The following is a 71,565-nucleotide window of genomic DNA, read 5'->3' as shown; positions in this document are numbered from 1 at the left end:
CACCCCCCCCCCACCTTAACGCCCTGGCCCCACGCCCACATCCACTAATACAAAGACACTAATTGCTCCTCGCTCTCATGCAGGTGCTTTGAAAACATCTTTGGCTAATGGATGGAATTAACCTTGTTTATTGTACAAATCAGCAGCCTAATTTGCTGGGAATCCCGACTCTGTGGCTCCACGTACACCGCGGCTAGGAGGAAACGACTCCCCGCTCTGCCCCAGCCACACGGGGAGAGAGAAGCCACGATGCCAGCACCGGACACGCCTTCCTCGGGGCTCCCCCTCCGCCGCCTGTGGTGGAAGGGGGTGACGTTTGAGCTGAGACCCCAGGGACACAGGCTCCCTGCAGACAGAAAGTGCGTGGACCGAATGAAGATGCTCGAACCACATGGTTTATTGCGTGTGTGTAAGACACAGTGAGAAGCAAGGGGACACACGCCTGGTGCCGGTTCGGTCGAGGGAAGCCCCCGTGGCCCCAATCCTGGGTGCGCAATGTTCCCATGCTCCATATCTCTCTCTCTCTCTCTCTCTCTCTCTCTCTCTCTCTCTCTCTCTCCCCCCACTGTGTCAGTTCCTGACGCCCTTCCCTGCTGATGGACCTCAGTGTGCAGGTAGCGGGCGGGCTTTTCCGTTAAGGATAAGCAACATGGGCCCCTTCTCTTCCTCTGTGGTTACCCCTGCTCCCTCTCTCCCACCTGTTGGTTGGGCAATTCTGTGACCAGGATGTGGAAGGGTCATTCCTCGTAGTTATGACAGTCTCAGGCAGCTCCATCTAGCATATGTGGTTTTGGATCCTGGCTCAGGGTAACGTGGAGTTAAGTCATCTAATTCATTCATTCCTTCATTCATTCATTCATTCACTGAACAAAGGGGCACTGACTCTACCAGGTGTCAGGCACTGTTCCAGTCAGAGTCCTGGTCCCGAGGGCTTACATTCTAGGGGCTGAAAGCAGATGACAATCCAATGAACAAGTATGTCACAGGGCGATAGGGTTAAAACAAAGCGGGGTAGGAGAAACGGGAGGTCTTGGCAGGGGCGTGGGGCTGCTGTTTAGATTGTCAGGACAGCCGTACTAAGATACCGTATGAACTGGGGGAGTTGAGGGAGGGACCCAGTGCCTGTCTCGGGAAGGAGTGTTTTAGGCACGTGCAAAGGCCCTGCGGGAGTCAGAGGAAGCTTGGTGGGGTTTGAGTATCAGCAAGAAAGCTGTTGTGGCTGGAGCAGAGGGAGGGTTGAGCCGGATGCCAGAGGGCCTGGGGGTGGGAAGGTCTTCAGAGGGTTGCGATCTGATGAACGGGAGGATCTGCTGCTGGGAGGATGGACAGGATTGGGGCGCAGAGATGAGGAGGGGGCTGCAGAGATAACCCAGGCGCGGGGAGTTCTGAGCAGTGGCGGCAGCAAACCCAGCTCATATTTATCCCTCTGGGTCTTTGAGAAAATTAAGGGGAGTCAGCTGGGGCCAGCACAAAGCAACACATATATAGTAAATATAATCACACCCGTGTCACCTTGATACAAGGGAAGAAGAATGTTACTCAGCAGGTTAGAGGCAGGTCTCCTGATTGCCCACCATATAGCTTCTTCTAGAAAAAAACATGTCCAGTGTATGTCCTACTGACCGAAGGTCAGGGCATCGTGTTGTTCTGTTTCTACGGAAGAAAGGCTAACGTGAACTGAATGTTGACGTCCCACATTGTCTTCGGTTGAACAGATTTGCAGGTGCCAGGGCTGCGGCAGACACGGCCATTCAGCCCATAGAATCACCTTCCTTGTGTGTGGGTTGCCCAGGCTGGTTCTAGAGTGAGGGAAGGCCCCACATGGGGGCCAGGGCAGCACAATCTACACAGCCCTGGGGTCCCTTCCTGCTGAGAACGACCCGGCTGCTGCACCCTCACTCCAGCCCGACATCCCCGTGATTCCCCTTGGTTCCCTCTTTCTCTGCGTTAAGGCAGAAATAAGGCACAAACCAATCGTGTCTGCTGTTCCCGGCCTGACAGCACCTTCTTGTGAGCATGAATAAAGCGGACGACACAGGAGAGAGCATGTTGGGTTTGTCCTGGTGTTCGGTCCGCGCTGGACCCCGATGGGACCTGCTTGCTGCTTGCTGACACCTTCGGTTTAACATGCACGTCCTGAAGACACGGACCAGCCTTTGACTAGGACAGTCTACACAGAATCAGACATGGAGGAGGCAGATGGGGTCATGCGCCAAAGGGTTTGGAAAGTTCCGGAAGGACATCTCCAACTAGCTGGCCTTTCCTTTGTGCTCAGGTTTGGGCCGGAGGCTGTGCAGTTGTTGGATCCCTGCTGGTCACGCCCGATTTGGCGCTAACTTCTCTATAGATCAGAGGCAGATTTAACAGAACACACCCTGGGCGTGTGCCCTGGGCCCCGACGTCTGAAAGGCCCCGCAGAACCCCAACTTTATACTTTTTTTTTTCCTAATGACACCAAGTTTGGTTTCATATGCGCAATTTTAACATTAATAGTACATAATTTTTTATTTATTTAAAAATATTAACATGTATTTTTATTTTCCCTGTCTCTCTCTCTCTCTCTCTCTCTTTTAAAGGGGCCCAATATTTTCTTCTGCGCCGGGGGGCCTCAACCAACCTTAATCCTTCTCTGGATAGCATTCAACAGCCTGGGTCTAGGATAGTGGATACCGTGGCCCCCAGTGGTATGGGGCCTTTGCCCTGAGTCCTGAGATGTAATCACTCAGTAGCCACTTAAACCCAGGACTCCCTGGCCCACCCACGCAGGCCTGGTAGAAACACAGTTCACACACGCTGGTCATCCCCGATCTCCTGACAGTTTCACGGTGCGTGGGGGCGGGGGTGGGGTGGAGGCACTCAGTAGCTTTACTCGAATAAAATAAACTAAACGAGTAAATGCTCCCAAAGAGCTTGGAGATAAGAGAGCTTAGCTTGTGGAGGCAGACGGGGAAAGCATGGACACGCAGGCCCCTCCCAGCGATCGCATCGCAGGGTGAAACTTCTAAATCTAGAACCGCGGCGCGTCCCCCCGCGCCAGGGGCTCTGCGACGCCCTGACTGTGCATGTACCGGGTGGAGGGACAGGGTTTCTCCCAGCCGCCACGAAGCTTGACAGCCAGTCCAAGGCCCTCCACCCTCCTCCTCTCTGCCAGCTCTTCCCACCCCGGCAGGTTCAACCTTGGCAAAGGCCTGCCCGGCTGTCGACAGAGGCCCCTGGGCGTCTCCGCAGCACTCAGGAGCCCCGGGAGCCGCTGGCTAGGGAACGGCGGCGCCTGCCCACGGCAGGAGGGGCTGCTGGGAAGGGCAGGGGCGCCAATGCAAATCCCGAGGTCTGAGGCTGTTTGCAAGCCATCTGCGAGGCTGGCTGAGGCTAGGGCTGGAGGACACTCGGGAGTGAGCGCGTGCGTGCGCGTGCTGCCCATGCAAACACGTCGGTGGCCAGAGGGTGGAGGAAAGAGCTGGGGGATCCATGGCTGCCCCTTGCTAGCCATGCGGCCTCTGGGAATCCTCTCTCTCTCTCTGAGCTCCGTTTTCTCTGCGTGGGAGCGTCAGGCCCCCACCTTGAGACAACAGGGGCAACCTGTCTGGGTGAGACATTGCCTCCTGGGCGGCCTTCCTGAGTCCGAAGTCACAAGTAGTTTCATATATATATATATATAAATATAAAAATAACTTTTAAAGACTAGATTTAGATCCACAGAAAAGTTGCAAAGACGGCGCACTCTCCTAGACCCCACGCCCTATCTCCCCCCTGTCGTGGCGTCTTGCGTCGCGATGTCTGTCGCTGTTAAAGAACCGATACTGACCCATTTCTGTGAGCCAGCACCTCCCTGTATTCAGAGCTGCTCAGTTTTTGCCCAACGCCTTTTTCCTCTGTTCCCGGCTCCCACCTGGGTCACCACATTCTATTTGGTCAGCGTGTCGTCTCCCGAGGCTCCTCTTGGCTGCGACCGCTTCTCAGGCGTTCCGTATTTATGGTGATCTGGACAGGTCTGAGGGCTGCCGCTCGAGCAATTCTGTGGAATGCCCTCCCATTGGGATTTGCCTGACGTTTTCCTCAAGATGACAGTGGAGGTTCGGGGTTTCCGGGAGAAAGACCACAGAGGCGAAGGGCCCCATGGTGTCCAGGGCACCTCGAGCGATAGGACTTATCCCCACTGCTGTTGACCCTGCTCACCCGGCTGAGGTCGAGTCTGTCAGGTTTCTCCGCTGTGACGTCACTTCCCCTCCCCGTTTCTGGAATGTCCTCTTCGGAAGGACGTCACCAGGTTAGAGCTTACAGACACGTGAGGGGTGGGAGTTATACCCCAACTCCACTAGGGGCGGAGTCTCTGTAAAGCATTTGTGACCTTTCTGTGTGAGAGTTTTAGCTCTTCTCCCCATTTATTTATTTATTCAAGAATTCATTTGTATCATCCTTAATTCACGGGTATTTCTTTTATACTTTGGATTACAAGGCAGTGCTACTTTCTTTTGTTCCTCAAATTGTTCCAGCTTTGGCCGTGGGGAGCTCTTTTAGTTAACTCCTTTAACATAACATGTGTGTGTGTGTGTGTGTGTGTGTGCGCGCGCACGCGTGTGTGTGCGTGTGTGCGTGTGTGTGTGTGTGTGTGTGTGAGAGAGAGAGAGAGAGAGAGTTTCTTAATGTTTTAACACTACAAAACGATCCAAGAGCATTGTGTGTATTTCCTGCCCCACTCCCAGATCAGCCATTTCTCCAAAGAGCCCTCGTTCCTTTTATTGAAGAGTGGTATTAGAAACCAAGAGCTAGGTGTTAAGTGTGCTCATTGCCACTGGAGAAGAAAATATATGGGTGTCACATGTGTATTCACATAGCCATACGTATTTGTCTCTATATATCAATCTGTGTCTATAGTAAGCTAAACTGGAGCTGCTACAGATGTTTCCAGATGCAATGGGAAGCCAGGGGAGGGTTTGAAGCTGGGGAGTCAGAAACTACAGGTTCACAACGTAGGCAGAAATACCCAGTGAGGGCTCGATCCTTAGGAAAAAAGTTAAGGCCCTGATACTAGGATTGGCGTCTAAAATCCAAGTGGGAATAGAAGTCAGGTTGCCCCAACATTTTAGGATATCTTATAATTTACCCTTCTGGGATGAAACAAGACTTTTAGGTGAATATGAAATGCTGGGCTAAAAAGTGGACACACACACCCCTTTCTCAAACTATCTGTTCCTAATCCCTGGAACCTGGGTTACCTATGGAATACAAGGATTTTGGCAGATATGATTAAGTTCAGGATTTTGAGATGGTGAGATTATCTTGGATTATCCAAGTGGGTCCTAAAAGTGTCCTTCTAGAAGAGGCGGAGGGGAACTGGACATACAGAGGAGGAGACAAGGTGCAGACAGAGGCAGGGATGAGAGGGATGCGGCCACAAGTCAAGAGATGGACGGCAGTGGCCACCAGGGGCCGAGAGACAGAGAGGATGGATCTCCCCCAGAGCCTCAGAGGTTCTCGACTTCGGCCCAGTGATCCTGATCTCAGACTTCCGGACTTCGTGACCATGAGAGACTACCTTTCTGTTGTTTCACGCCACTCAGCTTGTTACAAAGGTCATGGGAAAGGAACGCACCCAGGAACTGAGAGGGGAACGAGAGCAGATAGAGTAGAAAGAACGGATCATTCGGCCAAGGGAGACCTAGAATCAAATCCCACCTGGAAAGACCTCGGAGGATCACGTCAACGCAGGCCGGGGAAACACACGGTACGTATGTGGCCACCCCCTCTCCCGTGGCTAGTCGATCCCAGCATTCTGTCCCACGCTGGCTCAGAATGTTGATGTATCAACACAGGTCTCGGGGCAACCGTCACGACAGATGTGTGTGATATTCAACTCAGCGACCGTTCCTGTAATAACACAAGCCAGCCTTCACTGGGTACTTCCCGTATGCCGGGAGCTTTAAATAATACCCCGTTCCACTCTCCTAACAAACTAAGCAGACGGTTCTCGTCTTCCCTGCAAGGAGTTAAAGCGACATTTCCAAAGGCCCGAGGCTAGATCGTGATAGATCTGTCACTCAAAGCCAGGACGGTCTGTCTACTCCACTACGATGGGCGACCAGTTGCTCGGATTTTCCGGGCCTCAGTCTCCACCTCTGTAAAACGGGACGGCTGATCTCCACCTCAGAGAGAGGATGGAGGGGTCAGTGAGGACCCCTCAGAGGCAGGCAGCCCAGGAGGCCGTGTCTGGCACAAAGCCTGCACTGGGAAAAGTGCGAGCCCACGAAGGGCCGGGCCCCACCAGAGGCCAACCACGGTCGTGAGGAAGTTCAGCCCCCTCCCCGATGCACCCACCACCTGGCCTCCCTCTGCGGCAGGCACACCGGGGGTGGGGAACCGTGGGGACACCGTGACCTAGGACGGAGCACTCTGTAAAGTCAACACGAGCCGTGTATCCCTGCCAGGACACGGGATTACAACGACAAGCCAATGATCTTTTACCCGGGATCTGGCCAAGGACGAGGAGAGGAGGCCCCAGAGGGTGAACCACATTCCGATTGTTCCCCCCTGAGTCCCACCCCCTGGGAGGCTCTCCTCCCGTTTTGGGGGGAAGGCAGAGTGAAACGGGGCTTCAGCACCAGACAGACCTGCTTTCAAATCCTGGCCTTCCTGCCGGCTGTGTCCACGTCTCTGAGCCTCAGTCTCCTCATGTTGAGCCACGAATCTCAACATCACCATAGACCGAGCGGCTCAGACGGGTGAGTGGTAGGAGCAGGGGCTCAAAAACATCAACTTCCTTTGCCCTAACCTGTCTCCAAGTCCCTGCCTGATCCTGAGCCTGCCTGCTGAGCACCTGGCCCGCTGCCCCCAACCCTCAGCCAGCTCTCACGACAAGTGCAGCATCCGTGAGGGGTGACGGTAATGTCCAGGGCAGGCTGAGCCCCGGCCCGGGAGGCAGGAACCGGGGGGCACACAGCTGGGCCTCCTGACATGTTTGGGTCCCACGGGTCTCTGGGTGGCGGGGGCGGGGGCGGGGGTGTAGGAAAGGAGTCGGGAGGGAGCCTGGCAAACCCACTCTGAGGCAGAGATGATACAATGTAGCCTCCTTCTAAGGCAAAACATTTCACGTCGTTATTGGAGAAAACCCTCTCCCTTTGGACTGTGGTGTCAACAAGTTAGGAACAGCAGGCTTTCTAGAAGCAAGACAGCCCAGCCTGTGTAGCTCCTTTATCATGATTCATCTTTCAGCAAATAATTACTCTCCCTCCGGGCGCCCTCCGCTGAACCTTCTAATTATACTATTGTTGGGTTTTATGTCGACTGAGCAATAAATCAAACACGCAGCAGCGGCTGATGGAAAACGTGTTGGGGAGCGCGTCGCGGGGAAGCGCACGCACTGGGGACAGTGACCCGACAGGGGCCCTGTCTCCCTCTTTCTAAGCTTCCCTTTTCTCTGTGCAAGTTGTCAACTTTGGGACCAGGATCTGGACCCGGCATGACCCAAATCCTCCTGCCTCTAAAATGGAGAGAACTATTATTAGGAAAAGAAAGAGGGCAGTGTTTGTTTTAATGTTTTGTTTTGTTTTGTTTTGTTACGTTTCATCGCATCTTATTTCGTTTCCTTTCCTCTCCTCCCATTCCGTTTAATTTCATTTTTATGTGAGCGAGGTGGGAGGAGCGGGTGGTTCTGGAAGGAGACGGGCCAGGACTGGACCCACAGGGCACACAAGGCCAGACTCTCGTTCTCAGGCCTCTTCTGCATTCATGTCCATACCCAGCCATCTTGGCCACGGTGCCTGTATCCTAATGGGGGTGGGGGGGACAGGGGCTCACTCTCATCTGTCACAGCACAACGGGCTATGACAGAGCCTTGGAAGAGGCCGAGGGTCAGCAGAGAAGAGAATGACCCCTTCTGAATGCCTCAATGTGATTTCTCTGACTCATTTTTTTTCCCCCTCAACCCAAGTCTATACACTGGGCCAGAATCCAGTATGAGCTGGTTCATGACATATTTTCAGTTCAGTTTAAAAATACGCCCTGGCACCAGCTGGGTACTGGGCCCTATGCCGGGTGCTGGGGACGGACATATGTGAGCCCTAACCCTGGCCCCAGGGAGCTTCCCCTGAAGTGGAGGAGGAAGAGGCAAATACAGGCGATCCTGACCTGAGCTGGTGAGTGCCACATCTGAGCGGTCACTCGGTCAGAAGCGGACTGGAAGCGGACCTGGCCACTGAATGGACCCCCTGCGATTCTGTAGCCTCAGAAAGCAAGATGACCCCATATGCCTGGTCAGTAATAGAACTGTCCCTTTTTAAACCTGTAGTTTGCTCAATGATTCTTGTGGATCGGGCACTATGCGAATAATCACTTTTCTATCCACTTACTTACCCCAGGGGGTATTAAGAAAAACAATAGGGAAATGACTCAATATCCTAGGTCACCAGGGAATGGCAAATTAAAACAACGGTGAGCTGCCACTACGTACTTATGAGAACAGGTCACAATGCAGGGCACTGGTAACACCCAGTGCTGGTGAGGACACGGGGCCACAGGAATCCTGTTCATCGCCGGTGGGGACACAGAACAGCACAGCCACTCTGAAGGACAGTGTGACGGTTTCTTAACAAAAACACAACCTATTCTCACCATGAGACCCAGCAACTGCGCTCCTTGGTGTTTACCCAAAGGAGGTGAAGAGCTTATGTCTGCACAGAAATCTACACATGATTGTTCTGGCCATCTTTCGTCACAACTGTCCAAACCTGAACTGAAAAGAACCAAACTGCAGGACAGCAGATGACATGGAGAAATGAACTGACCGTCTGGACACTGGAATAGTATTCGGCGTGAAGGAAGAAAGCAGCTCTCAGACTGAAGTGTAGAAAAGAAAGGCTGCTAACATGAATAATTGGCAAAACTTACTTTCTCTAAAACAAAGAGATAAGCAGAACTTACTTTTTCTGAAGTTAAGTTACTCCCTATTCCTAGCCTTGAGGCCGGTCTCTCAGACTGTGGCCTTGGGCGAGCTTTGCAAAGTGGCAGGTATATAGATACACGTTGTAAGAAAGCTTGTTTCACTGCTTTGTTTTACTGCTGTGCTTTCTCCCCTCCCCATTTCTCAGCCAGTATGTAATTTTCCCTATAAAAGCCAGCCCCAAACTGTGTCCAGGGCCACATTGATTTGGACGACTTAGGTTTCCATGCGGTCCGCGTAGCCGGCTAATTCAAGACTCCTAATTTCTTAATTTGGCTGATTGCTGTTCCGATATAACAAAGCCATGCAAAAACATGGGGAAGACCTCCATGCACGTCACTGAGTGAAGGAAGCCAGTCTGAGAAGGCTCTGTGCTGTGTGGTTCCACCTACAGCAGCGGTTCTCAACCTGTGGGTCGCGACCCCGGCAGGGTCGCCTAAAGCCATCGGAAAATACATAATGCGTATCGGGTATTTACATTCCGAATCATAACTGTAGCAAAATTACAGTTATGAAGTAGCCACCAAAATTATTTTTTGGTTTGGGGTCACCGCAACATGAGGAGCTGTATTGCGGGGGCACGGCATTAGAAGGGTTGAGAACCACTGACCTACAGGGTGGGGGGGCGGAGTGATGGACAGACAGCACAGAGGATTGTTAGGGCAGTGAAACCGTTCTACGCGATACTTCAGTGGCCGACACACCGTGTGTCCAAGCACATAGACCAGGGGTCCCCAAACTACGGCCCACGGGCCACATGCGGCCCCCTGAGGCCATTTATCCGGCCCCCGCCGCACTTCCGGAAGGGGCACCTCTTTCATTGGTGGTCAGTGAGAGGAGCATAGTTCCCATTGAAATACTGGTCAGTTTGTTGATTTAAGTTTACTTGCTCTTTATTTTAAATATTGTATTTGCTCCCATTTTGTTTTTTTACTTTAAAATAAGATTTGTGCAGTGTGCATAGGGATTTGTTCATAGATTTTTTTATAGTCCGGCCCTCCAACGGTCTGAGGGACAGTGAACTGGCCCCCTGTGTAAAAAGTTTGGGGACCCCTGGTGTAGACTGTACTGCACACAGCAAGCGAGACCCCTACCGTGAACGGTGGGCTCCAGGCAAGAATGCCGCGTTCTTGTAGGTGCATTGGCTGCAGTGGATGTCCCGCTCTGGTGGGGGGGCCTGTCGGTAATGGTGCGGGAGGCTGTGTGTGCCGGCGGAGGGGCAGGGAGCATGTGGGAAATCTCTGTCCGCTCCGCTCCGTCTTGCTGTGAACCTAAAATAAACTACCCGGGGAAAACTGAAGTGTGTGTTAATCAACAGGGAAACGCAAACACACCAGCCGTCCACGTGTGCCCGGGCGGACTGTGAGCTGGGCAGTGCGCCCCCGGGTCGGAGCTCCCTGGGGACTTCGGGCTTGCTGTTGTGAGGACAGTGGACGCCCTCTCCTCACACCACAGAGCAGCCGGAGCTGTGGAGGATGAAGGAGGGAACCCGCCCACCTTCTCGCAGGAGAAGCGGGACCTGGTCCCCGGACTCCGGCTGATGTGACTCCGGAAGCCGGGCCTTTAGCCGCCGTGCTTGACTCTGGCTCTGAAGTCTGGACACGGCCATCAGCTCACTATGGGTACAGCCTGTAGCCGGCCCCTACGACACTGGCGGGACTACATGTTTCATTCATTCATCCATCCATCCATTCACTCATTCATTCATTCATTCACTCATCCATCCATTCATTCATTCACTCATTCATCCATTCACTCATTCACTCATTCATCCATTCACTCACTCATTCATTCATTCACTCATCCATCCATTCATTCATTCACTCATCCATCCATTCATTCATCCATCCATTCACTCATTCACTCATTCATCCATTCACTCATTCATTCATTCACTCATCCATCCATTCACTCATTCACTCATTCATCCATTCACTCATTCATTCATTCACTCATCTATCCATTCATTCATTCACTCATCCATCCATTCATTCCTTCACTCATCCATCCATTCACTCATTCATTCATTCATTGCTTTGGTCAGCAGGTGTTGGGCTCCCTTCTGCCGTGGGCCCGTTGCTGGGCATTGGTCCTTTCATTTCACCACCGTGAGAAGCAGGAACCCTGACATGCTTGTCCCACTCCCATGGCCCCGTGGAGAGGATCAGACGGGATGCACTCTGATGCCAGCTGGCCAGCACGCTGACCTAGGCCTCACGCACGCCTTTATCGGATCGTTGAAACCTGTGGCAAAGTCCCCTCAATGAAACGGGACGGTGCCGGAGAATACCAGGAAGTTCATATCTATGTCACGTAGGAAGCAGCGCCTGGCACGGTTGCAAACCAGTGAACCATCACTTCTCAATGAAGCTGCACATTTGCCCCGAAGGCCGGGTCCCGGGCTGAGCCAAGGCGGGTGCTGGGGAGCGGTGGGTGAGGGAAGGGCGTGAGCGGCGTGGACGGAATTCTTCCCCTCTGCCTCCCAGGAGCCAAGCCTTTGATCCGAAGCTGCCAGACCAAGGCTCTCATTCTCCCTTTACATGGGGGTGGTGAGTCGCAGCGCACAGGGCGGCCCCATAAACAGGCCCTAGAAATCAACTTTGGAGCCCATATTGGGGCTCTAATGTGCCTTCGACAGTTGCCCATAGTTACCTGGAGCGTGAGCCCCTCTTCCGTATTCAGCGTCAAGTCAAGTTTGCTTCCCAACACCTATAGACCCGGACTGCCCCAAGTTCAAATTGGCTCCATCACTTCCTAGCTGTGTGACCTGGGGAAAATTACTTAGCCTCTCTGGGCCTCCATTTTCTCACCGGTAAAGCTGGGGAAGTAATGACCCTCCGAGGGAGATGGTAAGGGTAATTTAATAACTCAATAGTCCTGGTTGTGGACCCAGGCGAGCTGAGAGAGGGGCAGAAAGAATTTGCCGGGTCCGGGGGCACCAGTGCTTTGCTGGCAACGCTGATGAGTTCCAGAAGGAGAAGTCGCAGCTGTTCATCTTCCCCAAATTCTCGTGCGGTTCCTCCGCAGAGCGGAAGCTCCGTCGATACCCGAAAGAAAATGAAATTCAAATCCAGATATCGGTTTCCTTGTGACGTGGACCACGTTGGGTCCATCTTTACATCTTTCCGGGGCTTTGCACCCAGTCGGAGACACAGCTTGTGGAGGAGTGATTGAATAAATGAATGAATGAACGACTGAATAAATTAATTAAGGAAAACTGGATACTGCTCATCTTCTGTGAGACGGGAGACATGGCCTTCCGGGACACCCCGATGTATAGGAACAGAAGTTAACAGCACATTCCACTCAAGAGAGCCAACCGTCAATATCGGTAACTTAACTCACAGATCTGAGTGCGTGTTCCCCACAGCCCGGTGGTCCTCGGTCTGCTAGCAGAACGAGGAGGGGGTGCAGTGGACACGCTGGGCCCATCAGGGCTACACTTGGGCTCTCCCTGTCACAGGGTCCCTCACCCTGAGGTGACTTGGTTTCCTCACCTGCAAAGCGGGGATAATGGATGTTTCACAGGATCTAGATGAGGATGAAAATAAGATCCTTTTCCTAGTGGGCATGGAAGCATTTTTAATTGCCAAGTACATTTACTAAGAGGCCCTGGGCTGGGCTGGGGCACAAAGATGCCCAAACACTGCTGAGAAGCTTGGTTTTGGGAGGAGCGGGAGACAGATGCTCAGAGGACTAAGTCTCACCCCAGCCTGGATGAAGAGCTGCTTGTCTTCCATTCCATGATCCATCAGTGGTACAAAGTGCTATTGACGGAACAGCAACATTTTATGGAAAATATGTTACTATGTTACACATCTGTATTTCTGATACCAGAGAAGATGAAATAGTGAAACATGTTTCTCTTAACAATGAAAAAAAAAAAAGCAATGCATCTTTAGGATGGTTATATACAGAGCTGAGGAAATTGGAAATGCTAGCGACCTAGAGACTGGGCCATCAGAGGACGAAGCCCCCCACCAGCCTGACCTTGCAGGGTGGCACAGAGATCCCTAGATCGAGGAGGGGGCGGTGGGCAGAAAAGGGGACACCAGGAACCCAGGCCTGGAGGTAAGAACTGGTAAGACATACAGGGAGGGGACAGGGTGTCGTGGATAGAGGAGGATGCTCTGTGCACCTGTGGTCCCACAGCAGCCGAACTCTCTGGAAAAAGCCAGAAAGCCCTGGGTTCAAATCCGAGCTCTGCCACTCTCCGGCAAGGCTGGGCTAGCCACGTCTGCCTTCCTGAGTACGACGGCTTATGACGGAGATCACACAGGGGGAAAAGATAGGACTGCGCCCGGGACTGGGTCAGACTCACCGGAGGAGGAACTCGGTGTTAGAGCTCTTTCCATGTTTCCTCTGTCTGCCCCCCCCCCCGCCCCCCAGGAAGCAGGGATCTTTGAAATCCCAGAGCAGGAGGCTGAGCTGGAAGCCGGGAGGGGGCACCTGACGTTCTTCCTGGGGCCCTGGGATGAGGGTCAGGAGTAAGAAGTGACCTGGGCTCAGCCTGCATGGGGTGTGGCCTTCTCCTGGGGCTAGGCGGCGTCCCCCATCGGTGAGATAAAAAAAGTGCTATCACGATCTATCGATCAACACTCCTATGCCCCGTGTCGCCTTCATTCCCGAGACTCTCGGGGTCCCCCCCCCCTCCGTCCCCGTTCCTTGTCTCCGGGATCCCAGGCCCCTCGCCTTGCCAAACCTATCAGACAGCGCCGTCAGGTGAAGCAGGCAGGTCGCCAGCCCGGCAGCGCTTGCGCAACTGCTGCCGCCTAGTCAGAGTGTCTGAGACTCACCCGCCGTCAGGGCCTGGGGGCACGGAGCAGTGATCACTCCCTCCTCCCCCTCTCCACCCTCCTCCCACTCCCCCCCCTCCACACACACACTTAAATTTCTTGTCTGGTAAAGATACGGAATAGGTATTTTCTTCTGGGTCCCCATCTCCTCATTCCTTGGGGCCACAGATGAATCAAAAGCTTTGGTACCTGGTAGTCAGACCACAGCGGATCCCCCATGTGACAGAGGGGCGCTGTGGAAAGGACTCCTTGGAAGGGCGTTTCCGGGAGGCCCACGCATCACTCGTAGTCTCTGGATGAGTCCTGTGTCCACCCGGGAACAGACCCACATCTACTCCCTCCCCCCAAAGTCAGAGTCAGAGGTAAAACAGGACACTCCTTGTCCTCCAAGAGCTTACATTCTAGTAACTTCTAGAGCAGTGGTTCTCAACCTTTCTAATGCTGTGACACCGCAATCCAGTTCCTCATGTTGCGGTGACCCCCAAACCAAAAAATAATTTTGGTGGCTACTTCATAACTGTAATTTTTTGCTACAGTTATGACTCGGAATGTAAATACCTGATATGCATTATGTATTTTCCGATGGCTTTAGGGCGACCCCGCTGGGGTCGCGACCCACAGGTTGAGAACCGCTGTTCTAGAAGTATCGTACAGTTCTCTGAGTGTCACAAACACACACGTGTGTGCAGGGGGAGTGGAGGGAGGGGTGGGTTATTTGGGAAGCAGGATGCACCCGGGTTTCTCTGGGCCATGAGCATGGGGCTGCTCCGGGGGCCGGGTGGAAGCCCCACTCACCGCTCAGAGCTCAGAACATGGTTACAACATGCTTCCCATTGTGCCGTATTATTATTTTTTAAACGATGCTGACACACCTTAGGGAAGGCAACATGGAGTCGCAGTTTTTTAAAAGTGACCATAGTTGATTTCTTGTAAAACTGGGACACATTTGAGGGTGAAAGTGGGTGACGTTAATAACTGTGTTGGGGCCCTGGCCGGTTGGCTCAGCGGTAGAGCGTCGGCCTGGCGTGCGGGGGACCCAGGTTCGATTCCTGGCCAGGGCACATAGGAGAGGCGCCCATTTGCTTCTCCACCCCCCCCCCCCTTCCTCTCTGTCTCTCTCTTCCCCTCCCGCAGCCAAGGCTCCATTGGAGCAAAGATGGCCCAGGCACTGGGGATGGCTCCTTGGCCTCTGCCCCAGGCGCTAGAGTGGCTCTGGTCACCGCAGAGCGACACCCCGGAGGGGCAGAGCATCCCCCCCTGGTGGGCAGAGCGTCGCCCCCTGGTGGGCGTGCCGGGTGGACCCCGGTCGGGCGCATGCGGGAGTCTGTCTGACTGTCTCTCCCCATTTCCAGCTTCAGAAAAATACAAAAAAAAAAAAAAATAATAATAATTGTGTTGGGACAACAGGAGTAGACCCGGGCTGTGCCAGGCAAACAGGACAGAGGGTGTCACCCTCTCATCCAGGCGGCGGGAGCCGAGCTGGCCGCCACGGCTCGCCCGGCTGGCGCCCAGAAGCCCAGGTGCCGTCCTCGGAGCTGAGCTGAGCCTCCTCTTCACGCAGAGCCCAGCGGTGCTTGTTTCCCCTGCAAGCACATCTGGAAGACGAGGACAAGTGTTGGGCCGAGGTGGCCCAGCAGTGACAGATGACAGTCTAAGGATGCATTGCCCCCCAAAGTAAAGGCTAGAGAGAATTTTTAGTGCTCAGGGAAAAGCTCCATTCGGCTCAATAGCTCCTTGTATTTAAAATGATAACTTTGCTGCCCTGGTCAGATAGCTCAGTTGGTTAGAGCACCGTCCCAAAACATAGAGGTTGCTGGTTCAATTCCCGGTTAAAAATTATTTTAAAAACTGATAACTTTGTCTCTTTAAGAAAACAGAGTTACTCAACAGGCAAATGTTGATCATCTTGAATGGACTAGACATTGGGAAATAAAGATAAATAAGACATTGTAAGTGACTTCAAGGAGCTGAGAGCCAGAGTCAGGAAGTGAGTGAGAAAACAAACAATGGTAATGCAGTAAATGTGAGCAGGGTGGGTGTAGGGGTGCAGTGAAGGGACCATGGCACATTTATTCTGCTAGCAATGACCAAGGGCTGCCTGGAGGAGGTGACATTTGACCTGGGCTTTGAGATACTCATTGGCATTCAAGAGGCAGAGAACGGACAGAAGGGCTTCCTGGGCAGAGTGGGCAGCAAGAGCGAGAGGACCAAGGTGTCTGGGAAGCAGAGGGCACTTGGGGAGGACCCTTGGTGTGCGGGACCCGGACACAGGACAACCGGAGGACAGTGCAGTGTGCGCTTGGAGGTTTCAAAGTTATTCATCAAGCTAACCACTCATTAGGTAAAATATTTCTATTCAAAGTATACAAAATGTGAACATATTTTACCAGAAATGTACAGTAAATGAAAAAAGTTAAAGGATCATTATATCTATTTTCTAAACAATGTTCTTCTAAGCTGGTCAAAATTATCTACTAAAGTTAAAAGGCAAAATACAAACGATAATTAATGAATAATAAACCATTCAAAACTTAGAATTTTTTTTTAAAGATTTTTAAAACATTTATTTATTGATTTGAGACACACACACACACACACACACACACACACACACACACATCTACCTGTCCCTGTCTGTGCTCTGACGGGAATCGAACTGGCAACCTCTGCACCTCAGGATGATGCTCTAACCAACCAAGCTCTCTGGTCAGGGCTAGAAATTTTTTTTAAGAGCAGATTAAGCATTTAGAAGCAGATTATGTATTTAATTGTAAGTTTATGCAGTTTTAAAAAATGATGGTAATTTACTCATAACGTAAAGTTTATGCTCTGAGTATGATAGCCACTCATCATAACCATATTTACGTGTCCAGTTCAGTGGTGTGAGGTACATTTATATTCTTGTTCGGCCATTACAACCATCCATCCCCATAATTCTTTTTATTTTGCAAAACTGAAACTCTGTCCTCATTAAAGAATCATTTTCCATTTATTTTCTTTCCTGTTGCCCCTAGTAACTGCCACTCAACCTTTTGTCTCTGTGAATTTCCCTACTCTGGGCACCTCATAGAAAAGAACCCTACAGGAGTTGTCATTTCAGGACTGGCTTATTTCACTGAGCGTAGTATCCTCACGAGTCATCCATGTGGTAGCACGTGCCGGACTTCCCTTCCTTCAAAAGCAGAATTTTTTTTTTTTTTGTATTTTTCTGAAGCTGGAAATGGGGAGAGACAGTCAGACAGACTCCCGCATGCGCCCGACCAGGATACACCCGGCACACCCACCAGGGGCAACGCTCTGCCCACCAGGGGGCGATGCTCTGCCCCTCTGGGGCGTCGCTCTGCCACGACCAGAGCCACTCTAGCGCCTGGGGCAGAGGCCATGGAGCCATCCCCAGCGCCCGGGCCATCTTTGCTCCAATGGAGCCTTGGCTGCGGGAGGGGAAGAGAGAGACAGAGAGGAAGGAGAGGGGGAGGGGTGGAGAAGCAAATGGGTGCCTCTCCTGTGTGCCCTGGCCGGGAATCGAACCTGGGTCCCCTGCACGCCAGGCCGACGCTCTACCGCTGAGCCAACTGGCCAGGGCCAAAAGCAGAATTTTTAAACACTGTAAATATTTTCACATTCAAGAATTATGAAAAATGTTCCCATGTCCGTCTCGCTGCTCAAACAGCATCTGTGGCATGCTTCCTCACGTGCGTGGCAGGTCTGGACTCACACACGTGTACAGATGAAAACCTCAGGCCAGTGGCATACTGAGTCCGTATGCCTCAGGCCCCACGGGGAACGGTGGCACACGCAATGCCAATCCTCGTCTTGGTCTGGAACCCAGATTTGGAAAGTCAAGACAGGCAGTACTCTGGGCAACCTGGTCCTCTTGCGAAGCCACCCATCCATGCTGTCTGAGAAGAAGGGCTGGAAGCATCAGTGAACTTGTCCTCTCTCTGAGCCAGCCCTCCAGGGGCTCACGTGCTCTCTGCCACCTGAAGCATCAGCAGCTCCGAGGATGACACTGACACAAGGCACAGACTTTCCCAACACTCGAACGTGAGTGGACGCAGAGGAAGAATTTAGAGCGGGGGTCGGGAACCTTTTTGGCTGAGAGAGAACCATGAATGCCACATATTTTAAAATGTAATTCCGTGAGAGCCATACAATATGTTTAACACTAAATACAAGTAAATTTTATGTAAGACCAACACTTTTAAAGTACAATAAGTCTCTGAATTCTTTTTAATAACGTTGTTATGCTGTTGCTAACCAGTGATGAATAAAGTACTTCTTACCATTAATGCGACATCTGGTGCTGCATGGTTTTGCTGATGGCTTTGTAGTCTGGTTGACATCTGGTGGGGTTAAGCTTCATGCAGGCGTTGAGACTTCCATCCGTTAAACGTGACTGTAGGTTGGTCTTAACGTTCTTTAGATGTGAGAAAGACTGCTCATATGCATACGTAGAGCCAAACATTGTCAGTACAGCAATACTCACACGCTGCAGTGTGTGGTATGTGACGGGAAGCGCATTCCAAGTTTTGACAATCAGCTGGTCTGTGGGTTGAAGTTTTTTCATTTCTCTCCACTTGTGTTTGCTCGCCAACTCTGCTTGCTGTCGTGCAAGTCTTTTCAAATCTTCATTCAGTGACTTGAACTTGTTCATCCACGTCTGAGGCCTTCAGGTCAGCAGCTTGTAGCTCAAAATCTCTGACGGAGACACCGGGGATGTAACTCAGGTCGGTGCTGTCCACTGCACACTCATGTGGATGGGTGATGAATTTAAAAAGATGAGTGTGCTCAAAAAATTCTCCAAAGTGTGCTTTGAATGACTGCAGGAGATTAGATATGAAGCCCGCTAGCTGCTAGAGATGAAGATGTTGAGCAGGGTCACTTGCTTTGCATGCATCTTTAAACTCTCCCAGTTTTTCAAAGTGTAGTAAATGACCTGTATCAATGTCAGCGATGAAGAGCTCCAGCTTGTTTTCAAATGCAAACACTGCTTGTTGAAGGGATAAGACTGTATTTCCAATGCCTTGCATTTTCACATTGAGCTGGTTCAGATGTTCAGTCATGTCCACGAGATAGTAGAACTTCAGGAGCCACTCAGTGTTAGCTAACTCAGGATGCTCGATGTTTTTAATTTCAAGAAAAGTCCGAATTTCGCTCAGACAAGCCACGAAACGGCTGAGCACCTTCCCTCTTGACAACCAACGCACATTGCTGTGCAGAAGCAGACCAGGATAATTATTCCCAACTTCATCCAGCAGTGTTTTAAACTGGAGATCATTTAAAGCTCGGACAACAATAAAGTTGACCACCCGAATGACCAGCGACATCACCTCACCAAGCTGCTCGCCACACATCTGAGCACAAAGTGCCTCCTGATGTAGGATGCAGTGAAAACTTAGGATAGGTCTCTTTTCATGTTCACAAAGAAGCGCTACGAATCCTCTGTTTTTCCCCACCATGCATGGAGCACCATCAGTACACACCGAAATAAGTTTATCCATCGGTAGATGTTTTTCTTTAGCGAACTCAGTGTAAGACTTGAATAAATCCTCCCCTCTTTTGTCTCCTTCATGCGCAAAACAGCAAGATTTTCCTCACATAGTGTGTCACTGATGGCATACCTTGCAATCACGCTGAACTGGGATAAATGGCTTATGTCTGTTGACTCATCCAAAGCGAGAGAAAAGAATGGTGCTGCATTTATGTCCTTCACTTGTGTTGCCTCAATTTGATTTGCCATCATGATGGTACGATCGTGAACAGTTCTTGCCGGCAGAGGCATGTCTTTTATTCATTTGATTATCTTGTCTTTATCTGAAAAGTCGTCAAAAAGTTCATTGGCAACATCAAGCATGAATGTTTTGGCATACTCCCCATCTGTGAATGGCTTTCCATTTCTCACAATTGCTAAAGCACCAGCAAAGCTAGCCGAATTTCAGTCACCTTGTCGGGTCCAAACACGGAGTTGCTGCTGACTAGCTTGCACTCTGCACAGTAGCTCTTGACATGCTTTCTTCCTGCTGTCCCCCGCTGGATATTTTGATGCAAATGTAGTGTGGCGTGTGTCGAAGTGCCGCTTTACATTTGACCGTTCATTGATGCAATTTTATCATTGCATATTAGAGACACTGCAGAACCCGCTCTCTCCACAAAGGCAAATTCCTCTGTCCATTCCTGCTGAAAAGTACGATACTCCTCACCTTTTTTTTCTTTTAGCCATCTTCTTCATCAAAAGGGTTTCTGCAATTAGCTAGCTGACTACTTGATTAAAAGGAGGGAAGTTTACTTCCTGACCTCACAACGTCCAGTGAGTGTACGTTATGCATTATCCAATAAAAATTTGGTGTTGTCCCGGAGAACAGCTATGATTGGCCCCAACCACTCACAACCATGAACATAAGCGGTAAGAAGTGAATGGATTGTAATACATGAGAATGTTTTATATTTTTAACATTATTATATTTTTTTATTAAAGATTTGTCTACGAGCCAGATGCAGCCATCAAAAGAGCCACATCTGGCTCGCGAGCCATAGGTTCCCGACCCCTGGTTTATAGGATAAAAGTGCAAGCAGCCTCCAAAGTAACAGCAGATTTCGCAGCTCTTAGAATATTGTTTCGCCTCCTTCTGTCCCGGGGATGTTTCCGTGAGCCTGTGAGTTCCTGGTGTTCCCAACGTCATTGAGTATTCCTCCCCAGCTCTTTTATCTCCCCTCCCTCTACCCTTCCTCTTTGGAGCAATAACTTCTTCCCTTGTCTTCTGTAGAACAGCTCCCTTCTTTTGTACCACAACATACACATGCATACACACACACACACACACACACACACACACACACACACACACGCTTCTGGGACGCTCAGCCAGCTAATGGTCCGGCTTCCAAAGTCCCAGCCTCTACCCATAAAACACTTATGAGGGTGCTTCTTCCGAACGAAGGCAGGAAGAATTCTGATGTCATGTTAAAAATATACATAATTTTTTTTCTACCTCACTGTAAGGAAGATGGATGGAGATGCACTGCCCACAAACATTAGAGGATATTTCAGAATGAATATGAAGCGTTGAAATATCCCCGTAATATCTGTGAGCAGTGTATTCACTGCCTGAACACGGGGACCAGAGAAGGTGACGGGGATGGGGGGCGCCCAGGGTGAGATACAAGCGCTGCCGGCTCGGACTCTGCGGTCCCTGCCACCCAGCAGGAACGGGGCAGGTCAGCGGGCACCAAACAGGAACCCCGTCGGGGGGTTCTCTCCTCCCCCAAGGACACACGGCTTCCCAGTGCAGATGTTCGCGAGAAGACCGAAAATCAAACACGTTGAGTTTTTTGTGATTGATTCGGGATCACCTGAGAGTTGGAAACAAGGCTCACTTGTGGACACGAGTAACAAATGATCGTGGACCGGTCTGGCAGGAGCCCCGGGCTCTGCGGATGGGACCAGGTGCTCCTGTGCTGACTGTCTGTCAGGGCTGGGCAGGGAGCGGAGGCTTCTCCTCGTCTCATGACGGACTGTCAGCCTGGCTGGCAGTGGAACTGTTTCTTCAGAGCACTCTTTCGGGTGTCTGCTGGGTCATGCAGGTCAAAATAGAAACTCTTTAGTTGAAGCAAGCGTTGGGGACCCGAGGCTTCCATTCTCCTGGGGCCCTGGGACCCCGTGTTTGGTGCTCATTTCCCTCCTCTGCCCCTGTCATGATGCCAGGCCAGCTTCGCAGAGCCCAGGTTTGTGAAAAAGACATATTTAAAGGGCATCCTGCCCTGGCCGGTTGGCTTAGCGGTAGAGCGTCGGCCTGGCGTGCGGGGGACCCGGGTTCGATTCCTGGCCAGGGCACATAGGAGAAGCGCCCATTTGCTTCTCCACCCCTCCCCCTCCTTCCTCTCTGTCTCTCTCTTCCCCTCCCGCAGCCAAGGCTCCATTGGAGCAGAGATGGCCCGGGCGCTGGGGATGGCTCCTTGGCCTCTGCCCCAGGTGCTAGAGTGGCTCTGGTCGCGGCAGAGCGACGCCCCGGAGGGGCAGAGCATCGCCCCTGGTGGGCGTGCCGGGTGGATCCCTGTCAGGCGCATGCGGGAGTCTGTCTGACTGTCTCTCCCCGTTTCCAGCTTCAAAGAAAAATAAAAAATAAAATAAATAAAATAAAGGGCATCCTGTATGCCAGGCTCTGAGGTGGCTCCACGGCCTCCACCTCAGTGGCTAGAATGGCTCCGGTTGCAACGCAGCGATGTCCCAGATGGGCAGAGCAACGCCCCCTGGTGGGCATGCCAGGTGGATCCCGGTTGGGCGCCTGCAGGAGTCTCGTCCATCTGCCTCCCTGCTTCTCGTTTGGGAAAAATCCAAAAAAAGAAAAAAAAGAAAAATAAGTTTCACATCCTGTCACTCTGCACCCAGGCAAAAGGGGAAAGGGAAACAGGTTTATCTTTCCATTCGTTTGAGCATTTACTCATTCATTCACTCATTCGGTCAGTATTTCAGAGTGCACGCTGGTCCCCAGGCCTGGGGGCTCAGTCTGGTGGGGATGGAAAAGTTCATGGTGGCCCTGACACCTCAGGGCTCTGAGAGGGGCGAACCCAGTGCCCCGGGAGCTAGAGAGGAAAATGACTGGTGGGGCATGGGGGCCATGGAGGGAGTGACCACCTGCGCTCAGGTGTGGGGATGCCGAAAACTTCCATCACTCATCTGGTTCCTCCCGGGTGGGGGGCTGTGCCCACCCGGCTGAGGTCAGGCTCTCGTCTCTGTGTCTTCTGAAGGGTGTCGGTCCTCCATGCTCGACATTTTGCTAATTAGCAAAACGCTAGAGGTCCAAACCCTGGCAGTGCCTTATGTGGTAGTCATACGTGGCCTGTGCCTGCCCCCCCCCCCGGCTGGCCACTTATAAGCTTCCTAAAGGGTGACTTGGGTCAGCACAGGCCAGACAGGAGGAGGTTGGGGAGAAGGAAGAAGAAAAGGAGGAGGAGGAGGAGGAAGAGAGGAGGAGAAGGAGGGGAGGAGGAGAGGAGGAGGAGGAGGAGGAGGGGAGGAGGAGGGGGAAGAGAGGAGGAGGAGGAGGAGGGGAGGAGGAGAGGAGGAGGAGGAAGAGAGGAGGAGAGGAGGAGGAGGAGGAAGAGAGGAGGAGGAGGAGGAGGGGAGGAGGAGGAGAGAAGGAGGAGGAGGGGAGGAGGAGGAGGGGAGGAGGAGGAGAGGAGGAGGAAGAGGAGGGGAGGAGGAAGAGAGGAGGAGGAGAGGAGGAGGGGAGGAGGAGGAGGGGAGGAGGAAGAGGAGGGGAGGAGGAGGAGAGGAGGAGGAGGAGGGGAGGAGGAAGAGGAGGGGAGGAGGAGGAGGGGGAAGAGAGGAGGAGGAGGAGGGGAGGAGGAGGAGGGGAGGAGGAGGAGAGGAGGAGGAAGAGGAGGGGAGGAGGATGAGGAGGGGAGGAGGAAGAGGAGGGGAGGAGGAAGAGAGGAGGAGGAGAGGAGGAGGGGAGGAGGAGGAGGGGAGGAGGAAGAGGAGGGGAGGAGGAGAGGAGGAGGAGGAGGAGGAGGAGGAGGAGAGGAGGAGGAGGAGGAGGGGGGGGGAGGAGGAGGAGGGGGGGAGGAGGAGGAGGGGAGGAGGAGGAGGAGGAGGAGGAGGAGGAGGAGAGGAGGAGGAGGGGAGGAGGGGAGGAGGAGGAGGGGAGGAGGAGGAGGAGGAGAGGAGGAGGAAGAGGAGGAGGAAGAGGAGGAGGAGAGCCGTGATGTAACTCAGAGCAGAGCACAGGGGAAGGGGTCAGTCAGCTCAGGGCTGGGTGTGAGGTGTTTATGTCCCTGGGCCCAGAGGCAGACTGCCGGGGCTCAGGGCCTCTGGTCGGCTGGGTTATCCTGGGCGAACGTCACCGCCTCTCAGAGCCTCAGCCTTGCCCCTCCTCTACCCCCACCCATTCTGGTCTCTTTCCCCATAAACCTCTAAGGGGTTTTATTTAATCCATGAGTTTATAATGGAATAGTTGCCCTCCCCCCTTTAAAGCACAGATGGGAAGATTAAAATCACCAGGGTGACCACCCTGACATACATCCAGCTTGGAATGCCCACCCGTGAGGATTTCATGGCCAGGAGGACATGCACGCTGCCTTGCAACTAGCTGCTGGATCTTCCATCAATACCTTGAAGACCCTGAGGTCCCAGGGATCTGGAGGACTCTGAGTAAAGGTGAAGGGAATCTCAACTCTCCTTTTACAGAAGGGGAGACTGAGGCCCAGAGAGCTCGCAGGGACACCGGAGCCTGGGTGCCAAGCCCGAGGCCCGCCCCGTGAGTTGCCCTCTGCTCCGCCCCCTCTTTCCTCCGCTCTCGGCCTGAGCGCTGGAGACACGTTCAGAGGAGGCTCTGTTGAGAGGGAGCCAGAAAGCTTCTCACTAGCTCCCCGCCGAACCTAAGCGATGTAGGTCATTGTGTGGCCTGGACCCGGCAACCAAATGTAACCCGACCAGGCTGCGTCCCCGTGAGTCCTTCCCCCTTTCAGCCCTCGTGCGCTGAGCGCGCCCATAATGCACCAGGAGCACCACCGGGCATTTCCGTCTTCTATTCTTTCTTCTATTCTTTTTCTTAATTTAAGGAGATGTCACTCTCTGGTTTATGCAAATGCAGGTGTGGCACTGAGAGTGCTGCTCCTTTTTTCTTTTCTTTCTTTAGTTATTGTTTGATTTTAGAGAGAGGAAGGGAGAGAGAGAGAGAGAGAAGGAGAGAGAGAGAGAGATTTGTCCGTCTGTGTGCCCTGACTGGGGGATGGGAACACTTTTGCATCTTGGAACAACACTCTAACCGACCGAGCTACCCAGCTGGGACAATACTGAGCATCTTCTTATGAGACATTATTTCTTAGACATAGCTTCTTCACAACGTTGGAATGACCCGTTTGTCACTCGCGGGGAGGAAACAGAGGTCCCGCCTGGGTATGCACGTCTCACACTCCCTGTGCCAGTTTCCCGCGCTGCTGTAGTAAAAGTACCACAACCTGGTGGTGATACAGTGGCAGAAATGTGGCCTCTCCCAGCTCTGGGGGCCAGCAGCCGGAAACCAAAGTGCGGGCAGACTAGGAAAGACTCTGCTCCTTGCCTCTTGCAGCTTCTGGTGGTTGCCTACACTCCTTGGCTTGAGGCCACAGCCCTCCAATCTCTGCCCCCTCCTCTCCATCTGTGTCAACGTTCTCTCTCCCTCTCTCTCTCACTCTTTCTTATAAAGATACTTGCCATTAGGTTTAGGGTTCACCCAGCTCATCCAGGATGATCTCCTCATCTCAAAATTCTTCACACACCCTTTTTTTTTTTTTTCATTTTTCCGAAGCTGGAAACAGGGAGGCAGTCAGACAGACTCCCGCATGCGCCCGACCGGGATCCACCAGGCATGCCCACCAGGGGGCGATGTTCTGCCCCTCTGGGGCGTCGCTTTGTTGCAACCAGAGCCATCCTAGTGCCTGAGGCAGAGGCCAGAAAGCCATCCTCAGTGCCCGGGCCAACTTTGCTCCAATGGAGCCTTGGCTGCGGGAGGGGAAGAGGGAGACAGAGAGGAAGGAGAGGGGGAGGGGTGGAGAAGCTGATGGGCGCTTCTCCTGTGTGCCCTGGCCGGGAATCGAACCCGGGACTCCTGCACGCCAGGCTGATGCTCTACCGCTGAGCCAACCGGCCAGGGCCTTCACACACCCTTTCTACTAATCACCTCCCCAGGTTCCAGGATAAAGATAGGGAGATATCTTTTTTTTTTTTTTTTTGGAAGGGAGCCCCCATTCAGTTCACGACACTACACCCCTAGGAGGGAACATCTTGGAACGACACTCTAACTGACCGAGCTACCCAGCTGGGACAATACTGAGCATCTTCTTATGAGACATTAGGCACATGTCACAAGGCACTGAGCCCAGGCTACCCAACCCCATGACCGACCAGGGCCCTTTCCAACAAACCACAGGTTCCAACAGGAAGAGGGAGTTGGGGTCACAGAACCAGCGGTAACCCCGACTCCTTTTTTATAACCTTTTTTTCCCCCCTTTATGGTACAGTCAGTAAAACGAAGGCCCAGATGCCATCAGTCATTTGTACTAAATCTCATGGTCCACTGTCTGCCAGAACCCTTTACACTCTGGGCACGTCATCTGAAAAAAAAAAAAAAAAAAAATCAGCATAGCTTCCAGAAGTTTCCCCAAGTTTCTTCTCTTCAAGGAGGTGACCTGGAGCCAGCTCGTTAGTTCCTTCTCGAGGCTCCCAGGATTTCACCGTCATCATTTATCGTTAGCGGAGGGAGAAGAGGACCCCTTTGCCCAGAATCGTAGCGGTTCACCTTGGAGAGCGGCGGGCTCCGTGCTTGACGGATTGCCGGCTACACTTTATTAAAGGCCATTACAATTTCCAGCATTTGTCAGAGAAAAATATCTTCTAACAAATTCCAGCTTGTGAGAGGCTGGCGGGCGGGTGGGAGTCGGGTGGGTCTTGTTCTGCCCTTTACCTCGTCAACTCCAGCCCTCGCACCCAATCAAACTTCGGCAATCAAAACCTTGTACGGGGTTTTCTAATAGATTCGAAACAGGTGGGGACAGCGTGGCCCCGGCTGCAGTAGCACCCAGAGAACACAAAATATATCAAATCCACTCCCGCCGTGCCGACCGGCTTTCCCGCTTGGGAGACGGGACAAGAAGCAGAGCTAAATGAACCGTCCCTCCTTGTGCGAGCCATTAGCAGCTAAATGATTCCAAAAAAAGAAAAAAAGAAAGAAAAAAAGAAGAAGGAAACCCCCTCCTGAACTGCCTGTGTGGAGCTCACAGAATAATGAAAAGCAGTCTGGTTGAAGTGTCGGTGGTTACACGGGGCCTGGTGCAGAAATCTTGATCAAAGCCTCTTGGCATCTGAAGTCATCAGTAATTCGACAGTCTATTTGGGTGAAAAGAGCTCCTTTCTGGCTGTCCCACTTCGGGCCCACCCCGGAGCGGGGAGCAACGCAAGCAAACAAGGCCTCTGGCAAATCAAGACACCTCTTCCCACGACGTGATAGGAAACACAAGTCGGTGTCGGCAGCCGGCACGATCAGGTTTCACCGGTGGGGATGGGGGCGGGGGTGCGGGGGGGGCCCTGTGTGGACATTACACATGCTATTTGCATGTATGTCATCTGTTCCGGCCAGGCTGGCACGTCCTTCACGGGATCCTGAGTGGTGGGCAGCCTGTGACCTGGACGGAACCGCAGAGCCACCGTCCCCGCCATGCGGAAAGGGCGGGCGAGGCCAGAGTTTGAGCCATGGGGAGTCTGATGCCGAGGGTCAGTCTGGCTAGTGGCGGTGTCAGGAGCTAGTCCCCAACGCCCACCGGTGCCAGGCCTAGGCTGGTTCCGGGGCCCACGGTGAGGAGCGACACCTACCCTTGAAGGGTTCGCAGTCTCGCTTGGAAAGATGAAATATCCAAGTTCAACTGCAATTCAGCGGGGTGAGCGCTGCGCAGGGGGCGACCTGGGGCTGTGCCGGCCTGAGGAGGGGGGCAGGGCTGGCTTGTGCTAGGAAGAGGGAGGCAGCTGCTCCCAGGAAGTGACAATATCCGAGCAGGAACACAGCTGGGGGGACGGGGGTGGGGAAATCGAGGTGCATACCTTTCCCAAGCATACTCTCCAAAGTGGTCTCTTTTATAATGTTGAGAGGTAACAGTGTTTGCTGTCAAAATTACTGTTGAGACTAGACTGGAAAGGAGTAGAAGTAGCAGTACATGTGGCTGGCATTTCAGTGATCAGACTGCGTCAGGCTCGGAACAGGAAGTAGAAGGGAGGACCATTATTCTTAGGTTTACTTTATCATCAATCAATAGGACAGCCATATACCCTTCAGCCCCATCCCTGGCAATGCACCCTTGAATTTAGAATCTCATTATGCTTTTGTTTCTCAAGTGAAGAGGCCAGTAGGTGAAGAGGAGTGGAGGCAGGGAGTAAGAGAGGTGGAGACAGCATGTGCAAAGGCCCTGGGGTGGAAAGGCACAAGATCGTCTCGGGAAATCCTTAACATGTCATTTTGACTAGAATGAAGATGTTATTTTAAGGGAGTCCTAAAAAAAAAAAAAAATGTTTGCATGAGAGATTGAAGCCTGTTGTAGAGGTCATTTGGTACCAAGCCAAATAATTTAGGTGTTCGTGTGTGTGTGTGTGTGCACGCGCGCACGCGCGTGCATGCATGCACACACGCATGCTTGTATGTGTATAAAAGGGGAAACATTACTTCTGAGCAAGGGGACGATGGACTCCAAGTTAACTTTATGAACTTGACAGTAAATTCATTGTCTACGGCCATACCACCCTGAACGCACCCGATCTCGTCTGATCTCAGAAGCTAAGCAGGGTCGGACCTGGTTAGTACTTGGATGGGAGACAGTGAATTCACTGCTGTTCTAAGTTATAATAAATAACTCTGATTGGGAGAGACAAGACGTATGCAGAGCGACCACGACGAGAGAGTGATCACAAGTTTGTATTAAGAGCGTGTCTTGCTCTTTTGGGTACTAGACGTTGATCCCAAAGCTCCCAGTCACTTTCTCTTCCTGAGCCTCAGTGTCCAGATCTCTGAAATGGGCATGGAGTCATTGTAAGGAATAAAAGAATAAGCCGCGGAAGAGCACCAGATAGTTTCTGCCGAATTATAGACTCAGGGGCAATGGAGCTTCCACGGGGGAAGGGAAATTTATCATTTATGATGAGTCAAAGAATTATTTTTCAGCCATAGGATAGATCTCATGTATAGTTTTATATAAGCCTTTTTTGTGTGTGTGTGACAGAGACAGAGAGGGTCAGAGAGAGGGGCAGATAGGGACAGACAGACAGAAAGGGAGAGAGATGAGAGGCATCAATTCTTCGTTGTGGCACCTTAGTTGTTCATTGATTGCTTGCTCATATGTGCCTTGACTGGGGGGGCTACAGCAGAGCGAGTGACCCCTTGCCCAAGCCAGTGAGCTTGGGCTCAAACTGGCGAGCCTTGCTCAAACCAGATGAGCCTGCGCTCAAGCTGGCGACCTCGGGGTCTTGAACCTGGGTCTTCCATGTCCCAGTCCGACGCTCTATCCACTGCACCACCGCCTGGTCAGGCTATACAAGCCTTTACGTAGCTTTTTTCCCTCATTCAAATGAAAGACTCTTAGGGTAAAAAAAAAAAGGGGGGGGGAACAAAATACTATTTAAAATGGAAGAATTTTTTTTAGTACAGGTTAGGAGAGCATGGCCCTCTTTGAAGGCCAGAGAAGGGGGCTACAATTAAGCTAATTCTTTTGTTTCCTGGGGGGGTGGGGAGGGAAGGAAAGAGACAGAGAGAGAGAAGCATCAACTCATTGTTTCACCTAGTTGTGCCTTTGATTGCTTCTCATATGTGCCCTGACCAGGGCTTAGACCAGGGGTCCCCAAACTACAGCCTGCGGGCCGCATGCAGCCCCCTGAGGCCATTTATTCGCCCCCCGCCGCACTTCTGGAAGAAGCACCTCTTTCATTGGTGGTCATTGAGAGGAGCACATTGACCATCTCATTAGCCAAAAGCAAACCCATAGTTCCCATTGAAATACTGGTCAGTTTGTTGATTTAAATTTACTTGTTCTTTATTTTAAATATTGTATTTGTTCCCATTTTGATTTTTTACTTTAAAATAAGATATGTGCAGTGTGCATAGGGATTTGTTCATAGTTTTTTTTATGGTCCGGCCCTCCAACGGTCTGAGGGACAGTGAACTGGCCTCCTGTGTAAAAAGTTTGGGGACCCCTGGCTTAGACCAATGACCTCGGGGTTTGAGCCGGGACCCTCTAGGCTGGTGCTCTATCTATTGTACCACTGGCCAGGGCAAGCTTATAATTTTGCCTTCTTTTTTTATTTTTTTATATTTTTGTATTTTTCTGAAGTGAGAAGCAAGGAGGCAGAGAGACAGACTTTCACATGTGCCGACTGGGATCCACCTGGCATGCACACCAAGGGGCGATGCTCTGCCCATCTAGGCCGTTGCTCCCTTGTAAGCAAGGAATTCTAGCACCTGAGGTGGAGGCCATAGAGCCATCCTCAGTGCCCAGGCCAACTTTGCTCCAATGGAGCCTTGGCTGCGAGAGGGGAAGGAGAGACAGAGAGGAGAGAGAAGGGTAAGGGTGGAGAGACAGATGGGAACTTCTCCTGTGTGCCCTGGTCAGGAATTGAACCCAGGACTTCCACACACTAGGCCGATGCTCTACCACTGAGCCAACAGGCCAGGACCTAATATTTGCCTTTTAGGGAGCCTTGGATTCTAGAAAACAGCCCTTCAGCCATAACTCCAAATCAAGTACTGGTTATATGCAGGACACCCAGTGGGTGGCTGAGAAATAGAAGCTAAAGACCTCTCCACTCTTCAAGGGCTAATCCCAGTGTGGACCCCTGGGAAGAAAGCCTTGCCTGGACCGTCCGAACCCCCTGGACTTCACTGGGATCTGATCTTTGTGTACTCCATGACCACACCAGAAAGGAACCCATTTCTGAGGCGGAAAGAACAAAGGTTTGTCCAGCTCTTTGCTGACATAGTCCATGTAACTTTGTAAATGTTCCTGACAGTGTTATTGTTCACAGGGACCCATCTGAGAAATTCTGTGAACGCCCCGAGGAGCCAAGGACGTCATAGTGAAAAGTGTAGGCATTTTCATCGCAGGCCAACTCGTCTCAGGCACCATGCTGGTGGTGGCTGGGGACATGGAGATGAGAGGTCCAAAACAGTAATTTTGTCTTTACTATAAAAGAAATTTACAGCCCAATGGAAGATGAAGGTGAAAATACAAAGATAAGGACATAATCATAATACAAGGCAGAATGCTGAGAAAAGAGCTGAACTTCTGCAAATCTTACTTTTTATTTCATCTCGCATGTGCTACGGATCATTTCAGGCCCCGGTCAAGACACACACACAATCGAAAGTTAGCACTCACTGCGGCCGGGAGGGGCAGATGGAGTACCAGATTCTTTTTGGAATTTCTAAGGACATACCCTAGGTTGATGGGCACACCGGAGCAGAGTATTTTAAATTCCGAGACGGTCCCATAGATTTATTATAAATAAAATGGAGGTATTAGAACGCAGGGGTAAAAAAGTTTATTCAACAAAATCTTTCTTTCGGAGAGCTCGGCGTTCGTTTGGAAGAAACGCCTCGCTTGCTTGTTTGGGTTAGAAAGGGGGACACTAAGGGGATGTTTAAGGACAAACTGGAAGTTCCTTAGGGGGGGCCTCAGCAGGAGTGATGGGTGGCAGAGATAAAGGCACCCCCCACCCCCAGCAGAGCTTTGCAGGAGAGGAACTTCGGAGGTGACTAATGGCGGTGAGGCTGGGGTGTGTGTGTGTATGAATGTTATTCCTTGTAAGAAAATTCTTCAGGGATGGAGGAAATACTTGATTTGCAACGCTTTGCCCTGAAACTGGCCAAAGATGTACCCAGAATGACACAGGGGTAGGACATAAGTCCTGGGAACTGAAATCTCAGGAAGACGTGGTGATGGGGGTTGACGCATTTGATGGGGGTTGAAGCTGGACCCAGCCCGGCTGGCCCCTGAGCAGCAGGTGCGAGCAGGCACGATGGCAGCATCAGAAAAAGGAAGAGACGGAGTCCCACGGGGACAGAGCATTCCCTCTTTTGGGGGTGGTGGTGGCCACACGAACACTAATTATTCCAACTCTCCCTGTCGCGCCTTCACTTTGCGGAGGGAAGCCGTCGGCTCACCACCCCCCGCAGCACCCGAGCCCTCCCCGGAAGTCCCTGCGTTTGAATGTTCCAGGAACAGATTTCTCCCGCTCGAGTCCACGGCTTTCTAAAGCATCCGTGCCTTCCAACGCCGCATCGCTAATCCTTGGAATTTATTTTAAGGCCACAACAGCTAAGAATACTCAGAACTCAGCCATATGGCTCTCCATCACTGCACTGTTTGTAAAAAGAAAAAATAAAAACGTTAGAAACCATCTAAATGACCCAAAATGGGAGAATGGTTTTAAACAAGTTATGACACGTGCACAAAATGAAATATCGTGCGGTCACTGAAAACCGTACCATAGGGCTGTATTTATTGACATGGGAAAATGCCCCACACTATAATATTACAGAAAAAATAACCGTCCAGAAAACTGCAAATATGGTCCCATTTGTATATATATATAAAAAGTGTAGCGTATATACATTATTCTACACAGGGGAGACTGAAGAAAGGTGTAGTTCCCTGCAGGCTGGTGCGGCTGGGGTGGATTTTTCTTTTTCTTACTTTATTCTTGATCCTTCCCTTACACCAGCTACGTGGCTTTTACAATGTATGTCTGTAATCTGATGAATTCACAAAGCTGTTTCCACCCCGGGACGAAGAAGAAAAAAAAAAATCATCAAAACAAAAGCTTATGTCTCCTCCAACACTGGTTTTTCATTAGATATTTAGAAGTGTGTATTTATATGCATACAGAGATGTCTGGAAGAAGGCTCACCAGGAGTTAAGAGTTGTTACCATGGAGTGGGTGGGATTAGGGGACGATTTGTAATTTATTATTTTGGCTTAAGTCTATTTTGAAAACGTTCTGCAATGGCAAAGTGTTGCTTCTATAATGGGGGGGGGGTGGTGGCGGCAACGTGACGGTGGAGTGACTCCCCTCTCTGCCTTGCCGTGTGGAGGGGCCAGTCGTCTGTCAGACCCGCCGCCTCTGAGAGTCTCAGAGGGCTTGAGAATATGACAGTATGGAAAGGTCACCACCTCCAGATCCGACCACGGGAAGGGAAGAGAAGGGAAGGGAAGGGAAGGGAAGGGAAGGGAAGGGAAGGGGAAGAAAGTGGTTATTTTGAGGCAGAGGGCCTGGGTTCAAATCCTGAATCTGGTATTTTCTATTTCTATGACTTAGGGCAAGCTCGTTCACCTCTCTGTGCCTCAGTTTTCTCATCTGTAAGATGGGCACGATGATAGTTTCCACCGCAGGTCCCTGAGAAGCTGAAGGATGACTTAACCAGCTCCGGTCTGCATGTGCCCACTGCCAGAGCTCAGTGAGGTTGAGACACTTGTCCAGGATCACGCAGTGACAGAGAGTAGAGGTGGGACCCCAGATGACTCCCAGGTCAGCACCCCTCACCCTCCTCAGAGATGAGGAGCCCACCGAGGGTTTTTATTATGAGAACCAGATGCCAAGAATGGGAGACCCTCTCTCCCAGTGGCGTTCAGCACAGGGTGTGTATCTGGTCCCCAGGATTCCTACGTGCCCCTCCATTCTCTCCCTGTTCGGTGTCCCTGGGGACGCCGGATAAGCTCACTTAAACTGGCGTGAACTTGGTGGAGCTGGTGCAGGACCGGGACCGAGGCCAGACAGACGCTGCGCTCGGAAGAGCTTTCTGTAAGCAGGTGCACAGGTCATTTCATGCAGAACAAACAGGGAAATAAATGTCGACGGTCGTTTCCTCAGCAACATCCCTGAGAATCCGAAATTATCCGGAGCATCACCCTGCATCCCCATTGCCTTTGGCTTGCGTCCCCTGAGATCCACACAGGTCCGCGCAGCGTGGCCGCCGTGATGGAGAGGTGGCATCACGCACACCCCAGAAACCAGCAGCCGGGCACCTGACAGCAGCTCCTGTGGGCTGTGGGGACATCTCCTGGTGGCTTAGTCTTTCAAAAGGGCTCACAGAGAGTGCCCCAAGGTGCTGATGCTTTGTGGCCTCCAGATCTCGACCCCAGAAAGAATCTTCTAGCTGCAGCTGTGCTGTTGCAACCTTCCAGCGGGGTGCCCAGCTCTCCCTGGGAACCACCTGACCTGTGTGTCGCGGCCGGGGGGTGGGTGGCGGTGGTGCATCTTTCCCTGAAGCAGCCCCGCATGGCAAATAGTGATGGAGCTCTTGTCATTCCCAGGCACCTGGCACGGCTCTGGCGATAATGACCACAGTAATAAAGAGACGATCCCTGGCGTGGTGGGGTTCTGCGCCAAGCACTTGCGCTGTGGTTCCTTGAACCGTCACGGTCGCCCCAAGTGACTGTATGGTCGGAGTGAGCCCTGCTTTCAAGAGGGGGAAACAAGGCTATCTATCGAGACCTGCTCCAGAGCTTAGGGACCATCCTCCAGGATCAGGGCGGAGTTCCTGAGCTTGACACGTGAGGCCCCACCTGCTTTTCAGCTGAATTCGTGTCTTCTTGGATGCTGTGTCCCCAGAACAAGTCCCAGGCTCTCCACTCTGCTTTTGCTCCTTAGCTCTCTCTGTCTAGAAAGCTCCTCATACTCCGCCACCTCCCCCTGGGTTCCCACCTGTCTTGCAATAAGAGGTATCGTGGGAGGGCACCTTCAAAGGCCAGACGCTACACTTACAGAATAACTCTGTGACGTAGGCAGTATCATACCTGTTTAAAAACAAAAACAAAAACAAACAACTCCTCCCCCCCCCTCCAGAAAATTGAGGCATAGAATACAGAAGCAACTAGTGACAAGGTCACAGAGAGCCAGAAGGAGGCAGACCTGGGATTGGAAACCATAAAAGTTAGACTTTGGAGCCCAGTATCTTCTCTACACCAAGGTGCTTCTCCTGGGTTCAGGAATCTCCTCCTCTGTGAAGCCCTCCTTGACCTCTCATGTTGGGCCCGGCATAGGAATGTGCTGGAGCTTGCCCTTACCGTCCTGTGAGAGCCAATTATTAAATTGTCAGGAATTTTGCAAGCCAGTTGTTAAATGCTGCAATTATTAAAGATTAAATTATGAACACATAATTAAATAAATTATATTAAAAACAAAGGTCGTAAGTGCTCAAAACTCATCACGTCCTAATTATTTGATTATATTTTACTATTATCTATGCATTTAGGATTATTTATGTCCCTTGCATCTGTGGGGTGGGAATTCTATATAATAGGGAGCGGCTGTGTATCACTCAGTGACGTCGTCACCTTGGCAACCTTGACATCGACCATGGTTGGCCTATTTACACCACGGAAACTGATGAACAGTACCCATCAGGGTGTAGTTTATCCTTGCGTTGATTGTGTAGACCAGTGGTGGTCAACCTGGTCCTACTGCCCACTAGTGGGCGTTCCAGCTTTCATGGTGGGTGGTAGCAGAGCAACCAAAGTGTAAATAAAAAGACTTAACTATAGTAAGTTGTTTTATAAAGATATATTCTGCCAAACTTAGCGAAAATCTGACATAAAGTACTTGGTAAGTAATTGTTATTATATGCTTTAACTTGCTGTAACTCTGCTTTATAAATTTTATAAAGTAAAGTTATCATACTTCCCTACTTTATAAATCACCATGACTGTGGAACCGGTGGGCGGTTAGAAAATTTTACTACTAACAGAGATACAAAAGTGGGCGGTAGGTATAAAAAGGTTGACTACCCCGGACTAGACTAAAGAAAGTGGTGGATAGATATTAACAATGTAGTGTCAAGTTGCAAGTATGTCACCTTTGTAACCATTACATTGTGACGTTGTGAACAGCCCGTCCCCCATATTGAAAATATATCTTTTCGTCATTTGAAAGCTAGTATCTAATTTAGCAAAGGAGTAGCTCACATCATTGATAAACAAGGGGGAAGGATGCAACATCAACCCTGTTTTTACTTTTATCCTAATTGTCAACATCAGGAAGATACCAGTCAGAACTACACTCAGAACCGGTCCTGGACGCGCAGCAGCACGGCCCCGGTGAGCGCCCCTCCCCCACTCCACGCTATGCGAGCTGCTGCATTTCTCTCCACAGAGCAGCGGCCCTAAGCCCTGACACTCTCCACCTCTGTTTCTGCCTCTTCCGGACTTTTTCTTGAGAGCAGGTTTCAAGCCTTTCTCTTCTTCGTATCTCTCGTTTCTGAAGTGGGCCCTCAATACCTTGAGCAATTGAATAGAAGCTTGACCTTACCCCCAGCCACTCCTCCTCAGGAAAAACTTCCTTAAGATATTCACTTATGCAAATTTTATTTCTCTACTTATCATATCCGGCTGCGTGCCTACTACGCGCAGTTGTGTTCATTCTGCACGTCACCATGCGGATTACTAGGATGGAAAGAATAAAAAAAAAATGCCTAGACTCAAAGGCTCTTTCTGTCTCATGTTCAAAGCAGAACCCAAATTCACATACGACTTAAAGAAAAGCCAAGTTATCCTCCTCACCATCTTCCCCCAGCCTCAGGAACCCAGAGGAGTCTCAGGAAGCCCAATGGGTGTCCTGTTCAGTGACGCTGGGGTGCCCAGAGCTGAGGGACCAGAGGCAACTGAGAACTGCAGGTAGGCTTTGGTTCCCCGCGGCCGCCTGTGAATGCAGCCAGCGCCGATGACAAGAGGCAGGTGGTTCTCCGACATACCCGTTGCTATGTAGCCGGGAGTGTCACCTTGTGTCTGCTGAGGCAGAGAGAAGAAAGAAAGGCTCAAAAAAAAGGTAACAATGCGAGCTTAGAGGATCAGACGGTGCGCCACCCACGTCCCTTTGACAGAGGCCCCCGTAGGACCCTCCCTCCTCTCTTCACTAGTCGGGGGACCCCAAACTTCAAGACGGTCTTAGCAGATAAACACTATAACATGTATCCTATTATAGTTTTAATACAAAGATAGGTGGTCTTAAACTTACTAAGCAAATAATTAGTCCCCAAGTGAACAGAGCAAAGAACAGTCATTAGCACAGTAAATCACCTGTCAAAGGAGGGTAGGGTAGTGTTTATATTGGGGGGGGGGAGCAGTGGGCTCTTACCCCCACCCCAGCCCAGCAGCCATGACATTGGTTGCAGCAACCTTGAATCCAACCCCCCCCCCCCATATAGGTCTCTTTTCCTTAAAAAGAAGAGAAGAGGAGGGGAGGAAAAGCGAGCAGTTGCTTCACGTTGAAAGTCAGGCCTAAAGGAGGCATTAGAAGAAGGCTTTCTTGTGGCTGCGCCCTGATGGCCACAGTGAAGCCCGAGGTGTGGTGCCATTTGCTCTGCATGCTCCGACACATGAAAGGGAATGACTCAGGCAAGGAAAATAATTACACATTAATTTGTGTTTGGCAACTGTGCTTTATTCCTCCGGCCCACAAAGCGAAGATAAAAGGTGATATTGTTGGAAGTGTTTTAATCTGCCTCCAGTGAGGTTGCCACGGGGCCGCCCTTAGAGACAGGACTCCGGCCGGGGTATCCCTGCACCGGGGGAGGGGGGGGGCGGGGGGGGGCGCCTTGTGTCCCCATCACCGTGGCTGGCAGGGAGGAGTACGGGGAAGGCACCTGCTTAGCTGTTGGCTGCCCTGGCTGGACCTTTTGTGGGTCTGTGGTTTCCCGTGGGCTTGGCCAAGTGGCAAGGCACAGTGACCCTCTCCAGGGTGAAAGCTCCCATCCCCATCCTGGAGTGGACTCCTTCTGGATCGTGGGGTTGCATTTTGCCGTGGGATAACACGGCGGACCAGGAAGGACCACAAACCCAGCCGTCGCTGGAGGCAAGGCCGGGGGGCGTCCGTGGGCAAAGCCGCCCAGACAGACAGCCAGTGCCCGGAAGCAAGGCAGGCCTCGTGTGGCCAAATCCGCTAGCCCTGTCAAAGAAAAGTAAAAGAAATCAGGATGGTTAAAAACTGAAAATCTCTCCGTTGCTGTCTGCTGGCTTAGTTTAAAAATAAAATAAAGTACGTCCATGGGCCGTGTCTAGCCTGCTGGCTGCTCGTTGGGGGGAAAAAAATCCAGATTCTGAGCTCAGCACCCTTGCTCCCCAGCTGGGTGACTTCGGACAAGTGGTTTCATCACTCTAAGCCTCAGTTTCCTGTTTGTAAAATGGAGAGGAGAACAATTATACCTCCCTGTGAGAGTTCTTGTGGGGATTAAATGAGATAAGGAGGGCAGGAGGCAGGCTCCGTGCACAGTCCCCGGCAGACAGGAGGCGTGGAGCGAGTGTCAGTGATTATAGCTCCTTCCAGTGGGACCGCGGAGGGGAGAAACACTGTCCCGGCCCCCGGCCTGCTGTGAGACAGGCCAACCCCCAAGCGCAGTGGCTGCTCTCTAGAGCAGGGGTCTCAAACTCGCGGCCCGCCGAACAATTCTGTGCGGCCCGCAGACTAATCCACGAAGTTCAAAATATTTTGGATAAAATTAAGTAAGCCTAGGGGCCTACTTGTATTTTTCATTTCTCTAGCATCCTAGCTAGATATTAGCTTAGTTAACAGCAGTTGTGATGCGAACTACAGTTTCTGGTCGTTTTGTGACACTGAGTAAACTGCATGTACGATTGTGCTTGTTGTACTGATTTTTTTTTTTGTTTTCAACTGCAGTGAGAAAAGTGTTGCGTAACAGTTGCCTTTTGTAGACCTAGTGCGGCCTGCCGAATGGCTGTGATCTTGCTCTGCGGCCCACATGCTGAGTTGAGTTTGAGACCCCTGCTCTAGACAATTAGTCACCCAATGAGTGGATGAATGGAGATACCAGCTAGGGGCCAGACGGAGTGGTGGACATGTCATCTTCTCTGTCTGGCAATGTCCCTTTTAGAGTTGGTGCCCATGGCTCCGTCTCCTTGGACCTTGACTTTTTCATCGGCAGAATGGACTGGATGTCCCTCTCTAGCCCCTTGAGAGGGATGCTCTCCTCCTCACTGACGTGATAAGAAATCTTCTAAAGACTCTCAGCAAAGGTTAGGGCAGCCAGCAGGGACTTGAGCCAACCCCCGAGCCCAGCTCTGGGAGGGGAGGCCATCTCACCACCGAGGTAGCTCGCGATGGAAGGAAGACTGATCCTTCCGTCGGCCTGGCCTCGTCCACTCTGCACTCTGCACTGTCCTCCTGCTCTGCCCCAGGAGGCTGGCCTGGGAAACAGCTTCCCTGCCCCTCTGCCTGTTTGTCAGCTCGGTCCTGGGAGCCCGGCCGGAGATCCCCCCCGAGGGAGGGAGCCCAGGGAGGTAGGTGGGCCTGTGTTCCCCTTGCCCCTACCCCACTCTAAGGACAGTGTCTTGCTACTGAAGGGGCCCCATCTCCCTAAAGCTTCCTTCCCAGGTTCCGGGAATGTCCACCTCCCTCGTCCCTTTGAGTCTAGGGGCAGTCCCTGGCCTAGGCTCCACATCTCCCCCTGCCCCGACCTGGGACACTCACTGATCCTCAGGACCTGTCTCCCCACTAGGACCCTGACAGATGTAACAGAATACGCTCTTCACCGTCTGATCGGTAAAAAAAACAAAAAACAAAAACACACTCCGACAAAGAAGACTTCAAGTGCCCTATTAAGGAGCACAAGCTCGGGGATCAGGCAGGCTGGAGCTCACACCCCTGTTAGCCACTTACTGGCTCCGTGCATGTGGACAAGTCCCGACACGGCCCCGAGCCTGCCTCCTGATCTGTGCAGACACATCCATGTGGTGTTTTGCACACAGATATGTGCAGTTTGTTCAGGACAGTCCGTGCAAAATACCAGCCCCCGGTGCTCTCTTCACCGGAAGACAGAGAGCTTTGTAGAGCTAGCTGACTTGGAGGAAAGGAGTCAAAGGCACCTGTGATACAGCCATACTGATTTTACAGATGAAGACATTAAGCGGTTTACTTAAGGGCACATAGCATAAAGGGACAGAGTCAACATTCCAATCCAGGGGTATCTGACTCCAAAGTCTATGGGTCCCTCCCCCCACCTTGTGTGCATCACCAAGATGACTGTCAGAATTGTTACATCGGAAATGACTTCAGGTACTGGGCCTGCCTGGTTCACTTCTGGTCTCCCGTTCCTGTGAGTGGTGAGACCCGGGACCCTGGGGCCAGGCCAGGAGGAGTGGGGTGCTGACTCCTCCCTGCCCACCCAGGCGAGGCGGCAGAGGACAGGGAAGGGGGGGGCCCTCCATTGTTTGGCAAGCAAGGTGGAGATTGTTTTGTTGGCCACTGATGAGTGGTGATAATTGTTGGGAGATTAATTTGAGATTCCCAGATGACAGATAACTACCCAAACGGCAGGCACGGAGACAGAGAGGGAGCGAGCGGGCACCCCGGCCAGCCTGGCAGCTCTCCCGAGACCTCGGCGCTGACTCAGGCCCTGACCTTGGGCGAGTCATTTAACTTCTTTGTGTCGATTTCCCTCCTCTGTAAAATCAGCCTAATGACGGCTTCTCTTCCAAAACCACTTTGATTCTCAGATGAAAGCGTCCGTAAAAGCGCACGGGGATTGCTATTAATTGAGCCATTATTATTTTTTTTATTATTAAATAGATTAAGTCCACGAAACTTGAAACTATGTTTTGACTTCCACCAGATTGACGGGCAGGACAAACAGCGAATGAGCGGCGGCCGGCCTCTCTGAAGTCACCAGCCCTTTGCAGGGAAGCCAATGGGCAGGCGCTTTCTTCAGCGAGGCCTCCGTCATGGGGGGGGGGGGGCAGGTGCGGTCCTGCGTAGCCCCTTCTGTTCCCACTTCAGATGTCTCTATCTCCGACCAACTGAAGGCAGTGTTCTCTGCACTTAGAGAGAACGAGAGACCGACAGGCCTGGGTTCTCAAGCCTCGGCCGGGGGATTGAACCGAGGGACGTCTTTGCCCATCACCTTCTGTAATCGGACCGTGGGAAACCAAGATGGCTGCACCTCCTCTTCCAGGCCGGGCACAGAGAGGACACAGGTGTCAATCATCCTGAGGTCAAGGGTGGCCATCGTACCATCTCTAATGTAGCCACCTGCTGTTCTGAGACGAGAAATCCGTGCGGGAGAGTCATTCTGGGGCTCAGCTCCCAGCTCTGTGCCTCTTCCCAGTGCTGCTGGGAAACGGATAAATAATATCGACCTTCCGCGCTTGCGGTCCTTACCCCAGCGCCCGGTGCAAAGCGCACGCTCAGCCCACTGACCGGAATTGAGACCAGAGACGAATGACTCGGTAAGCAGCGAACAGATGAACTCCCCCCGTTAATTTAAGGACAGGGTACATCTCTCTCTCTGGATTTAGGAGGCCTAATATGTTATAAAAATAGAAAATAAGTTTACCTTCCTTTTCACGCAGCATTCAAAAATACGTTTAAGTCATGCACACCCGGCAAGAAAATAGCTATAAGCACCCAGGAGAAATCTGGGTACCTTGGGGGGCAGGGGGAGTCCTCCAGGAGCGTGTGGTATCTCCCACTATCTTTCACCTTCGTCCCCCACAGCTCTAGGTCCTGACATTGCAGGCCTGCCTGTCCATAAGGGAACGTTTTAGTGGCAAAGAGTCTTAGGGAGGAGACGAGAGCCCAGGATTTCTGTGCGTCCAGGTGTCTGTACTATAAATACGTTCATGTCTTGGATGCCGAGTGGTTTCCTCGGACGGCGTCTGACCGGGTCTGAGTTTCCAGACGGGTGGACCGTGGGCCCATTTTTAATTTTCTAATCACTGCATGTTTATTAGAAGTACAACGAGTTGACACAGATGCATAGGGCAGAGAAAAGTCTGCATCTAGCAAATCGAAAGCAGATTTTGTGGACGCGTTTGCCTCCATTCAGAAGTGGGCCGACCGATGGCCAAACTGCAGATAAACAGCCGTGCAGGTGACACTCAGAAGCGGCAGGCCACCTCAGAGTGGCCGGCCAATGATGGAGAATGCTGGCTCAGACCTCCTGTAGGGTATTTGCAGCTCTAAGGTTCTCTGAAGGGCCTGGAGGGGTATTGGTCGCCTGACCCCTCCCAGGCCTGTCCACCCATCCCTGACCATGCTCAGCACAACCCAGACTTTTGATGGTCCGTGTTGTGCAAAAACTTTCTCTCTGCACAACAGCTGCAAGCTGCCCCCACCCCACATAGTGGCAGAGCCACGCTTGGGGCAAGAGTGCATGCGTAAGGCCCAGGAAAACTTCTCAAACTCTTGCAGGTCCTGCAAGCATTTATAGAGCACCTGCTGTGGGCCAGGTGACCTGCCAGGACCCACTGCCTCTTTTTTTTTCTTTGTATTTTTCTGAAGTTAGAAACAGGGAGGCAGTCAGACAGACTCCCGCATGCGCCCTACCGGGATCCACCCAGCATGCCCACCAGGGGGTGATGCTCTGCCCATCTGGGGCATCGCTCTGTTGCAACCAGGGCCATTCTAGCGCCTGAGGCAGAGGCCATAGAGCCATCCTCAGTGCCTGGGCCAACTTTGCTCCAATGGAGCCTTGGCTATGGGAGGGGAAGAGAGAGAGACAGAGAGGAAGGAGAGGGGGAGGGATGGAGAAGCAGATGGGCGCTTCTCCTGTGTGCCCTGGCCGGGAATCGAACCTGGGACTCCTGCACACCAGGCCGATGCTCTACCACCGAGCCAACCAGCCAGGGCTCCCACTGCCTCTTTTAATCCCAGGACTGCCCTGTGACACTTTTCCTACACTCTGTCACTAGTGGGGCCTCTGGCCGGTCATTTAGCTCCTAGGACCCGTTCTAGGAGTATAGAGATAATGAAACTTCCCCTGTGCCCTTCCCTGGATTAGTATCAGGGTCAAAAGAGTCTTGGAAAATACAAAGTCCTGCTTAAAAGAGAGGGAGAGCAAAAAGGAACACCAGAAACCCCCAACTCCCTCTTTCTCCTCTCCTCTCCTCTCCTCTCCTCTCTCCTCTCCTCTCCTCTCCTCTCCTCTCCTCTCCTCTCCTCTCCTCTCCTCTCCTCTCCTCTCCTCTCCTCTCCTCTCCCCTCCCCTCCCCTCCCCTCCCGCCCACCCCTCCCTTCTCCTCCTTTTCTCCCTCCCCTCCCCTCCCCTCCCCTCCCCTCCCCCTCCCCTCCCCTCCCCTCCCCTCCCCTCCCCTCCCCTCCCCCTCCCCTCCCTTCCCTTCCCTTCCCTTCCCTTCCCACAATTCCCCATGTGCCAGTAGATTATCCCTAAGGACCCAAGATGCCATTTAAGTGCTCAGAGGTCTTGTTTCTCCACATGTGGACTCTGGTTTGTCACACCCCCTCTCTCAGATGTAATCACCGGAACTTTCTAGAACCCATCAGTAGGAGGTTAAGTTTTAAGCCCTAGGGTCTGATGGACCCCGAGTTTGAGTTCCACCTCGGGAACTTATGAGCGGTGTGTCCTTGGGCGAGGTGCTTGACTGCCCTGAGCCTCCCCCTGCTCAGCAACCAGTTGGCGGGTTTCAGGGGTTGTTTCTCCGCAGTCTGTCGGGAAGATGCACAAGGCCGTGGACACAGGACTTGGCACACGCAGCATGCAATAAACATGAGTGGTCCCGGTTACCATCTGCTCCGTGACACAGGGAGACTGAGGCCCAGAGGCCAAGCTGCTCGTTTGAGGCTGTACAACTAGGGGGTTTGAACCCACTTCTGACTCAGGTCATGCTTGTGGGCAGTGTCCCATGACACGTGGCCATGGGAAGGCAGGAAGGAGAGAGAGAGAGATGTCCTTTTGATCCAGATCACAGCATAATCATCTCTTTCTTTGACGTGGTGCTTCCTGATTTCAATAGCCTTTTCATTCCCTATCTCACAAAATGCGGTGGATGTGGTCACTGCTCAGACCGGCTTATACTCGAGGCGCCTGTTTCCAGAGTCTCGGTTCTGCCAGAAAAAAAAAAAAAAAAATGTCCTTCGGTTTCATAATTCACAGACCGAAAATCGGGATATCATGGTGCCCGTCACTGATGCGGGTATCTGCAATCAGTCTGCTCAAGAAAACGTGTCTTGCTTGGTTTCTGCACAGAAAAGTTTATCTGCCTGTAAATCTTGTCCGTTCTTACACTGACCATCTGTGCTGGTTTGGGATCTCCACTGTCTTCGGGGGCAGAGGGGAGGTGGCAGCCACGGCTGGTGTCCAGGTGCCCTGCCGTTGGGCGAAGCCGGGAGCCAGGACTGGGAGAGAGAACATAGGCACCAGGCTCACGGGTTCAGATCCTTGGCGCCATCACATGGACCGGGGTTCGAATCCCGCATCTCTGCTCACCAGCTCATCCTGACCCGCTTGGCTTTTTCTGAGCCAGTACAATCTGGATTTCCAGGTAAGACCATCTTTACCTCTGAGAGTTTCGGTGAAGAGGAAACGAGATAGTCCGGTTAAATCATTTAGCTCTCTTAGCTAATGGCAACAGCAAGTGCTCAGTGAGGCCGAACCATTGGCACAGAGCTGCCTCCCAGCTGGGGAGGGCAGACTGCTTTGCTGACACCCAGCCCGAAACCCAGTCAGATCCCGTCTGTGGCTCTTTCTCGGGCGCCTGGCATTCTCACGACTGGTCCGTGCGTCCCTGCAGGGGCGCTACCTGCAGAGGGGCCGCGGCCCAGACCCCTGCAGCATGTTCCCAGCGTGTTCCACCTCGTTTTCTTGTTTTCCAAGGGATGCGTTTATTCCCCCCCCCCCCCCATATTTGAACTTGCACAGGTCTTATAGATAATCAATGGATACATTTGTAGAATAGTAAAATCTTTTTTGTTTCCCTTCCTCCAGAAAAGCTGTTGAATCCTCAGTGGCAACTCGGAGTGAGCAAGCAACAGGCGGTTCCCATGTTCAGGAAGGCTTCCTGCCCTGCCTCTGGGGGAGGTGGTGGTGGGCGCTCAGACCTGGGTAGCTCTGGGGCGGCGGGAACCCTGGGCTGAAGCCACCTTAGGGGACTGAGCCGGTGCCGCAGCGCCCTCTGGTGTCCAAGCGCTTTCCACCAGGACGCACAAGGGGCTGCGCGGAGGCAGCAAGGACGACTCCAGACCGAGCACCCAACCTTTCTTCCTCCCAAGTGGAGGAAGCCGCAGGTTGTGCCTCACACGAAACGGAGGGGGTGTCAGAGAGACCTTCCACGAGCCAAACAACCCACGGGGTGAAACCTGACCGCGGTGAACCGTCTCTGAAAGGGATCGGGGAAACCCAGCTCTCTTGTAGCTCCTTTCTTTGCTGAAGCCAAACCGGGCTCTGCTCTCTGGGGCAGCCGGAGCCCCATGGTCTCTGACCTGCCGGTGCCTGTTAGGGACAGGGGAAGTGGGGACGCTGGGTCCAGAGAAGGGCCCCTTGGAGAGACGAGGAGAAGAAGGGGGGCTGGGGTACGTTTCCAGGACCTCAGGACTGCTCTGGGTCTGCTTCTGCCTGGGTCTCCTGGTGCTCGGGTCCATCTCCCGTCAGACTAGGCAGCTCCAGCCCTTTGACTCCGCTGCTGACCAGTCGTGCAAACCCTGCTTTTACTCCGAGGGCCAGGGGTCCGGGGTCTGGCGTCCAGCTCCCCGACACGGGCCAGACGCCCTGTCCCGAGTCTGCAGTCGGGGCTCACGACGGATCGCTGGAAGGCAGCAGCGTCGCCCAGTGCCACCCGGGGTGGCATCCACGGGTCGGAAAGAACGGGAAGGGACATCTCCAGCCTCAGCCTCTGCCATGGAGGCGACCCGAGACGGTGCCCCAGATCACAGCTCGCCCTCCAGCTCGGGAACGGTTCACACTGAGAAGACGGTTGCTGTGCGTGTGGGCGACCAGGCTGCCTCTGTGGGTTCTACTGGACAAGAAAGATCCCCTGGAGCCTGAACAGACCCTCTGGAGTATTATTCACGTTCTAAGGCAGCGGTTCTCAACCTGTGGGTCGCGACCCCTGTGTTTTGGTCATTCGACCCCCGCCGGGGTCGCGACCCACAGGTTGAGAACCGCTGTTCTAAGGCAATGGTTTTCAAGCTGTTGTCTCCTAACACAGACTTAGCATCAGCTGGGAGCTTTCTAGAACATTCTAGAAATACATTTTTGCCCCCTCCCCCCCAACCTCCTGACTGAATCGAGAACTCTGGGAGTGGAGCCCAGCCATCTGTGTTTTGTACAGCCTTCTGGGTGAGGCCACGGCACGCTGGAGTCTGAGGACCATTATTTTAAGGGGACAGTGGAGAGAGGGCCCGTTGTGAGCCAGGTCCTCTGACAGTGTCTCGTACATGCTCACATTGGTTGGGTTATGTTTGGGCGGCTGGTTGGAATGATTTGAGATGATGCTGGACCTGTGTGGGTGGAAGGCGTGGTGACCTTTCTGAGTTTTCTTGGAAGACGGGCCACCATTTTGTTTGAAGTCACTTCCCAGAACTTGCAAAACACATGAAATGTTTAAACACAAAGGCATGTTCCAGAGTAACATACAAAGGAGGCTCTTCGATTGCCGCCATTTTGAATGACAGGAATTTGACCACACCTGTCTGAGAAATACTGTTCTGAGTTTGCGACAACCCCCGCCCCCCAGTTTCTTCTCTTCCACCAACTTTGCTTCGGAGAGTTGCTGTTGAAGAATTTTTCATTTTCATCTTGCTTACATTGGTGACATACCCAGCAGGCTGACTTAATGTATGGAACCCATTTACGCCCGTAGTTCAGATTTCCATAAAACGAAAGGCGGGTGCGTTTGCACCTGTAAAGCACAGAACAGAAGGCTTCAATGGGCTGTGAAAGCTCCAGGACCAGCCACTTCCTACATTTTCCAGGAATGAATGAAAATCCATAGAGGATTCAGAGACAATGTGCATCAGTGAAGCATACGTTGGCATACCTGTTATTAAATACTCACTGGGTGCCAAGACCTTGCAAAACATGATCTTGTTTAATCCTCACGGCAACCCTGTGGGGTAGGGTTTTTTTTTTTATTAATCCTTACTTTATAAACTCGGAAACTGAAGTTCAGAGAGGTTAAGTAACTTCCCTAAGGTCACACAGCTACCAGGTTGCAGACCTGGATTTCTTAATCAGTAGGAAGCTGTCAGGCACCGTGGGCATTTCCCAGACAGAAGCACTACTGACAGGCACTGCCACGCCCCTGCTCTGACAGTGATCGCATCTTCTCATTCTTCCACTGAAACTGGGAAGCCTGATTTCTATGGAAAGAGACTACCAAAGTGCTGGTAATGAATTAACAACAATGTCAAACTCCACATAGGTGTAACTGCCACATCTGTCTGTGGGAGCCCCGGGGGACCAGCTGAGGTCTCTGCGGGGACTGTGTCTCAGTTCAGCCCCTTTCTCCCCAAGTCTGCGTCTCTCCCTGCCCGGCAGTGTTGGTTTTGAGAGCACCTTCCATTAAATGCCTGTGTGTGACCTTCTCTGAGACCATTTCTCTGGAACTTAAACTGTTGCCAAAGGGAGGGGGGGAAAATATCTGACTCTCTGAGCATTTTACCCCAAAGACACCGACCTACCTACATTACTGGGCCGGACCGAGTTTGCTGGATGAGACTGAAGCTACCGCTCACCTCGCCCTCCTCCTGGCTCCATCATCTAGTCAGCAAAGTGGAGGCCCGTGAGGAAGACTCGGTCACGGATGAGGAAGGTACACACGTGCACAGGTGTGTGTGTGTAAACCCGCAACTCTGCTCTCTCTCTGCTTTCCAGATGGTCTGAACCTAAAGCGGCTTTGCACAGGGCTGTGCAGGTAACAGGGAACCTGGGGAGAAGGGAGGAGTTCTGACTGAACGGCGTTGCCGATGTTTATGGTGCCAATATACCCACTGCCTGTGTGAGGTCACCGACTGCTGGTTGGGAAGCGAGGAACCCCACTGGCGGGTGCCTTTCTCAGAAGTCGTGGCAGCTTCAGCCCTGGCTGTGTCACGTGATGCCACCCCACCGGCCTTCGCTGAGCACCCGCTGTGTTCAGGATGGCATGCCCGTGCCCGTGAGGTGCTCGGGAATAAGGGAGTGGACTCTAATACGCGGCTCTGCAGAGGGAATGCCCGCCCAGGGCGGGGGTGGGGGGTGGGGGGGGTGGAGTTAGACCAGACCACTGGCTTCGTCTCCCTTTCTCCTGGGAAACTACATTCCAGAGACTGTCGCATGAATGGTTCCTGGCCCTCTGGTCCCCAATCTCCACCCATAAGAACCCCGTCCGGGTGTGGTGGCCCCCGTTAGCTCCCCGAGGCGATGATGTCTCCCCCCAGAGAGCCCTTCTGGAAGGCAGGCACAGGGGCAAGTCACCTCTTCCCTCACAGGGAACGGGCTTCCGTGAGGCTGGGCGTCACCTCTGCGAGGCTTGTCTGTTTCCGGGTGCCGTGACTCCCTCCTCAGATGTGTCACCCTTTTGGGGGTCCCAGCGGATCATCCTGGGGTACCCCAAGGCCTCTCCTACATGAGGGGCCCTGGATGCCATTTCAATCTCCTATCCTGGAGCCCCCTAGAAGCTGGGCTCGGGCGCCCCCCATTCAGCAAAGGACACCCCCAGAGGCCGGGCTCACTTCTCTATTTTTCTTGGGAATTTCCCCTGAAGGCCTGGCTGTCTTGACAGCCCTGCACCCTACCTTCCGGCTCTCCGGCCCAGGAGGCCCCTGCAGACTCTGGCCAGCCTTCCTGCTTCCTGGCTGCTGCTGTCTCTGGCCCCTCAGCCCCCGGGGCCACGCAGCTGAGGACCGGCAAGCGACCTGGACCACCGGCTTCATCCGGCGGGGCGGTCCTTCTCTCTCAGACCGGAGCTGCTCAAGCCCTGGCGACCTGATGGCTTTCCCACTCTGGCTTCTCTAGTCATTAGTCACAGGAGGGCCGGTCTGAGACACCCTCGTCCATCCTAAAGAGAAGCACAAGCTGTGAGCCCTGATTTTTTTTTTTTTTTTCTATAATGTTGGCAGAGAATCTCAATTTTTAAAATATATTGTGCGATCCAACTCTTGAAGAGCCAAACAAAATACATCTTGAAACCAGCTTTGTCCCACAGGCTGCCAATTTGTGACCTCTGGTGTCCCGGAATGCACCTGAGTCAGAGCCGGACTCGGCCCAGCTCGGGTTTATACACGGAGTCCTGGGAGACGAGGCAGGTGGGCTACCTGGGGCCAGCACCAGAGGACAGACATCGGAGTCCACCGTCGCCTGATTTTTTTTTTTCCCTCCCTCTCCCCAAATCGGTTTCCCATTCTTGGCTTTCCCAAAAGAGAGAGGCGATTATGTGAGAGGCTCATAGAAAGAGCACGGGCCTGGAGTCCCATGGACCTGGGTTCAAATCCTGACTCCGCCACTTGTGTGCTACGTGACTGTGGGGAAGGCACGTCACCGGCAATGGGGTCCGTTTCCGGGAGTGTTATTAACATTCCCCTCACGGGATTCAAACTGTGGGGATGAAATGCGAGCACGGCGTGACTGTGCCAGAGATGCGCGTATCCTTGGTAGCGCCTGGCCCCGCCTCCCGTCGAACCCCTTCACTTAGACCGCACTGCTCTCGTCTCTCTCTGTTCGGACCTGCAGACCCTTTGATCTCGAGTGTTTTCCACCCCTGGCCCTTTGGTCTTCCCCAGAGGAGACAGACAGCTCCCCACGCGCCTTCCCTGTAATCTGCCCAGCCCCCCCACCCCCCCACCCCCACCCCGCAGGAGCTGGAGAGCTCCCGGCCGGTGGGCCGGTGCCCATCGGAGCCACGCACCCCGCCCTGTTCTGCTGAGAGGTATCTCCGGGGAGACTACGGCTTGGGGGGGGAGGGGAGGCTAAGGAAGGAAGTCTCCCCAAAACGTTTAAACGTCAGAGAGAGAACAATGATGCCATCCAGTGCCATTCTGGTCATCAGTTCTCCAGCTTTCCCCAACTTCGGAGAAAAAAATAAAAAAAGAACATCCCAAATTGTTCAGGAAGGAAGGCTTCTAAGTGTCACACGTGTAGGAGATACTGGGTGTCCGGCGGCTTCTGATGACACGGAGCTAGCCGGTATTTGTTGTTCCTGCTGCTGCTGTCCTTGTTTTAAACCAACAGGACGCCATCAGGTAGGCGACAGAGTCCTGAGAGACCCCTGCCCCTCGCTGTTTCTAACGGGGTTCGGCGGGTCCCCAAAAGCTAAGAACGGCCAAATGCTTGAGGAACGCCTTCCATCAAAGTCTCACTGCAAGACTGGTTTTGGAAAGGACTCCAAAGGTGAAGCCTCCTGGTGCCTCCAGACCGAGTATCTCTGCAGAAGCCGGGGGCCCTTCGTGCAGAAACCGCGAGCAGAGCAGGAGAGAGGAGGAACCACACGGTAAACCCAGTCACCTGCCTCAGTCCTGGGACATCTGCCCTTGACCCACGTGGAGACGCCCCAGAGTTCTAGATGGCGATTCAAACCGGTGCCTACACACAAGACGACCACGAGAACAGATTGTTGTTTTTTTTTTTGAAAGACTGTTTCATTTGTATTAACCCGGGGGAAGAGATGGCATGTTGCCTGGAGGGCACACCCACTCTCTCTGCCAGGTCCGGTTGACAATGCACGTGAGCGCTCACGAGAGCCCGCGGAGGTCAATGACCCTTCTCTCATCTGGTGGCAGCAAGGCCATAATTCAAACGCAATTCTTTCCTTTGCTCCCCCCCCTCCACCCCTCCACCCCCGTCCTTGCCTGGCTGAATGAACACAGACGCGCCTTCCAAGAGGCACGCTCTTCCGTGTCGAGTGTGCGTCTGGACCCAGAAGCTCACACGTAGCCATGTGTGCACATTCCCTTTGAGCTTTCGTCGGGGAGAATTATATAATAATATCGTGTGATTTTGCAAGAAGTTCACCAGGGCTGTTTCAGGGGCCGTCAGCCAAGACACTGTTCAGACAGGGAGGCGTCAGAGCCTCCACTACAAAGTGGATGTTAATTACCTAAAACAATGTGTGTAATAGGCGGAGGGGGAAAAAAAAAAACAGGACCTGCTGCTCAACCCCAACCACCCATCCAGGGCAGTGCCAGCTAGCTGCACGGTTACTTAGCCCGGAGGAGTCGTAATTAGCTGGTTTGCAAATTAATAAGACCTTAAAAAAAAAAAAAAAAAAAAGGAAGAAAGAAAGAAAGAATAAGGCTACGAGGGGGGAAAGAATGGTGGGAAAATTTATATCTCTGATTCTCGAGGATTATGTTGAGCCCGTAATTAGCTGACTAAGTGCCCCGCATTCACTTAGTATATATACTGTGTATGTGCTGCCCTGTTGGGGGAGTTGGGTCCAGCCCAGACCGCCTCCCCTTCCCCGGTGGGGGGGGGGGTAGACCACAGAGAGAGGAGGGGTTTCTGGAAGAGGAGTCTATCAGCCTGTCTCTATCTTCAACCTGAATTGCTTGTCTGGTTTGAGTTGGCGAACGCTAAGAGCCGTGCTTAATTACGCCTGAGAAATTAAAATAGACTCAGGTGTGCCCAAATGTTCTATCGGGCTGGTTCTTAAAAAGCCAGGGAGCGGGCGTGGCTCCGTGCCCGTAACAATGGGTAATGCCAAGCCCGGGACACTGTAATTAGCTCTTTAATCCGAATTGGCTTGTCATAACAATAATGGAGTTAATGAATGGTTAGTTTTTGTTTGGTGGAGGGTGCTTTTTCTCCCCAATAATGAAAACGTTTTTTTTTTTTTTTTTCTTTTTTCTTTTTGTTTTTCCTGTTGGCCAAGGAAGTTTCAAGATGAAAGAAGGCTGAGCTGGCGAGAGGACTTTGGGGGGGGCGGCGTGCTTCAGCAGTTGAGCGAGGTCACCCCAAGCCCTCTGCGTTCCAGCTGAAGGGCTTCCCACACCCAGGGGCACACCTGCGAGGGCTCTGGCCATACCCAAGTTGTCACGGCCGTTCATTCAGCCTTCGCTGTGTTTCGGCCGTACAAGTTATTTTCATCTCCATACGAAGTCTGGCCAAGGGGCCTGTTAGCAGGTGTGTATTACCGCCGAGAACTCCGGTGCTCACGCAGGGTTAGAAGTTTGCTGAGGTTCACAGGTGACAGAGGATTCGAACCTCGGCGACCTGTCTGAGCTCAGAGGCCTTTGCACCCCATGCTCCCTGGCCACAGGGAGAATGAAGGCCCGGTCTCCATAAAGGGTCACAGCCCCGTGATCTGATTCTCTGAGCATAGTTTGCTGGAACCAGTTTGCCCAGCGAGGGCTGTCGCTCTCGTAGACGTCAGCCTTAGAGAGAGCAGGCGGAGCGGTCCTGCCTACCGGGTCTCCGGTTTTCCAAAGACTGGGACCTCCACCGACTGGCTGACCTCCTGACAATCCGCCACAGAACCGCATTAAGGCAGTGTGCGGCGTTGAACGTGGGTTCAAACCCCAGGGAAGGGGCCGAGTGTTACATGGGAGCCACGGCTCGGAATGGAAGACGGGTGAGAGGAGGCAGAGTGGGCCCCGGGGAAGGAGCACCAGGCAAGGAAGGAGGGGGCTGGAGACAGGGAGGTGGGTGCTTCAGACTGGCCCTGTCCACATGATAATTTTACAGAGTGTTGGCTCCGTGCAGCGAGGTCCAGGGGAGCGTGCTGGACTGGATGGGAATCGGGGGTGGCGGAGGGGGAGGTGTGGGTCATGTTTCTTTACAAGCTCCGTGAGGGCAGGCATCCGTTTTTGCTCAAAGCTCTCACTCCAGCACCTCCAACAATGCTGGGCACATGCTGGATGCCCCCCAAAATGTGCCCGGGGAATGAAGGCGTGAACACATCAATGCCGTCCTCTCTTCTCTCGTGTGATCATGCCACCCCACCCCACGAAAAGCAGCAGGTGTCCCCACGGCTCTCAGATGGGAGCATCTCAGGCCGCCGTGCACGCTGGCTCTTCTAATCAGGAAAGCCTTCCCCGCTTTCGACCCCTTGTGCCTTCTTGTTCAGCCTCCACCGCCGACCCCAGCCTCGGTTGGCGGCCTGCGACGATGCCCGAGGGGAGGTCACCGCCCCTTCTCCGTGTCCTCGTCGCACTCAGCGCACCCACCTCTCTTCCGAGGACAGCGCCGTGTTTGTCTATGACCTCCTGTTTGGACGCCTCCTTCTCCCCCAGGAAATGGACGCAGGAAAAGGATCTCCATGATTACTCGGTTCACGTTCGTGGAAATGTATCAAACCTGGCACCTCCGCCCGCGAGACCGCTGAGCCCCGTGAGGAAAGGGCCATGAAATAATCACTGTCTTCCAGGACTTTCGGTTAGAATGCGGTCAGCTGCAAGTGACAACAGTCTTGTCCCCATACTGCCTTACACCAGGGGGACAGTCATGATTCCTCCCACAAGGACAGCCTACCCGACAGAGGACAGGCTTTATTGACGTCATCGAGTCCCCGGGCTCCTCCTGTCGCTCTGCTGTGCCGTCGGCACGGCTGGCCCTGTCCTCAGACCAGTAGTCAGGTGGCCGAAACAGGTCGAGGCCTCACATGCGCCGTGACGACATCCACAGGAAGACAGAGGGCCGCTTCCTCCCGTGAGTCTCTGGGGCATGAAGAATTTTCCCCACCGGGGGCCTTAACAGACTCAGCTCACAAGCCTGAGCTGGGTCAGGTGACCGTGCCCTTCCCGGTCTCTGGTAAGGGACGTGGTGTCATTCTGAACCTGTGAGCCTCCGCCCCAGGGACAGGGGCGGACTCGGCTCCCCCGGATTTGCCTGCCTGCACGGGATCCCATGGATACCTGGACGCAGCTGGGCTTCCAGGAAGAACAGAGGGGAGACCCAGACGTTGGGGGGACACCTTTAGAGAGCAGAAGAGTGGGGTAGGGCGGGTGCTCCGTGAATGTTTAGGGAAAGGAAGGAACAGTCAGTCAAACATTAGAGCCCGTCACAGACAAACTTCTGATGTATAACTCCGGGGCAATTTGGTCTCTATGCTTCCGGTAATGTCGGAGTGGCGCTTGTCAACCACCGAGGAGCTGACGGCTGGTTCAATAACTCGACAGGGTCGCAGGGCCTCTGCTTGCTTAGATCCAGCCCAGAACCATCGCCACTGGGTTGGGCCTCTCAGGTTAGAAGACGGAGATCTAAAGCGATCAGATGAGGTGCCCAAGGCCACCCCACTCCAAGGTGTCTGGTCTCAGCCTTGTATTTTCTTCACCCTTCATGGGAAATAGTTTTCCTTCCTTCCTTCCTTCCTTCCTTCCTTCCTTCCTTCCTTCCTTCCTTCCTTCCTTCCTTCCTCCCTCCCTCCCTCCCTCCCTCCCTCCCTCCCTTCTCTCTCTCTCTCTCTCTCTTTCTCTCTTTCTTTCTTTCTTTCTTTCTTTCTTTCTTTCTTTCTCTTTCTTTCTTAATTTCCATAATCATAGGCACACTTAGAGTATTATTTTTATAATTGTTGTGGGACAGAAAAAACCCAACAACCACAGAACGCATTAACAGTTGGTATAAGTATTCCTCTTAAGAAGTAGTAAGCAGGCCCTGGCCAGTTGGCTCAGTGGTAGAGCGTCGGCCTGGTGTGCGGGGGACCCGGGTTTGATTCCCAGCCAGGGCACATAGGAGAAGCGCCCATTTGCTTCTGCACCCCTCCCCCCTCCTTCCTCTCTGTCTCTCTCTTCCCCTCCCGCAGCCAAGGCTCCATTGGAGCAAAGATGGCCTGGGCGCTGGGGATGGCTCCTTGGCCTCTGCCCCAGGCGCTAGAGTGGCTCTGGTTGCGGCAGAGCAACACCCCCTGGTGGGCAGAGCGTCGCCCCTGGTGGGCGTGCCGGGTGGATCCCGGTCGAGCGCATGCGGGAGTCTGTCTGACTGTCTCTCCCCATTTCCAGCTTCAGAAAAATACAAAAAATACAAAAAAAAAAAAAAAAAAAGGTAGTAAGCAGCTTTTCTTAAAGAAATAAAAGATTTCATTGCAAGGCGCGCATGCAAATCCTGACCGCTGTACCGTAGGCACGCACAGGAATGTGGGGGTGACGGAGGCTGCGGGGGATGGAGGTGGAGAGGAGCCAGAAATGGAGGTAGAGTTTCTAAGAATGGAGACACAAAGCATTCATTTTTCAGATGTGGTTGGTGCTAGATGAAATCTCCTTCTGTATCCTGAGCACCTTCGTTAAAATCTTCTAGATGCACAGAGGTCTCGTGTGGGCGGAAGGCAGTGAATGTGAAAGACCTGGGACAGAAGACTTCTGAACAGGAATAGCAGAAAAGTCCATACGTACCATGTTAGCGACACACTGATCAAGGGCGTCAAAGGTGGCCCTTAGTTAATCACATCTTTAGGTTTTTGGCTCTAACAAGGTAAGGGGGGGTTTCCCCCTGTTTTTCCAGGAAAGGAGGTGCCTTTGGGACAGCCCGAGGGATCAGAAGAGGGCGGCAATGGGGGACCACGGCTTGCAGACTTGGAAGGACCAGGTAGAGAGGCCAAGCTTTGGAAATGCTCGATAATTTCCAAAATACATCTACACAGGCAAAGAAATGAAAGAGGCTGGGAAACAGACACACCGTGGATTTTAAATGACCGTTCCCCTACCTCACACCATACAGCAAATGGATTCTAAAACAGGTTAAAATACCCTGTGTACGAAATACAGCCCTAATCCGGGAGGACATATGGAGCAATGCTGCTCCCGTCCAAGTGGTCAGTACTCATGAGCTGAGAAGGACTTTCTGGGCAGGAAGGACCACAGAAACAGAAAGTTAAAGACTGATGCGTTTGTTTATAGGCTTAACCGTATTCATTTGTTTATTCAATAAGTAAAGAATGCCTCCCATGTCCAAACACCAGGGGTCCCCAAACTTTTTACACAGGGGGCCAGTTCACTGTCCCTCAGACCGTTGGAGGGCCAGACTATAAAAAAAACTATGAACAAATCCCTATGCACACTGCACATATCTTATTTTAAAGTAAAAAAACAAAACGGGAACAAATACAATATTTAAAATAAAGAACAAGTAAATTTAAATCAACAAACTGACCAGTATTTCAATGGGAACGATGCTCCTCTCACTGACCACCAATGAAAGAGGTGCCTCTTCCGGAAGTGCAGTGGGGGCCGGATAAATGGCCTCAGGGGGCCGCATGTGGCCCACGGGCCGTAGTTTGGGGACCCCGGTCCAAACACCATTAGAGGCACGCCGGGAACAGTGGTGCTCCCCATCCTTGGGGGGGGGAGCAGATAAAAAATAAACTGCTCACAAAAATTAGGGGATCTTTTATCACTTCATATTCATGTTGAAATATCCCCTAATTTTTGTGAGCAGTATAATAGCCCATGAGCACAGATATGTTCCTGTAATGACTGCAGCTTGTCACAAGATGCTAAGATAAACACCCATGGTCAAGTCTTGATTCTCTTCTTCGGGGATTAGAGTGGCAGAGGGTTGCAACTGTAAATAATACAGTGTGTCCGTAAAGTCATGGTGCACTTTTGAACTGGTCACAGGAAAGCAACAAAAGACGATAGAAATGTGAAATCTGCACCAAATAAAAGGAAAACTCTCCCAGTTTCATACCTATTCAGTGCAGTTCGATGTGGGCTCACACACAGATTTTTTAGGGCTCCTTAGGTAGCTATCCCGTATAGCGTCTACAGACTCGTCACTGACTGATGGCCTACCAGAACGGGATTTCTCCACCAAACTGCCAGTTTCCTTCAACTGCTTATCCCACCGAGTAATGTTATTCCTATGTGGTGGCGCTTTGTTATAAACACGCCGATATTCATGTTGCATTTTGGTCATGGATTCGAATTTTAGCGAACCACAGAACACACTGAACTTTCCTCTGTACCGTCCACATCCTTGACTGGCATGGCCGTGGGCTGCTCCGCTGTATACACGGTGTTACGTCATCATCTGCGCGTGCGCACACATGCTACCACATCATCCTACAGAAACTGGGAGGGTTTTTCTTTTATTCGGTGCCGATTTCACATTTCTATCGTCTTTTGTTGCTTTCCTGTGACCGGTCAAAAGTGCACCATGACTTTACGGACACACTGTATCGTCAGCACATGTTTCACTGAGAAGGGGACAGCAGTGGTGGTCTTCCACTAGGTGAGAGAAGGGTTAGGTGACTGGGCAGAAGGGCAGCTCCGGCGAAGGCCCTGAGGCGGGCCCACGCCTGGACCACGCAGAGACTGGCAGATGGGAGCACACCGCTGGAGAGGGGCTGGCCAAGGACAGAGCGCGAGGAGATGAAGCCAGAGAGGTGGTGAGCTGGGGAGGTGTTGGGCAAGTTCGTTGGCTTTCCTCCCGGAGAGATGGGAGCCTTTGGAGTGGTTTGAGCTGAGGAAGGACAGGATCTGCCTTGTCTGGATTGGGTCACTCTGCTGTTGAGAACAGACCACACAGGAGATCAAGAGCGGAGGCAGGGAGACAGGAGGCTACTGCAGACAGCCAGACGAGCCATGAAGGCGGCTTGTATCAGGTGGGACTAGTGAGCGTGGTCGGGGATCTAGATGCAGTCCAAAGACCGAGCCAACAGGATTTGCAGGATGGGGAGTGAGTGGGGGGAAAGCCATGCCACACACACCTTCAGGGTGTTGTTTGCCGGACACCTAGGGCCCCTGGAGAAACGGGCAAGGCTGTGAGCAGAGCAGGTGTGTGAGAAGGAGATCAGGGTCCTATTTTGGGCGGGTTGAATTTGAAGTGGGTCTTAGACATCCAGCCCGGGGGTCTGGAGGAATCTGGACAGAAGAGTTTGAAGTTCATGAGAGAGATCTGAGCTGGGGACAGAGGTTGGGGCAGGCTCACCTATTTGATTGACATTTGGGTTGATTCCACCCTTTGGTTACTGTGAATATCGCTGCTATGAGCATGAGTATGCAAATACCTGCCCGAGTCCCTGCTGTAAGCCCCGAACTTGCTGGCTCACCGTCTTTCTCTTCTAAACCATCACCACTCCCACCACCCAACCTAGTTTCTTTAACACGGGTCACTCATACCTAACCTGAATCATCACAAATCTACACGAAGACTGGCCCAAAGAGAACTTGCCCAGAAGAGAGGAAGGTTCTTCAAGTGAAGGGCCCCGGAGCAGAGCAAGAATCGGCCCCCCTATCTGTGGGGTCGCTGAGCCAGGCTGTCCCCTGCCTACCGTGAGGGCTTTCGCTGATAAACCACAGGTGCCTGGTTGCCAAACAGCCCGAGCTCACGGCAGACCGATTCTGACAGGAGGTGCTGGTTTCCTGCCTGAGCTCATGGCTGGGATGTCTCCAAGCCATTGTTCCCCCCCCCCCCCCCCCCGGGAGCCCAGACCTCTGGATGCTGGGAGGTTGTGACACGACTGGGGGCGGGGGCAGGGGGGATGGCTTTGCCTCTGCCTTCTTTGTGACAGAAGCAATAAACTATGGACTTTGCAGAGGCCCTCCTGGGACCTTCTCTACCTCTCAGTGATACTTGGATCTCCAAACTCAGGAGCAGGGCAGCGGCGGGGGCCCAGGCGGGGGGGGGGGCGCTTTTTTCTCTGTTTAATAGGAGCGATACATCCCATCGGCAGCCAAGAGGCCATGGGAGTGACACGCACTGCATTCTTGGAGTTCGGGGCTCTTCGCTCCCAAGGTAGATGGAACTCCTCGAGCACAGGAATCGAGTTTCTTACTGCACCAGGCAACGATGATCTTCCAAACCTGGTCAAGATCAGCCAACCGTGACATTGAACGCCAGGATTACGCTGATTCCAAACGTTCTGCGGCAGAACGGGCCATCCTGGAAATGCACGAGGCACGTGCCAGGTGGTGGAACCGGGCCTGGGGAGAGAGCCGGCTCGCCGCGGAGCCTCTCTTGCACTATTGCTCCCGGGACTCTCAGCCCGTGTGCAAGAAACAGTCACGCCCTTCTTACCAGGACAGTGTCCTGGGCACCGGCCATGGGCCAGACTCTGTCCCGGGGGAAAGGATAGCGCTGACATTGGGAGCATGGGCTTGGGTGGCCTTGACTTTGTATAGAAGACACCTCCCTCCTCAAGGCCTTGGAGGCAGACGGTGGGCAGGGAGGGACAGCAGACTCCACACCTACCTGCTGCAAGGCTGTCCACACGAACGGCCGAACAAATGGCCGCGTTCTGAGCCTCGCAGCAATCTGGGAAGTCCTTGGAGCCACCCTGGTTTACGGGTGAGTGAACAGGGGGGTGGAGGTGGGGGTGGCAGGGGGCTCAGGGAAGTGGAGTAACCTGCCCTATTATCTTCCCCACTGCTGCTCTAGCAGATGACCCCAAATGTTGTGACATAAAAACAATGCACTTCTTTTCTTTCCTCTTGCAGTTCTAGGGGTCGGAAGTCTGCGGAGGGTTTCTCTCGGCCAAAATCAAGGTACCAGCCAGGCCGTGACCCCTCAGAAGGGTCCAGAGAATTCATTTCCTGGCTCTTTCCAGTTCCTGGACGTGATCCTCACCGCCCGAGCCCATCGCACATTGTCTTTCCCACCGGTTTCCCTGGTGATTGTCACCTGCCTCCTCCACGGTCACACCTCCCTCCGTCTCCTTCTTATAAGGACCCTTGTTGGTTCCATTTGGGACCCACACTGACAATTCAGGATAATCATCCCATCCCAAGATCCCGAATTTAACCACGTCTGCGAAGTCCCCTCTGCCACCATTCACAGGCCCCAGGGATTAGGACGTGGACATTCAGGGGGTCGGGGGCGTTACTCAGCTACCACTGTGGCCAGAGCCACACAGCATGTCAGCGACAGACGGATCCGGGACCCGCGCACCAGTGTGTCTGATCATAGAAACCTATGCTTTTCCTCTTTTAAAAAGTTTTAAAATTATTATTAGAAATGAAGACAGTTCTTTTTTCTTTCTTTCTTTCTTTTTTTTTTTTTTTGTATTTTTCCGAAGCTGGAAACAGGGAGAGACAGTCAGACAGACTCCCGCATATGCCCGACCAGGATCCACCCGGCACGCCCACCAGGGGCGAAGCTCTGCCCACCAGGGGGCGATGCTCCACCCCTCCGGGGTGTCACCCTGCCGCGACCAGAGCCACCCTAGCACCTGGGGCAGAGGCCAAGGAGCCATCCCCAGCGCCCAGGCCATCTTTGCTCCAATGGAGCCTTGGCTGCGGGAGGGGAAGAGAGAGACAGGGAGGAAGGACGGGGTGGGGGGTGGGGGTGGAGAAGCAGATGGGCGCTTCTCCTATGTGCCCTGGCCGGGAATCGAACCCGGGTCCCTCACACGCCAGGCCGACGCTCTACCGCTGAGCCAACCGGCCAGGGCCAAGACAGTAGACAGTTCTCTTTTAAAACTTAAAACCTTGCAGGTAAAGCTAGCCCCTCCTTGGGCAGCCCCTCCCCCAGCGCAACCGTGGCCCCTCCCACCTCCGGGAACGTGTTTGCTCCTCTGGTTATCAGTTGGAAAGACCGGCAGCCTGGGCGTCCCCTTCATTCACCTACAGAGCTCCCTGCTCGTGTTAAGCACATGTGGCGTCTTCCTGTGTGTGCATGTTCTGTGGCCTCCCACCATTCTGCTCTTTCTATAGCCCCAGTTTCCCCTCTAACACTGTTACCTTGGGCATTTTCCCATCTGGCCTGTGTGGATCCTCTGATAGCTGTCGTCCTTTTTAATAGCTGTATAGTATTCCATTGTGCAGTCATCCCATTGTTTTTATATCCCTCCTTCCATTGTTCCCAACTGTTCCCCGTTGCTCACTGTACAAACATTCTGGTTTATGCAAGGCCACCTGATGCCTGTTGGGCTGCTTTGGCTGCTGTCATAAAAATCATTCTAGGCTAATACCGTCATTTGGCTGATTGCAGCGTCTGAGGGAATGATCTGCATGTCATCCCTCCAGTGGGCTCTGCTCTCTCACACCTCTGAGCCACCCCAGATGCTTATCCTTCTGCCCCAAATGCTTGTCCCCCTCCTTTGTTTTGTTTTCCTGGTGGCCTTCTTGTCTTTATCAAAGCCGTAGCCCCTGTGTAGCCTCTCTTGCTCTTCCCTGCCTTCTTTTTGCTCCCTGCAACGTAACAGGGCTTTCTTCCCATCACCTGAATTACAGACCGTAGTGGGAAGGCACCAAATCAATCTTTATCCTGGAATTCAGCAGCTCCAGGCCCGTCTGCTCATGCAGAAATATGAATTACTGCACACAATCCTGAAATACGGCGGGGTCTTCTATTCTGCTAGCTAGAGTCTTGGTCAAATCCTCCTTTCAAAGTTCCCCTTAACTGTCACCACATCTCTGACGATATTTCCCTTCTCATTTGAAAAAAAAAAAATGTCAAGAAGCACCTGTAGAACCATTAATAATTGTTCTCAGGTAAGCCACCCTGAGATATGTGAACACATCTTCCAGAGAGAGCAATTCACACGCGTGCAATAACGTATGATGCTTGCAAAGTTCCTCTGAGGAAATGTTTGTTTAAAATCATGCAGTTAACCCAAATGTCCCTCTATTAACAAATCAATAAGCCACATATCTGTCCCTATGATATTAGGAACGTTATTCAGCCATCAAAAGGAATGAAGTATAACATGGATGAACCTTGAAAGCATATTGTGTGAAAAGCCAGTCACGACAGGCTACATATTGTATAATTCTAAAGATAGCAAGCAGGTTAATGGCTGCCTGGACTGGTGGGAGGGGGTGGGGTGTGACCATTTACTGTATTTTCCGCTCCATAAGTTGCACTCCCCCCCCAAAGTGGAGGGGAAAATGCCCGTGTATCTTATGGAGCGAAAAATACAGTATTTTATTAGATAGTTTAACACACCATTTGGTTCAGAATATTTTTTTTTCTTATTTTCCTCCTTAAAACCCTAGGTGTGTCTTATGGTCAGGTGTGTCTTATGGAGCAAAAAACACAGTAATACCTACAGGATTTCTGTTCAGGATGATGAAAATATTCTTAAAGGGGATGGTGGGGATGGTTACACAACCTTGTGACTATACTAAAAAGCAGTTGCTTGCTAAGCCTGCCTGGAACGTGGTAGTGGCCCCAGAGCTGGGTGTCTTGGCCGCCAGTCCTGGGGAGGGTACGAGAAGGTGCAAAACACCTCCCGTCTCGAAGCGGACTCTTGGTTGAAGGAGCCACCCTCAGGCCCAATCGTCCTCCCCCAAAGTAGAAAGGACTTGGGTAAGTTTAGAAATAAAAAAAAAGAACTCTCAAAAGCAGAGAAATAAATTTAGAGTGACCATCTTCCCTCATTTAATGAGTTTGACTTGGGGTTTCTGTCATTTACGACCAACCAAAGAGCCCGGGAAGGTTGATGAGAAAGCAGTGTCCGGCCGGGGCAAGGCTCAGCCCTCCCTGCAGCTCGCCTCCCTCTGAAGCCAGCCCTGCTCGTCCCCGGCGTCAGGAGGGGTGGACAGTGGAGATGCATCCCGGCCCTCGGGCTGGGGCGGGGGGCTTCCACACAGGTAAGGTGACCAACATTTTTACAATGAAAAGGAGGACAAAAATCAACTGACGAAAACAATATCGTAAATAAAAGAAACATTTTATTAATTGCAACAATAATACACTATAATATGATAAGTGCATAATAAAAACATTTGTAATATAATTATGCTTACATGCCTATTAATAATTGTAAGAAAAAAGTATATTAGATATATTATATTAGATAATATTATCTAAATGAGTACCTTTCTACTGAATGAGTATTTTTTGTCAATGTATCATCTTGTAACAATATATTGGAAATATCTGAACAAGAAATATTCTTCATATTGAATTTTACATGAATTGTGCTTATCTGGCTATGATTGAATATTCAGTGAGAAAGACATGATTGTGAGTCTACAATGTCGTAGGCCACGTCGTGTTTCAGTAAGAAGTTCACAAAGCCATTTCCCCGCTCGGTATATCACCAGCTCTCTCAAGGTCTCCCCTGCGGAGCGCATGCATTTCATAATCGTGTCTCTCCCACACTGTACTGATCCTTGACAAATCATCATGTCAAATACAAATACGTCACATCACACACAATAGATCAACTCTGCATTGATCGAATACGGACATTTACAGATTAGTCTTCCGATATCAAAAAGGAGGACATGGAGGATGACTCTTTTCAAGGGAGGATGAAACTTACAAAAGAAGGACTGTCCCCTAAAAGAAGATGATTGGTCACCTTAGCACAGGGGAACCCGGAGCATTGCAGAGGAGGGCCACGTCCATCTGGAAGATTAGTCGTTGGGCTCCTGCTCGCTGACCAAATTGGGGTTGCTTCAGCCCGGGTCAGGCGGCGAGGGTCCGGGTTAGGCCCAGGTGTCACTACCAAGTGGCACCGCCGAGAGTATCAAGCCCCTTGGGCATGATGGCTTATGGGAATCACGTCTGCACAAGCTGCTGCCGTTACAAGTTTATGGACAGACTCACAGCCTTCTTACTGCCCCGCCTCTCGTCCACAGCTTCTATTTCTGGGAGGCCTCATGCATACAGACTGTAAGAATTTTCAAGTCTCTTCAACGTTGAGCCCAAGGTTACCGGCTGTCCCGTGGCTGCAAAGCCAGCGCCCCTTGCCCTGCCCGGGAGCAACTGCGCATGCGCATGACAGACTCTCCTGGGCCCCACCAGCCCTTCTCACCAGACTTGCTTGTCGATGGGGTAAAAAAAAAAAAAAAAAGCGGTTAGAATTGGAACCTTTCAAATGCCGCTTGACAGTGCAACCTTACGCTTCAGCTTAACACACGGAAGGGAGAAGCGGAGAAAAACACCAGATGCCTTTCTCAAAAAAAAAAAAAAAAACCAGAGAGAGAGAGAGAGAGGAAAAATACACACACTGCTCTAACCTCCAGTTTATTTGCATTTTATATATTTCATTTCATTAAAAAAAAGAAAGAAAGTCAAACCCTGACTGCAAGATTTCACAGATAAGAGGAAAAAGTGAGACTGTGCTTAATTCAGTATTTTAGAGAAATGCTCTTCTGGGCGGTGAGCGACTGGCATCCCGGCCAGACAGAGACTGCCGACGTCCCTGGAAAAAAAACGTGGCCGTGACTCACCCTGGGACATCACAGCTCACAGCACGCGGCGTGTGCGCGGCGGGCTGGGATTACGAAATGTTTGCATTGAGCGACGTGGGTGCCTAAATACAGATGTTCGTCTTTGACGCTAATTGGACCTGACATGGCTTTGGCCTGCTTTATAACAGTCGCAGGAACACGGGCCGCCACAGCCCTCTGCTTCCTATGGCCTTTACTGGGGGGCTGGGGTGGGTGGGGGTGCACATTAGCGCGCGGGGCCCCGTCAGTCCTCGAGTTTGGTTTAAAAAAAAAAAAGTGCTTTGAGGGGCACCCTTCTCTGGGGCTGGCCCTGCACTTTCCGTTCCACTCTCTCTCCTTTTTATTTAAAAGGACAGGTTCCTCCCTTAGTCCCCTCCCCAGTAGACTAAGGGAAGGTGTCGACTGCTTACTTCTGCACGTTACTTCTGCATGTGTCGAGGGTGTGCTGTGTCCAGAAAAACATCTCTCTGCCCCTTCCCGCCCCCACCCCCGTTTCTACCTGCCAGCCCTCCTGGGACACAGGATGACACCAAGCTCTAAAAGCAGATGCCATCCGGAAAACCCAAGGGAGCCTGAGCACCGCAGGGCTCCCGGGACCGCGTCGCAGGTGGGTAGGGGATGGTGCACTGCTTCCACTGCTTTGTCGAAGGCAAACGCTGAGACACGGCTTTGCTCTTAGGGACCAGGCTTGGTTTGCTATTAAAACTCTGTTCAAACACACAAAATGAGACGGGGCATCGAAGCGACGATCTGAGCCGTCCCTCTTTACTATTATTGAAGGGGGAAGGTGAGAAAATGTCTTTCATCGGTTATCAGAGTCGGAGGGTGTGCCAGATAATCGACTCCATTTTCCATTTCTGTTAAGAGTTTAGGACTCGTTCTGTACCCGCATCTGTAGTGGAAGATTCAGAAACAAACCAAAACAAATGTGTATCCATTAATGTAGACGTTTGGCGAATACTGGCTAAGTATCCAATTCGTGCTAAGCCCCCTGCAGCTGCTGAAGATGATGAGGAGAGAGGCTGGCATGTTGGGTTTGCCTCATGGTGCACAGCTGGGTGAGGCCACGTGACCGGTTCTACCAATGACATAGATAGAAGCCTGGGTGAGGCCACGTGACGGGTTCTACCAATGACATTTAGACGGAAGCCTGGGTGAGGCCACGTGACCGGTTCTACCAATGACATATAGCCGAAGCCCGCCCTCTCCCCTTCCCGTCCCATCCCTCTCACTGTCGGCCAACTGCCCTCCGCACCCAGGAATGACCCTGGAAGCCATCGGATGACGAAGGTAGGGTTTTCTTTCATAAGCCTGTTCCTAAATGGCTGAGCGCATCCATCACCCGGCCCGGGCTGTCGGTTAGATTTTGCAGGAGTGAGCAATCTATTTCTGCGGAGCGACGCCACGGAGGATTGGGGGTACGGCTGTGGAAGCAGTCCGTGCCACCTTAGTTAATACTCGAGACAGTAGCCACGGCGTTAGGGAAAGCGTTGCAATGTGGGGGTGTGCATGCAAGCTTGTGTCGCATGTTGAGGAGTGGGTGGAACCGGCCGCGTTTGGAGACCAGGTGTTAAAACGATTTCCCATCACCTCGGAGAAGTTTCTGGGCGTTGGGGGGAGAAGGTGTGGGGGAAGACTCCCCCCAGAAGGGAAGATGACCTTTGAAATGCGCCTGGAAGAGGAAGTGGGTTTGTTCCAGAGAGAGGGCCGGGGGAAGGGTGTTGTAAGCAGTGGGGGGGGGGGGGGGGGGATGACCGCCCGTGAACAGACTTTGGATCTGAAAGTGCAGGGCACGACCGGGAGATGGCAGGCTTTCTTACGGGACTAGAGTTCAACAGAGAGAAGGGCAGGAGAACAGGTTGAGACTGTGCGGTATGCAGCGTGGTGAACGGCATGCAGGATCCACCCGAAGATGAGGGAAGGCAGTAAGAAGTTAAGAATAACAAAGGGGGCGACACGGGCCCTGGTCAGTTGGCTCAGTGGTAGAGCGTCGGCCTGGCGTGCAGAAGTCCCAGGTTCGATTCCCGGCCAGGGCACACAGGAGAGGCGCCCATCTGCTTCTCCACCCCTCCCCCTCTCCTTCCTCTCTGTCTCTCTCTTCCCCTCCCGCAGTGAGGCTCCATTGGAATAAAGATGGCCCGGGCGCTGGGGATGGCTCCTTGGCCTCTGCCCCAGGCGCTAGAGTGGCTCTGGTCGCAACAGAGCGACGCCCCGGAGGGGCAGAGCATCGCCCCCTGGTGGGCAGAGCGTAGCCCCTGGTGGGCGTGCCGGGTGGATCCCGGTGGGGCGCATGCGGGAGTCTGTCTGACTGTCTCTCCCCGTTTCCAGCTTCAGAAAAATACAAAAAAAAAAAGAGAAAAAAAAAGGGGGGGGGGCGACACGGGAGATCGGCTGCTGTCTCAGTAAGGTAACGCCAGCATCGGGGCGCCTGGACCTCCAGTAGGGAGAAACTGGAGACGAAGGCCTCTCAGACCCCTGAGCGGCATGGAAAGAAATTGAATTATCTTAAATCAGCGCTTCGCCTTTTCAGTGTCTGCGTCGTCGGCGAGACAGAAAATGATTTTCCAATCCAGTTTCATCGAGGTGCGGGTGGGAATGGTCAGTGCGGTATTTTCAGCCCACGACCGAAAGGGCGTTTAGCACAACGTTAAGCCAGACGTTTTGGTTTGCGGGTGGCTGAAAATGTGACCCTCCTCGCATTGGTATTTTATCGCCTCTTTGGCAAAGCACGGTTTCACGTTTTGGGGGGAGGGGGGTATTTTATTTTATTTTTTTTGGAGAGAAACAGGCCTTGCAACATCCACACGAAATCGGAGGATTTGTTGGCCATTCGATCGTTCTTGCTAACTTGAGTTTCAATACTTGCATGTAAAGGGAATCGAAAACATTTAAATCAAATTTCCTCTCCAGGAGACATCAATTTTTCAATGAGGGGAAAAGTGGATTGGTAAAATGCGTTAAGGGACTTGGAGGACTAAAATTATTTGGGGGAAAAAAAATTTTTTTTTCAAAGGTACAGAGTAAAAGCAAAACATAACGGTTACCCAAATCCCGATCCGAATGCCAAGAAATCCAACCCGGAGACTGACACCTCTCCTTGAATTTTGGCATCATTTACATCCCAAAGTTAATTCTTCTGCTTTTGTCCACTTGGAACTGATTCCCTCACCGGCCCTCCAAGCTGGTCCCTAGGGGTCCCTCCCACCTGGTCACCTGGTTCATTCACACAGCCTGTGCTTTTCTAACTTCTGAATTAGAAGATGATCTCATTAACTTTTCGTTCTATCTTTTAATAATATCTGTGTTTAAGGCTGCAAGATCCCCTCTAAATGTCACTTCAGCGACGGGCCACATAGTTCAGCAGTAATATTTTCGATATCCGTGATAAGTATTTGATAATGTTCATTCTGATCTCTTTGACAGATTATTTACTTGCGTTTTTTGTTGTCGTTTCCAAACATGTGTTGTTTATATCCGTTGCTCGGTTGGCCAGTCATCTGTCCTTAGGCTTTTGGTTTTTGAATTTTATTGCCTTGCGATTGGAGGGTTATTCTGGGACATTGATTCTTTATTGTTTGTTGAGGCTTCCTTTGGGGTGAATATCGGCTAGATATTTGCTATATTCCGTGTGAGCATGATGTAAACACACGCGGTTCTGGCTGCCAGGCTCGGGATATGTCCAGACTTAGGTTAAGCGTGTGTGTATCCATGTTGGTCAACTATTATGTACCCTACTCATGTTTTTCCTGTCTTGATCTTCCCATTTCTGTGATGTATGTCTTAAGTCTCCATTATGATCATGAACTCGTCAATTCCTAGTGGAATTTCTAAAGCTTTTTATTTTCCCCTGGGGAAGCAACTCTATAGTCATTCTTTCACATTTGACAGTGAAAATTCATTACCAAAGGGCCCGTAGTGCAACACCGTATTCAACAGCAGTCTAGACAAGATAAAGGTATACTCTTGGGGAGAAAAAACTCACTCCAAAACCTTGTGGGATGAGCACACGCCATTTCAAACCCCAAAATCTCCTTCTCCATAGAGACCAACTCCTTTTGCTGCTTCTCATCCCAGACCCGACCTCATAGAATTAAATGTTAATTGACTTCCATAGACTCATCATTAATATTTGGAACAAGGATCTGAATGCCTTAAAAGATAACAAATCATTATTGCATTATAAATGTGTACATTCACTATATAATATATAATACATAATGCAATAATGTATACATAATGTATATATTATATGTATGATTCAGTGCATGAAAAGCCCCATTCTCCAGGCATACTGGTTTCCTGTCCCTTACGCAGCAGAGCAGAGCAAACCTGTTGGACAGAAACAGCTGGCTTCTAGACGTGAGTCCCTGACTTTTAGCAAGAAATAATCTGCATAATCATGTTCAACGTTTCAGGGTTTTGCTTTGTGAAAACAACTTTTTGAATTGCTAACATTCTTTTTATTTCTGTCTGAGTCAGGTTCCTTGCAACCTTCCTCTGTCCCCATGACAATGCGCCCCCAAGGTGAGGCGCGGGAGTGGGGGGGGTGGCTGGCCTTTTTTTTCTCTATTGCCACGTCCCTGTGTCCCTGCCACCTAGAGTTAATGTGTTAAAGAGGCTAAAACCATTTGTCTGTTAAAGCTTTGAATGAATGAAGGTTCAAGCACTATCTTACCTAGACCGCTTGTGTCCGTTTTGAAAGGCTGTACCCATGGCAGCTGTTCTGACAGCACTTGGAAAAGGATTGTGACCCCTGCCTTGCTTGTCCCCACGTCCCATGCCTCGCTGCCGGCGTCTGTGGGAGTCAGCTCTGGGGGCTGGCTGGCTGGGCGGGGACAGGAGAAAACAGCAAAGGTTGTTTCAAGTAAAGAAAGTGAAGCTCTAATTATCTTGAAATAAGTCCTCAAGCAGAGAACCAATGGTGATTATCCCCACATAAGAGGCCTGCTCTCCAGCCCTCTAATTTGCAGGACCCATAACACAATCTGGTTTCTTCAGGGCCCTTGAAGAGAGGCTTTGTTCACCTGGGTGACATAACCCAAGGGCAGGGCTCAAAGGAATGAGCTAACCCAGGAGGAATCAAAGAGCAGAGGAGGAGGACCGGACAGGCTCTGGAATTCTCCACAGGCCTCTGTTCTCCCCTGAGCGGAGTCCTCAGAGCCTGGCTGTTGGGCCTCCAGGCATGGCCTCTTCTTCCCTGGAGCCCTCCGGGTGTGCCCCTTGGTCACCTGACCGTGTTGGTTGGCTAGGTTAGCTCATGGTCTGGAAAAGTGGAAAAGTGGATACAGAGACTGATTTAAAAAAAACTAATTCAACTCTTCAGTCACCAGGTGTTTATTTGAGCATATAAAGTAATTATTAGGGGCCTGGATTCTAAACTCAGACAGAACTACGATCCTTCAGTAGCGCCTCTCCTGGCCTGTGGCCTTGAGAAAGTAATTCAGCTCACAGTGCCTCCGTCGGTCCGTTTTCTTACGGGGAGGACAGTAGAACCCATGTCACGGTGCTGTCGTGAGGGCTGACTTGGTGTTTGCAAGCCCCTTCGCGCAGGCTCCGCATAAGGCCGTGAATGGTGGGTTCCAACAGTCTCTGTCCAGGTGCCAGCTCAGTACTTCCCTGACCTGTGTGGGGACCCGCGTGGGAGGGAAGCAGAGGAAAAAAGACCCCACCGTCCTTTTCCTGTAGAATTTTCAGGGGACCCAGAAACCTTGAAACCATTTGATGGAGAGTTTCTGAACCCCTTCCAACAAAGGGCCAAGTGCTAGCCCCCTGCAGAGGACGTGGCCCCAGGATGTAAAGATGCCCCAGCCAGAGACAAAAGGTTAGGATGAGGAACAAAGGCCTTGAAGACAGGTAGACATGGGTTCAAATCTCAGCTCGGCACTTGACCAGCTGTGCTAGCTTGGGCAAGGTAATGTGCCTCTCGGAGCCTCAGTGGTCTCATCCGTAGAATGGGGATAATGAAATGTAGCTCTTGGTTCAGTAAGAATCGAACAAGCTGATGGCGACAAAATGCCCAGGATAATCTCAGACACAGAAGAAGTGGTCAGTTAGTGGGTTTTCTTACCTTAAGACCTAAAGGGACCCAAACCTAAGTCCAAATCAAGTCTTGTTCAGCCAGAAGTAGAAACATATAGGATTCCTTGTCAATAAGACAATAGTTTACTTGTTGTCGTGTATCCCAGGTGTCCTAGCACATAGTAGGGGCTTAGTAAATGTCTGTCCGATCAACAGTTGGCCTCCCAGTAACTTGGGCCTATCTGTCTCCTTCCTGGACCCTTAGTTTCTCTATTTTGTAACGAGGTGGTGATCTCCATAAGGACCCTTTAGTTTTGAGTGATACTGTGATATGGGTCAACTGTAGATGCGTGTGTACACACAGGGTGACCGTCACAGAATTTCACCCCAGAGCTGTCCCTCACAGCTCTGCACGGCACAACAGAAAGCAATTCATGGTCTCTGAGATGCAGCTCCTCATGCTGACCACAGCGAGACTCCCCACGAGCCTTCTAGACCCGAATTCCTAGTGGAGCGCCCTGGGGGAAGTGGATGTGATCCACTCGGGCAGGGGGGCGGGGTGGGCATGTGAGGATCTGCTAGGATTTTGCAAAATGCAAATCAGACCGTCCGTGTCTAAGCTCCCAAGTCAAGTCACGACAGCTTCGGCACGCCTCTTCCAGCCCTCGCGTCCGCGTCCCCTCCCCGGCTGCCTGGCTGCAGATGTGACAGGGTATCCTGTGGCAGACACCACCCAACTTGTGGGAAGACTTAGCAACAGAGAGAGGCTCTCCCAGAGACGGGGACGGTGGCCTCTCTCTCCTACTTCTTGGTGAGCACACCAGCCACAGATCCTAGGTGCCGATGGGGCCTGCCGTCTGTCCCTCTGTGTCCTGCAGGGAGATCGACTCCAAGGCGATTCACGAAGCACCTGTTGAGTGCTTGACCCTAGTGGGCGCTGGTGACAGGAAAAGGCGGGGAAGGAGCCTCGCTCTGAAATGCTACCAGGTGGGGCGTTAGGGTAGATGAGGGCTCCCGGAGGTACCAGTGGGTTCCGTTCCATCTTGGTTCCTGTTTAAGTCAGCTCGGGCCACTATCAACAATACCTCAGGCTGGGTGACTTACAGAGCAGACATTTATGTCTCAGTTCTGGAGGCTGAGTCCAAGATCAAAGGTGCTGGAGAATTTGGTTCCTGGTGAGGGCGCTCTCCCAGACTGGCAGATGGCTGCCTTCTTGTGTCCTCAAATGGCAGAGAGAGAAAGAGAGAGGAAAAAAAAGTTGGTTAGTCTTTTCCTTGAATGGAAATGGGCACTAATCTCGTCATGAGGACCGCACCTTCATGATCCAATCACCTCCCAGGAGCCCCACGTCCAAATACCCTCACGTTCAGTGCATACGAGCTCCTCCCTGACCCCCCACACTCCTTCTTCTTCCAGTCCATTCCTCTGTGGCTCCCCAAGGAAGTTTTTTAGACCCATTCCCCAGTTTAAAACCCTCCAGGGGTGCTTTGAGACACAAGTGCCGGTTCCTCAGCCCGACTCCTCGGGCCATACTGTTTTCCACAGGGTCGCACCATTTTACACGCCTGCCAACAAACATGCAAGCGTTTCGATTTCTCCGCAAACTCGCCGACACTTGTGATTCTCTGGTTTAAAAAATTGTTTTAATAACAACCATCCAGACTTTTAGAACGTCACTTGAGCAGTCCTCAAATCCGTTCTACAGTCGCCCCGGCCAGCGGTCGTCCCGTCCTCCCAATGCGCAGACACCGTCGTGAGCGTGGGGACAGCGCGGTGAGCAAAGCAGGTGCCCTCCACTCAGGAGGGCGGCGTTCTCACTGGGAGAGAAAACAAGCACATCGGGACAAATAACGTGTCGGCAGGCGATCAGGAGACCGCCGCTCGGAGACGGTGGGCGGCTTGGTGCGTCTGGGCGGCAGTGCCGCTTGCCGACGGCCCAGGGGGCTCACGCTTATGACTCGTGTGCTCATCTGCATGTGTGTTCTTCAACGACACGTTTAAAGTGACAGTGTGCTGGACATCAGAACTTGTCGTCTTTCAAAGGGACACCACGCGGTCTGTCTTCGGTTCATCTAGGGGAGTTGAAGTCCAGTGTTGGGTTCACGGACAGAAAGGTTCAAGTTGAAATGGTTTGGAGCCCCTGGAGAGCTCGGGGGCGGCTTTGGAAGAGAGCCGTGGGGGGGGAGGGGCAGCCACTGGGCTGCCCCTGGGGCTGGGGTCGGGGTCCAGCTCCTCGCCATTTTTCTCTCATGGCTGCTGTGTCCGGCAAGAGGAACCCTTTTCTCGCTGATCATGCAGGAGACAGCACATGGCCAAGGGATTTTGCCTGCTCTGCGATCTCATTCCCACTCCCAGCCAGCGTGTCGGCCCCAATACCGTGGCGCAAACCCGGGGAGACAGGGTTTTCTGAAGAGACAAATTATCGTGAAATGCTGCGGGGTTGGCCCTGGCCGGTTGGCTCAGCGGTAGAGCGTCAGCCTGGCGTGCGGGGGACCCGGGTTCGATTCCCGGCCAGGGCACATAGGAGAAGCACC

This window comes from Saccopteryx leptura, chromosome 6, assembly GCF_036850995.1.
Source record: "Saccopteryx leptura isolate mSacLep1 chromosome 6, mSacLep1_pri_phased_curated, whole genome shotgun sequence".
NCBI lineage: Eukaryota > Metazoa > Chordata > Mammalia > Chiroptera > Emballonuridae > Saccopteryx > Saccopteryx leptura.
This window is presented reverse-complemented; position numbering follows the sequence as displayed.